Raw genomic sequence first — 72,089 nt, 5'->3', positions numbered from 1 at the left:
TCGAATTAGCTTAAAACCTATGTATCACTCTTAATTCGGCTCTATCTATATCCAAATAAGAGTAATTTCCCCCTTTGAAACGGTGATGGCTTGTCATTTGACTCCACACACCGTGTGTATCAAAATTTTCATCTATCTTTCTACCGTTTAGTATCAACCCTCTACAATCAGCGGATGCTAACTCCTCAGGCGTATATATACGTAAAGCCTGAGCCATGTCCAGTAAAGACATGTGGCGCATCGAACCGCCTAACAAAAATCTAATAAAAGAACGATCGGTTAAACTAGCTACCCGATCATTCAACTCTATACTACATAACAATTCTTCACACCATACTTTATATACAGGTCTACGCATGGTGAATAAACGTACCCAGTCATTAAAAGAAGAATTACCATACCTCTGTACAAGTAATTCCCTAATTGGCCCGGCCAATTCTACAGCTTCTAAGGGTCCCCATTCTATGACCCTCGGTACCTCAACAACCTTAGAATGAAGAGTATGCAAACCCCTTTGATATTTTGGATAATCTATCCAAAGTCTGTCAAATCTCAGGTTCGGGTGCAACTCTTCCAAGTGCATATCAGAAAAGGTCATGACTGGATGAGGTATATCCTGCTTGTAGTAGTTATCCACCTCCTGTTGTTCCAAATTCTCAGCAGGAGCATTGCGGGCTTGGGATGAAGATTCACCACTTTCATTCTGTAAAACACATCAAACACAATTTTTGTGCATCCAAATATGCATTAGTGTCAGCAAAATCATCAATCAAAATAATTACAATGACATTATCAATTTATATCAAACTTAAGCTTATTTTCATATTTTCATCAAATCTACACTTTTTCAAATAAGCATATACGAAAATGTTCGCCAAGTTTATAAGCATTCAACTCAAATAACATGTCAAAATAATCATTACTAGCAATTAAACAAGTCTCAAATGGCATTATCTCTCAAAAATCAAGTTCATGAATTTTAGACTTGAAAAAGTCCACTTTAATTCTCAAAATCATGTTTAGGCTCAAAGTTTGGATCATTTAACTACCTAGACATGTTACACTACTTAATTTAGCAACAATTCATGACAAAAATCGGCCATAACCTGTTTATATCAAAAAGCCCCAAATTTGCTCAAGAACAAAAACCCTAGATTACTCAAAATTTGAAGTTTAAGGCTTCTAATCATGTTAAACAGCATCAATCTAGGTTATACAAGCATAATACATAAACAATTTAAGCCTAATTACACTAAAAAGAATCAAAATCAAATTGGGAAAAAAATGACTCAAGAACACCAAATTTCGGATTAAATGGTGTTTAGGTGTAGAAATTTACCGTTTTTCTTGAGTAATTCTTAGATAGCATCCTTCTCAACATGATTTTAGCAAAAGATTTGGTGATTAACGGTTAAAAACTGTGATTTTGGGAGTGTTTTTGGGTGTTTTTTCGAGCAGTTTTTCGCTGTGTTTTTGAGTTTTGGGGAGTGAAACTGAAACTGATCGTTCAGCTCTTTTTATTTTTTTTTCTGATTTTCGGTCCCTCCGCGACTCGCGGCATTTAACCCTTCAAACTCCGCGAGTCGCGGAGTTTGATATTTTTTTTTTTTTTTTATTTTTTTTTTTTTATAATCAATAACTTATAAAATAATTAAGTACTTAATTTTAAAATTTTGTTTCCTTTGTTATTTAGGACGAGGTCGTTTCGGATCGATGTCCTAGTCCGTCCCTCGACAAAATTTTAAAATTTATCTTTTTGTAGCGATTGTTTTAAAAGCTAAGATTTTTGGGTTTTTTTTTTTCAATGTTTTTGGCATACTTTAATTCAATAAGATTAAAAATAATGATAATAAAAGTTCTCGTCCCTCCCTCGGGTAAAGTAATTTCGGTTCAAAGACCTAGTCTTCAACTTACAACGAATTTAAAAATCATATTTTTAACTTAATGAGATAAAGTAAATTTTTATTTTTAAATTCACACAACTTAAAGTTCAAAATTAATATTAAAAATTCACACCAAACTTAAAATTTGAAATGCATAAAATTAAAAATTCATATTATAAATTCACACCAAACTTATATTAATTTTTCAAATATTTACAATTTTAAATATATTGTTTTTACAGAGTTTACAATATTAATTTAAGATTTAAATATTAATTTTAAAAACATGGTAAAAATAAAATTAAAAATCTTTTTGTCTTTTTATCCCACTTTAATCAATCAAATATTATCAAAAATATGCGCCCCTCTTTTCGGTAAAGTAATTTCGGTTCCAAGACCTAATTTAACTCATGACGAATTTTTGAAATATTTTGGGTTGATTGTTTAAAGATATTTATACCTTAAGAATAAACGTTAAATTTCGCAGTGATGTAATAAATTTTTGAATGATATCAATAATTTCGGTCGCCAAACCTAATTTTATTCAATACCAATTTAATACTTTTTAGCGAACAAATTAGCGTTTATTATCAAAAGGTTAAAAATAAAAAAATAAAAATAAAAATAAAAACTGTACAGACATACCTGTGGAATAGATTTCTTAGTTATATAATCTATCCCATTCATAAGATAGTCGGATTAATTGGTTTTCCATGGCTACATAGGCGTAACCTCGAGCATTCAGTGTCTTTTCTTTTAAACATATGAACGGTCCGTCTCTGCATAAAGTAACAAATTCGGTATTTGAATAGGTTTGATTATTTGAACATTTACCTCCATGTGACCATTTTCCGCATTTGTGACATCTTTCTAGGTGTCGTGCTCTTCTTTTCGCTGCGGATTTTGATTTTCCTTTTCCAAATTGTAATTTATTATCTTCGCATCTGGATTCTTTTCTAACTCCGTCCATTCTTTCTCTGATTACTGATACTAATTCGCTCGGTAGTATGTCATTATTACGTTTAGTGATCAAAGCGTGTAGCATTAGACCATGGTTTAGTTCACAGGCAGTCTTCATTTCGTAAAAACCTAAAAAAAATAAAAATTCAGAATGGGGGGAGAAGACTAGTTCTTTAGGGTATGCTAGGGAAAGACCATTCGGGTTCCATTTTCGAGATTTACATGAAAACAGACAATCTAACTCTAACAGAAATACATATTATCCTTTAAAGACTTGATTCTCCCCACACTTAGTTAGCTGTGGTGTCGAAATTGTGATTAACTTCGTTGTCGACTTTCATCGGACCATGTATGTAATGTTTAACTCTGTGACCATTAACTTTAAATTCAATCCCATTTGAATTTATTAATTCTATCGTTCCGTATGGGAAAAATCTTTTGACTATGAATGGTCCAGACCATCTTGATTTCAATTTTCCAGGAAATAGCTTGAATCGTGAATTGAAAAGAAGAACTCTGTCTCCTTCTTTAAATTCTTTTGAACTTCTGATTCTTTTATCATGCCATTTCTTCGTTCTTTCTTTATAGATTAACGAATTTTCGTATGCTTCATGTCTTAATTCTTCTAATTCGTTTAGTTGACTTAATCGTAGACGTCCAGCTTCATGTAAATCAAGATTACATGTCTTCAAAGCCCAAAATGCTTTGTGTTCAATTTCTACTGGAAGATGACATGCTTTTCCATAAACAAGTCTAAAAGGTGTGGTTCCAATTGGAGTTTTGTAGGCTGTTCTAAAAGCCCAGAGTGCATCCTCCAATTTAATGGACCATTCCTTCGGATTTGATCCTACGGTTTTCTCTAGAATACGTTTTAAAGCTCGGTTGGTATTTTCAACTTGTCCACTTGTTTGTGGATGATATGCGGTGGAGATTTTATGAGTTACTCCATATCTTTTAAGAACTTTCTCAAGTTGATTATTACAGAAATGAGTACCCCGATCACTTATTAAAGCTTTCGGTGTTCCAAACCTTGCAAAAAGACGTTTTATAAAGTTGACTACAACTCGTGCATCGTTAGTAGGGAGAGCTTGTGCTTCCGCCCATTTAGATACATAATCAATGGCTACGAGTATATATAGATTATTATGAGATTTTGGAAATGGACCCATAAAGTCAATACCCCAAATGTCAAATACTTCACATACTTGGATGACATTTTGTGGCATTTCATCACGTTGATTTATTTTTCCGGCCCTTTGACATGCATCACAGGATTTGCAAAGAAGGTGTGCGTCTTTGTAAATTGTTGGCCAATAGAATCCAGCATCATAAACTTTTCTTGCTGTTAGTTGAGGCCCATAATGCCCTCCTGTTGGTCCTGTGTGACAATGGTTTAATATTTTACTAGCTTCATCTCTAAATACACATCGGCGTATTATTCCATCTGGACAACTTTTAAACAAATGTGGATCTTCCCAGAAATAGTGTTTTATATCACTGAAGAATTTCTTTCGTTTTTGGTACGATAATCCTTTTTCGAGGAATCCACAAACTAAGTAGTTTGCATAGTCTGCAAACCATGGAATTTCTTTATAATCTATCTTCAATAGATATTCATCAGGAAAGTTGTCTTGTATGGCCGATTCATTTAGAACTTCTAATTCGGGATTTTCAAGACGAGAAAGATGATCAGCGGCGAGATTTTCTGCTCCTCTTTTATCTCGGATTTCAATATCAAATTCTTGTAGGAGTAAGATCCAACGGATTAATCTTGGTTTAGCATCTTGTTTTGAAAATAAGTATCTAAGAGCAGAATGGTCGGTATAGACCACCGTTTTTGCTAGAACGAGATATGATCGAAATTTGTCAAAAGCAAAGACAATAGCAAGGAGTTCTTTTTCAGTAGTTGTATAGTTCGTTTGTGCTCCGTGTAACGTCTTACTAGCATAATATATAGGTTGAAATCGTTTTTCAATCCTTTGTCCTAAAACGGCTCCCATTGCAAAATCACTTGCATCGCACATTAGTTCAAATGGTAGATTCCAATTTGGTGTTATCATGATTGGTGCATTAGTGAGTTTCTCTTTAAGAATATTAAAAGATTTGATACACTCATCTGAAAAGATGAATGGAGCATCCTTTTCTAGGAGTTTATTCATAGGAGTGGCAATTTTAGAAAAATCTTTTATGAAACGTCGGTAAAAACCGGCATGCCCTAGAAAACTCCTAACTCCTCTAACATTGGTGGGATGTGGAAGTTTAGCAATTACATCTACTTTAGCTCTATCCACTTCAATTCCTTCTTTTGAAATTTTATGTCCAAGAACGATGCCTTCTTTAACCATGAAATGGCATTTCTCCCAATTAAGTACTAGATTTGATTTTTCGCATCTAATTAGCATTCGTTCCAGATTAACTAGACATGATTTAAATGTATCACCGAAGACTGAAAAGTCATCCATGAATACTTCCATGCATTCTTCTATCATGTCGTGAAAAATCGCCATCATACACCTTTGAAAGGTTGCAGGGGCGTTACAAAGTCCAAATAGCATGCGTTTGTAAGCAAAAGTACCATAAGGGCACGTGAATGTGGTTTTCTCTTGGTCCTCGGGTGCTATTGGAATTTGAAAATATCCGGAAAATCCATCTAGAAAACAATAGTAACTATTTCCGGCTAATCTTTCCAACATTTGATCTATGAAAGGTAAGGGAAAGTGATCTTTTCTGGTGGCGTCATTTAATTTTCTATAATCAATACACACACGCCATCCTGTTACAGTCCTAGTAGGAATAAGCTCATTTTTTTCATTTGTAATGACAGTCATGCCACCCTTCTTAGGTACGCATTGAACTGGGCTTACCCATGGACTATCAGAGATTGGATATATCAAACCTGCATCTAGCAGTTTAATAATCTCCTTCTTAACTACATCTTGCATATTAGGATTTAGTCTTCGTTGGCGTTGCACATACGTTTTATGACCTTCTTCCATAAGGATTTTATGTGTGCAATACGAAGGACTTATTCCTTTAATATCATGAATCTTCCATGCAATGGCTGGTTTATGAGCTTTCAACACAGAAATGAGTTGTGATTTCTCATTTTCAGTAAGAGAAGACGATATTATTATAGGTAATTCAGATTCACCATGTAAATAAGCATATTCCAAATGGTTTGGAAGTGGCTTTAACTCTAATTTCGGAGGTTCTTCTATCGATGATTTGTATCGATATCTGTCTTCTTCTTTTAGCATTTGAATTTCTTCTGTTGTTGGTTCATATCCATTAGCTATAAGTGTAGCTAACATTTCAGCTTCATCAATTGGTTCATTACCTTCTCCTAAAGAACATTCTCCTGTTCCTTGTAATTCTGGAAATTCTTCTAATAATTCTGCATGTGCATCTATAGTTTGAATATAATAACATGTATCATCTGCAGATTGTGGTTGTTGCATTGCTCTATCAACTGAAAAGGTAACACTCTCATCCTCTATACTTAGGGTCAGTTTCTTACCGAACACGTCTATCATTGCTTTAGCTGTGTTTAAGAATGGTCTTCCTAATATGAGAGGAACTTCAGAATCTTCTTCCATGTCCAGAACAACAAAATCTACTGGAAATACTAAAGTACCAACTTTAACTAGCATGTTCTCCATTATCCCTCTAGGATATTTTATTGATCTATCGGCTAGTTGTATGCTTATTCTGGTTGGTTTTAATTCTCCAAGGTCTAGTTTAGCGTATAGTGAATACGGCATTAGATTTATACTAGCACCTAAGTCTGCCAATGCTTCTATTGAACTAAGACTACCCAGAAAACATGGAATTGTGAAACTTCCTGGATCAGATAGTTTTTCTGGTATCTTATTCAACAGCACTGCTGAACAATTAGCATTCATAGTAACAGCCGAGAGTTCTTCCATTTTCTTTCTATTTGAGATTAGATCTTTCAAGAATTTAGCATATCTAGGCATTCCTGAAATCACATCAATGAAAGGAAGATTTACATTTATCTGTTTAAACATATTCAAAAATTTGGATTGCTCGGCTTCAAGTTTCTCTTTCTTCATTTTACTCGGGTAAGGAAGTGGTGGTTGGTATGGTTTAACATAAGGTTTATCCTTAACTGTGTTATCTTCGTTAACCTTTTCAACTACCGGTTCTTTTTCCTTATCTTGATCAGGTTGTGGTTCTTGTGGAGTAGGAATGGCTTCATCAGAAGTTACAGGTATTTTAGGTGGTTTAAGTGTTGTACCACTTCTTGTGGTAATGGCTTTAGCTGTTTCACTCCGGGGGTTAGCATTTGTATCACTAGGTAGACTTCCCGGTTTTCTTTCACCTATTAACCTTGCTAGGTTACTCACTTCTTGTTCCAGATTTTGAATAGAAGCTTGTTGATTTCTAAATGCTTGAGCATTTTGTTCATTGGTTTGTTTCTGAGATGTGAAAAACTGTGTTTGAGTTTCAACTAGCTTCGTCATCATATCTTCTAAATTCGGCTTTTTATCATCGGTTTGCTGTGGTGGTTTGTTTTGAAAATTAGGTCTTTGCTGATTATAAGTATTATTGGATACTTGTTGATTGCTAGGACCTTGTTAGTTGTAGTATGGAATATTTCGGTTATAATTCTGGTTTTGATTGTAAATCGGTCTTGGCGGTTGATAATTATTCTGATAATTATTTCCAGGCCTTTGGTTTATGTATGAAATATTCTCTCTTTGTTCCATTGTTAATTCAATACTGAGACAATCTTTTGTCAAATGTGGTCCTCCACACTGCTCACAACTAATTCGTATTGAGTGAATATCCTTAGTCATCTTTTCCATTCGTCTCTCCACAGCATCTATCTTTGCGGAAATGGAATCTAAGTCATGGCTAGAATCGGCTCTAGCTGTTTTAGATGATCTATCGATATCTTTTTCTTGGTGCCACTCATGTGAGTGGGAAGCAGTATTATCAATAATTTTGTAAGCATCAGTTTCGGTTTTCTTCATAATAGAACCACCAGCTGCTATATCTATGTCTTTTCTTGTAGTGATGTCGTATCCTTGGTAGAATATTTGTACTATTTGACAGGTGTCTAAATCATGTTGCGGACATCCTCTTAACAACTTTCCATATCTAGTCCACGCCTCATATAGAGTTTCATTTGGCTTCTGTGTGAACGTAACAATTTCTGCTTGAAGTCTTACGGCTTTAGATGCAGGAAAGAATTGTTTAAGAAATTTTTCAACTAAAACGTCCCATGTATCAATCGCCCCTTCAGGTAACGATTCTAACTAATCTTTGGCTTCTCCCTTTAAAGTCCAGGGAAATAACATGAGATATATCTGTTCATCCTCCACTTCTCGTATTTTAAATAGTGTGCAGATCCTATTAAAGGTACGTAGATGTTCATTTGGATCTTCCTTCGGCGCACCACTAAATTGGCATTGATTAGTCACCATGTGTAGAATTTGTCCTTTGATTTCATAATCTGGCGCATTAATGTCTGGATGAGTAATTGCGTGACCTTGGCCAGTGCGTTTAGCTCTCATTCGGTCTTCCATACTTAAAGGTTCCAGATTCTCCATAATTAAATTTGTTGAATCGGTATCACTAGATGATTCTGATTTAATGGTTCGTTCCTCAACAATCTCTGTTTGAATGATTGATGGCTCCGGAGGAAAGTTTAATGGTTCAGGATCTACGAACCGTTCCTGAATATTTTCCGGATTCTCAATTGTGAGGTTGGGTTCAAAAAATGGATTATCGGAAATTTGAACTGAAGTACTTGGTCGACTGGATGACGATTCTAAAGAAAAATCAACGGCGGTAATATTTGCTAAATGTCTTGATCTAGTTACAGGTGGTGAACGTACAAAAGGTGATGAACGTCTTGCTTGGTGCATTCACTGAATATCCTATTAGTTTTAAAAAGGAAAGAAAAATTATAATAAGTTATCCAATTAATAGACTTTTCTGATTTTGCCCACGTTTCGAATAGCCAAAAGATGCAGCAGAGGGGCAGGATTCGTTTGGTCTCAATATAATTGAGGACTGTTTGGCTCCAATAACCCGGTCCACGTACAAATCCAACTATTACTACGAACCAGAAAATTTTGATGTCTATCAATTTAACCACTCAAAATAAATTTTCGTAATTTTAAGAAATTTAGATAAGAAGTAGAATAAAAATCTATGTCCTAAAACTAGAATAGCGAGAAATAAGAAAGAAAAAGAGTTCGTTGAAAAAGGTCGAAAAAGAAAAATGGTTGAAAAATAAAAGGTGACGGAAAAATAAAAGAAACTTATAAAAACTTAAAAATACTTGACTAACCTAACCTTATTACTACAACTAACTTAAAATTATAATCGCAAATTGAAATTACTAATTGGAATGATAATTGGTACATTGTAAAAGGTGTATAAAAATATTAAAGCTTACAGGAAAAACTAAATCCCAAATGGAAATAACTTAAAAAGAAACTAAAACTTAAAAAGGCGTCGCAAAATTCTAAAGTACCTAAATCTTAGTCTAAAGAAAAAGCACTTAAGGAATTCTACGGCAAGGCCTAAAAATCTAGGAGTAAAAATGACTATGGCAAAAACTAAGTTTAAAATTACATATGAGCGAAAAATACAAATATTACGCTACAACGATTAAAAAGGGATAAAATATAAAAATATACAAAAAGTTGTAAAAATTACAATTTTTATAAAAATATTATTTTTATATTATTTATTTATTAAAACTATTAATTTTACATTTTAATAAAACTAATTTAACTAAAGTATATAAATTAAATAAAAAGTAAAAGTAATTATAATAATAATTATTAGTTAGGGTTATAATAATAATAATTAATAATTAACCGTAATTAATGCTGAATTAGGGCTTCTGTCGGTGTGTCAGGTTATCTCCGCGACTCGCGGTATTTAATGCATCAAACCCCGCGAGTCGCGGGGTTCAGAAATTCAGATGACAGCTTATTAAATTCGACGCGTTTTTCTTTATTTATTTTTTTTATTTTCTGTTTTCTGTTTTTATATAAATAAAAGATATTTAAATAAAACTTATATTTTTATAAACTAAAATAAAAATAAAGAAACTTATAAAACTTAAATATTTAACAAAATCTTAAAAATACTTATATTTTTGTTTTTCTTTTTATATTTTTGAATAATTAAAACGTATTTTTACAAAAACGAATTTTAATAAAAGTTAACTAAAAATCTTTTTTTATATATATATTAGCGTTGCGCTTCCGGCGTTTAAGAGTGTTCCCCGGCAGCGGCGCCAAAAATACTTGATGTCAAAGCTAAGGGGTATAAAATACTATTGAAGTTTACAACGAAACACTATTAAATACGATACAATTTTACACAAGATATTTATTTATTTAGAGAATGGATATACTTAAACCTTGCTACAACACTTATAGGCAGTGTACCTAATCGTACAGTAGTGTAGTTTTTAGTAAGTCCGGTTCGTTCCACAGGGAAATCTTTAAACAAAGCTTAACGCTATATTAGTTTACTTTTATAAAAATACAAATACATATATATAAGTAATATTATTATTATAAAGGGGGGTTTTTACCGTTTAATGACCGGTTTGTCGATTTTAAAACTTTAGTCGCAGTTAAAACCAAATGTAAAATAATAAATATAAATACAAGACTTAAATTAAAGCGTAAAGTAAATAACAATAATGAAATTGCGAATAATAAAAATGCGATAATTAAAAATACGATAATTAAAAATGCAATAAAATAACAATAAAAATGCGATAATTAGAAGTGCAATTAAATATAAAATAAAGGAAATTAAATATGAAATAAAAGAATTATGCTTATTTAAACTTCCGTAATCATGATGTTTGACGTGTTGATTTTAGTTTTATGCCCATGGGTTAATTGTCCTTTGTCCTGGATTATTTAATATGTCCGTCTGGTTTTTGTCCATAACAGTCCATCAGTCATAAATATAAAGTGCGAGTGTCCTCATCAAATTATTCTTATACCCGAAGTTAAATATTCCAACTAATTGGGGATTCGAATTGTAACAAGGTTTTAATACTTTGTTTAATGAATACACCAGGTTATCAACTGCGTGTAAACCAAGGTTTTACTACTTTGTTAGCAATTACACCAATTACCCTTGAATGTAATTTCACCCCTGTTTTAATTATTCTAGTGGCTATTAATCCATTCCCGTGTCCGGTTAAATGAACGATTATTCGTACATATAAATACCCCGCTCATCGTGTCCGATCGAGTGTATATGGTAATTTATAAGGACGCCCAATTGTAAATCTTTATATTAACATTAACAAACTATCATTTAGTTAAACAAATATAAAGCCTATTAATAGCCCATAGTCTAATTTCCACAAGTGTCGTTCTTTTGTCCAAACCCCAATTATGGTACAAAGTCCAATTACCCAATTTTAGTAATTAGCCCAACATCATGATTACTTCGTTTTAAATAAGCATAATAATAACTTAGCTACGAGACATTAATATAAAAAGGTTGAACATAACTTACAATGATTAAAAAAAATAGCGTAGCGTTACACGGACAGAATTTCGACTTACACCCTTACAACATTCGCTAACATACCCTTATTATTAGAATTATAATTAAAATTAAAATATAAATTATAAATATAAATATAAATTTTACGTATGAATGAGGAGAAAAAAAGATGGATTTTTACGATCAGAATTCGGTGGGCTTTATAGGCAGTTTTTCATTTTGGGGCTCCGCGACTCGCGGCATTTTTGCCTTCAAACTCCGCGAGTCGCGGAGAATGAAATTACAGCTCATTCCCTTGGAGTCTTTCTCTGCCGACGGTTTTTATTTATAAATATAATATATATATAATTAATATAATTAATTATATATTATATTATATTTATATACATAGTTAACTTGTAATTTTTAGTCCGTTGCGTCGAGCGTTAAGAGTTGACTCTGGTCCCGGTTCCGGATTTTCGAACGTCCTTGCGTACAATTTATTATCTTGTACTTTGCGTTTTGAATCTTGTACTCTTGTAATTTCGAGACGTTTTTTATCAATAATTGGAACCTTTTTTATTGTCTTTTGTACTTTTGAGCTTTTTGGTCGTTTGCGTCTTCAATTCGTCGAATCTGTCTTTTGTCTTCACCTTTTATTATTTAAACGAATATCACTTGTAAATAGAACAATTGCAACTAAAAGCTTGTCTTTCTTGAGGAATAATGCTATGAAATATATGTTCGTTTTTAGCATTATCAGCTTTTTAAAACCTTTATCTATGAAATAAAGGTTATGGTTTGTTTTAAAAATGAATGCAGTCTTTGAAAAACGTCTCATATAGAGGTCAAAACCTCGCAACGAAATCAATTAATATGGAACGTTTTTAATCAATAAGAACGGGACATTTCATGGGTTACACGCAGTCGATATCCTGGTGTAATTATTAAACAAAGTATTAAGACCTTGTTACAGTTTAAGTCCCCAATTAGTTGGAATATTTGACTTCGGGTATAAGGATAATTTGACGAGGACACTCGCACTTTATATTTATGACTGATGGACTGTTATGGACAAAAACCAGACAGACATATTAAATAATCCAGGACAAAGGACAATTAACCCATGGGCATAAAACTAAAAATCAACACGTCAAACATCATGATTACGGAAGTTTAAATAAGCATAATTCCTTTATTTTCATATTTAATTGCACTTCTAATTATCGCACTTTTATTTATTGTCATCGTATTTAATTGCACTTTTAATTTTCGTAATCTTTAATTATCGTAATTTTATTTTATCGCACCTTTATTATTCGCAATTTCATTATCGTTATTTACTTTACGCTTTAAATTAAGTCTTTTATTTATTTAATATTTTACATTAGGTTTTAACTGCGACTAAAGTTTTAAAAATCGACAAACCGGTCATTAAACGGTAAAAACCCCTTTTTATAATAATAATATTACTTATATATATATTTGTATTTTTATAAATTAAAACTAATATAGCGTTAAGCTTTGTTTAAAAGATTTCCCTGTGGAACGAACCGGACTTACTAAAAACTACACTACTGTACGATTAGGTACACTGCCTATAAGTGTTGTAGTAAGGTTTAGGTATATCCATTCTATAAATAAATAAATATCTTGTGTAAAATTGTATCATATTTAATAGTATTTCCTAGCAAAATATAAGCTATTTCATATACACCTCGCATAACATCACCCCTCCCCCGAAAGACCAGGCAGTACCGATAAGAAAGCAACGTGGAACACGTGGCTCCAATAAGTAAACGGCACTGTAGCTATAAGTAATGGACTCGAATCACAAGGCAAGGGGTCCGTTCTTTGGGAACTTACACACATACTATTTTAAGTATCAATGTACGGACTAGCTGCACTATCTAGATAGCGCAATTATACCCGCGCTACCGGACTTATAGCATTTCACTAGATACTCTTGATATACAGGTAATGTTCTACGAACACAAACTCTACAACCCAGCGCGAGCCATCGTTCACCGGACTACCCGCCGATGGTGGGTCTATGTTTAACCACCCCCGCTAAGATCCTCATCTCGCGGGGGTTATTCACGGTACTCCGGACCGGAGAGTTAAACCCAATTAACCCTTAAATCCCCTGTCTTTGATGTCAAGCATGGACAGAACCCAACCCGATTAATCTATGTTTGATCATTTGGCGCCATCCGTGGGACTCACAAGTTAAAAGGTTTTGATTTGATCTTTTCTCTATATGTCCACTACTCATTTATTTTTTCTATACATGCATCTGTTACGAAAAGATAAGTGCATTCAATGGCCAACTGTTGACAGCAGCTAGGAACTAAGCTCAAAGCCGGCGCTGGCGGAAGCTCAGAGGCGACAGAGATATCATTCCCCGCCATCCGAACGTTCAACACTTCCTATGTGCCCATTGTAGTAAAGGGATACTTACCCGAGTCAGGTCATGGTGTGAAGTGCCTTCATATGGACAATGGCAGTAGTGTTGACATCATGTACGAGCATTGCTTCCGACAGCTGCCCGCAACGACGAGACGAACCATCAAGCCTCCAACCACGGCCTTGTCTGGGTTTTCAGGAGAATCAGTGTGGCCCAATGGAATTCTAGACTTGAGGCTGGAGCTGAGATACAACAAGGACAAATTAAAAAAGCGCACTGAGAGTATAGAATTTTTTGTAGTGCGCTCGTATTCTAGATACAATGCTATACTGGGAAGAATCTCCATTCAAAAATTCGATGCTATACCATCCACAATCCACGGGATGGTCCGATTCCCAACAGAGCAAGGAGTCGCCACCCTCGAATCAACGCCGCTGGATGCCTTATGCGCATTTGTTACTGTAGTGACCCGAACTTTTCCATATATATATATATATATATATATATATATATATATATATATATATATATATATATATATATATATATATATATATATATATATATATATATATATATATATATTAAATGAAATTGATATTTACATGATTAAATGTTTACAACATGTTAAGCAATCAAACTTGTTAAGACTTAATTAATTAAAATGAGTTTCATGTAGACAATTGACCACCCGAGTTGACCGGCGATTCACGAACGTTAAAACTTGTAAAAACTATATGATATATATATATATATATATATATATATATATATATATATATATATGTATGTATATATATATATATGTATATATATATATATATATATATGTATATATATAGTTAACATGATATTATGATAAGTAAGTATCTCACTAGGTATATTAACAATGAGTTATATACATAAAAATGAGATTACTAAGTTAAGAAACTCGAAACGATATATATATAACGATTATCGTTATAACAACGCCTTACTAAATACATATATATCATATTAAGGTATTGTTACACTATATTTAACATGATAAAATGATAATTATATATATCATTATGTATGTTAACAATGAACTACATATGTAAAACAAGACTACTAACTTAAGAATTTCGAAACGAGGCATATATGTAACGATTATCGTTGTAACGACATTTTAATGTATATATATCATATTAAGATATATTCATACATCATAATATCATGATAATGTAATAATTTAACATCTCATTAGATATAATAAACAATGGGTTAAATACATTAAATGAGATCGTTAACTTAAAGGTTTCAAAACAACACTTACATGTAACGACTAACGATGACTTAACGACTCAGTTAAAATGTATATACATGTAGTATTTTAAAATGTATTCATACACTTTTGAAAGACTTCAAGACACATATCAAAGTACTTCTACTTATCAAAAATGCTTACAATTGCATTCTCATTCATTTTCATCAACAATTCTACTCGTATACACCCGTATTCGTACTCGTACAATACACAGCTTCTAAATGTATTTACTATTGGTATATACACTCTAAGGATCAGCTCTAGCAGTCCTTGTGAGTCACCAAGACATGTGGAAACCATCATTTGACAACTAGCATGACTTATGAGCATGAAAACAAAAACTAGTAACCTTATATTGACTAAGCATTAGGCATTTTTTTCAAACAACACACACATCACATTTCTTTGAGTTTCTAATCCAAATTCTCTCCATCTTAACTCTCTCTAAGCTTAAGAACGTCTATACTTCAGTAATATTGATCATCTAGGTCAATCTAGCTTCAATTACAATAAAGAAACATCATCATTCAAGAACACATCAAGAACACTTCACAAATACTTTCAAGCTTACTAGCTTACTTCCAATCTTGCAAATGCATTTCAAGTGATCATCCAATCTCAAGAAATCTTTGTCATTTATATAGGTTATCTTTCTAAATCAAGGTAATACTCATATTCAAACTTTGATTCAATTTCTATAACTATAACAATCTTATTTCGAGTGAAAATCTTACTTGAACTTGTTTTCGTGTCATGATTCTACTTCAAGAACTTTCAAGTCATCCAAGAATGCTTTGAAGCTAGATCAATTTTTGTCACTTCCAGTAGGTTTACCTACTAAACTTGAGGTAGTAATAATGTTCATAACATCATTCGATTCATATATATAAATCCATCTTATTCGAAGATTTAAACATGTAATCACTAGAACATAGTTTAGTTAATTCTAAACTTGTTCGCAAACAAAGTTAATCCTTCTAACTTAACTTTTAAAATCAACTAAACACATTTTCTATATCTATATGATATGCTAACTTAATGATTTAAAACCTGGAAACACGAAAAACACCGTAAGACCGGACATACGCCGTCGTAGTGAAACCGGGGGTTGTTTTGGGTTAGAAAAATAAAAACTATCTTAATCTTTGAATTGGAAGTTTGTTTTCTGGAAAGATAATGTTTCATATGAACATGATACTATATCCAAAAATCATGGTTAAACACAAAGTTGAAGTATGTTTTTCAAAATGGTCATCAAGATGTCGTTCTTTCGACGGAAATGACTACCTCTTTAAAAAGTAACTTGTAACCTGTATTTCCGACTACAAACTTATACTTTTTCTGTTTAGTTTCATAAATTTCAGTTCATTATGAAACCATAACAACTTTAATCACTAAAAACGGATTTAAAACGAAGAAGTTATGGGTAAAACAAGATTGGATAATTTTGCTTGTTGTAGCTACGTGAAATTTGTAACAAATCTATACAAATCATAACTTAACTAACTTATATTGTATTATACATGTATTCTAACATATATTATGTAATATTGGGATACCATAGACACATATACAATGTTTTGACATATCATATCGACCCATCTATATATATTATTTGGAACAACCATAGACACTCTATATGCAGTAATGCTGGAGTTAGCTATACAGGGTTGAGGTTGATTCCAAAATAATATATATACTTTGAGTTGTGATCTAGCCTGAGACTTGTATACATTGGGTCGTGGATTGATTCGAGATAATATTGATTTATTTCTGTACATCTAACTGTGGACAACTAGTTGTAGATTACTAACGTTGGACTGCTAACTTAACAAACTTAAATCATTAAAACATAATAAAAAATGTTGTGAATATATTTTGATCATAATTTGATATATATGTACATATTTGTTATAGGTTCGTGAATCGACCAGTGGCCAAGTCTTACTTCCCGACGAAGTAAAAATCTGTGAAAGTGAGTTATAGTCCCACTTTTAAAATCTAATATTTTTGGGATGAGAATACATGCAGCTTTATAAATGTTTTACGAAATAGACACAAGTAATCGAAACTATATTCTATGGGTGAATGATCGAAGCCAAATATGCCCCTTTTTGCTTGGTAGCCTAAGAATTAGTAAACCGATCTACTAATTGACGCGAATCCTAAAGATAGATCTATTGGGCCTAACAAACCCCATCCATGGTTGCGGATGCTTTAGTACTTCGATGTTGTTTTATCATGTCCGATGGATGTCCCGGAATGATAGGGGATATTCTTATATGCATATTGTTAATGTCGGTTACCAGGTGTTCAATCCATATGAATGATTTTTATGCATGCATGTTGTTTACAAGAAATGGAAATATGAAATCTTGTGGTCTATTATTATGAATTGATAAATATATAGGTTAAACCTATAACTCACCAACATTTTTGTTGATGTTTAAAGCATGTTTATTCTCAGGTGATTATTAAGAGCTTCCGCTGTTGCATGCTAATTTATGGACAAGATTTGGAGTCAGCATGCTTGTATAATATTGTTTAAAAACTGCATTCGAAGATTTAAATTGATGTGTAATATTATTGTAAACCATTATGTAATAATCGTGTGAAAACGCTATATTTTAGATTATCATTATTTGATAATCGTCGTAATATTTTTAAACCTTTATCGATAAAATAAAGGTTATGGTTTGTTTTAAAATCGAATGTAGTCTTTGAAAAACTTCTCATATAGAGGTCAAAACCTCGCAACGAAATTAATTAATATGGAACGTTTATAATCGATATGAATGGGACATTTCAGTTGGTATCAAAGCGTTAGTCTTAGAGAACCAGAAATTTGCATTAGTGTGTCTTACCGAGTTTGTTAGGATGTATTAGTGAGTCTGGACTTCGACCGTGTTTTCTTTAAAAAACAATTGCTTAACACTTTTTGTTGGAAACTATATATTATTAACATGTAAATATTATGTGATATATTAATCTCTTGACGTGTTTGATATTATGTAATAGATGTCTACCTCTAGTACAAATCCCCTCGACTCACCTAATAATAATGAAGAGTTGAATATATTTTGGGAAGATTCACAAATTTCCGAGGAAGTACCGGAAGAGGAGGAACCGGAAGAGGAGGAACCGGAAGAAGAAGAGGTTCCGGAGGAAGAAATATTAATAACTACAGAAAAATGGTTAAATAAAAGAAAATCCTCAACCAATGGACCAAAGTTAAAAATGGTCAATGGTGTTTCCGCCAAGGAAGCAAAATATTGGAAAAATTACCAGTTTTCTGATGAATCGGATCCCGATGAGGATTCCGATGATGTTATGGAAATTACCTCGACCCAATTTGAAAAAGCAAAAGAAAACAATAAGGGAAAAGGCATTAAAATAGAAAAACCCGAGCCCAAAACCGATGAACTTTATGTTAACATGAAGTACCATAATGGGGTGTACCGTAAACACCTGTATTTCTTAAACTTTCACTATAGCCCGGGAACATCTAAGCTACCAGGTTTTTCTAGACCATTTAAGAAAAGAACGGCTCGTATTAGGGGAGCACCATATATCCCTAGGAAATTAGCGAAACGAACCAAGTCCGAAGAGGAAGAAACGAGCGAGTCGAAATAAAGAGTTGTAATCATGTTGTGTAATATATGTATTGTAGTGTGCTTGTATTTTCATGTTATATGTAAAAATTACTTGTATTGTTTGTTAATTATCTTTTACGAATCTAATCCTCGTCTATTTTACAGTATAAAACACACAATGGACGTTAAGGATAGACAACCGAATATTTTAGAAGACCTACCCGGGGACATGATTGATGAAATCAGGTCTAGAGTCGATCAGAGTTCATCGACACAATTATTTATGGCAAAATTAGTTTGTCAAACATTTGAAAGACGTTCCAGACATGCCTTAGTTTATAAAAGGCTTTCCTTTAATAGATGGGGTATATCACATTGGGGAGACCATAAGTTACGTCGTGTTTTCTTTAAAGCATTAAATGCGGGGAACCCAGATGCAATTTTACGCTACGGGTTGAGAGCCTATTTTGACTCTACCTATCCCAACATAGGACTTCGTTCTTTAGAAAGATTTTCAAACATGCAACATAAAGAAGCATGTTATGTCTACGGGTTAGTAATGTTCGCTTCTCACCAAATCGAGAAAAAGAACATAGGATTGCAACTACTAAATAAAACATTCCCACAAGTGACAGATTCAGTAGTTGGGGTGAGAAATAAGGTTTTTAGATTATTACGGGGCTGTTGGACATTACGTAACCCCCGTCCTTTTGAAAACGTTACAACATGCTGCCTAGCCAACGGTCACAACGGTTATTTTCCACAAGATCAAGGATGGGAAATAATACTAGTAAAACCCGAATGCATGACTTGTTTCTAGACTTATGAATTACGTGTCTTTATTGCCTTTGTTGAACGACTTGCGTATTAACTAGAATTGTCTTCGCAACTGCCTTGTATTAAAGTTATTGTGTGCTATATTTCATACTATATGTAAAATAGCTGTATTGTAAGTTTGTAAAATATTGTATAAAAGTTTGAACGCGAAATATTATTGTAATCAGTTTTTCATATAGAATTGTAGTAGTTGAATTGTATATTAGCTACTAAGTATGAACTTAACGGGTAGGTACTACCTGAATGAAAAATTATAAAACGCTAATATGAAGAAAAAGCTTTTATAAATAAGTTCATATTATGCTACGAAATACTATTGACTACTCTTAATATTCTATATGATTAACTTATTTCTTTTAGCTATTTTTGAAGGAAATGGCACCGACTACTCGTCAGAACTTGAACATGAGCGAGGAAGACTTTCGTGTTTTCCTTGAAGCAAACATAGCCTCAGTACAGGCTGCGATGCAAAATAACAATAACTCTGGATCTAGCAGTGGAACTAATTCCACAAGAAATCGTGTAGGATACTCCTACAAAGAATTCACTGCCTGCAAACCTCTGGAATTCGATGGAACCGAGGGTCCAATTGGATTAAAACGGTGGACCGAGAAGGTCGAATCGGTGTTTGCCATAAGTAAGTGCACTGAAGAAGATAAAGTAAAGTACGCTACGCATACCTTCACATGCACTGCGTTAACATGGTGGAATACCTATCTCGAGCAGGTGGGACAAGATACTACCTACGCGCTACCGTGGTCAGCATTCAAACACCTGATGAATGAACAATATCGCCCCAGAAATGAGGTCAATAAGCTCAAAGTAGAGCTTAGAGGATTACAAACGCAAGGATTCGACATTACCACGTATGAACAACGATTCACAGAGTTGTGCCTATTATGTCCAAGAGTGTTCGAAGATGAAGAAGAGAAGATCGACGCATTTGTTAAAGGGTTACCAGAAAGGATTACAACAACAACAACAATCACAACCACAATCACAATAACAATCATAACAACCACAACAACAATCGCAACAATAACCGCAATCCTAATAATAACAACAACAAACGTCCCAACAACAACAACAACTACAACAATCGTTTCAACAACATTAAAAATCCCAATAACAATCTCAACAACAACAATGGCAACAAAAACCAAAAACAGCCATGCTAAAGGTGTGAAGAGCATCACCCGGGGTTCTGTACGACATTTTGCAACAGGTGTAAAAGAAATGGTCATAGCGCGACGAAGTGTGAGGTCTACGGACCAATGTATAATAGAATTAAAAGAACAAATAATGTCAGAATAAATAATGCCGCCATAGTTTGTTTCGGATGTGGAAAACCGGGCCACATTAATAGAGATTGCCCGAATAAGGGGAATACTAATGGGTAAGGCCGCGGAAGAGTTTTCAATATTAATACGGCAGAATCGCAGGAAGACCCGGAGCTTGTTACGGGTACGTTTCTTATTGACAATAAATTTGCTTATGTTTTATTTGATTCGGGTGCAGATAGAAGCTATATGAGTAGAGATTTTTGTGCCAAACTAAGTTGTCCACCGACGCCCTTGGATAATAAATTTTTACTCGAATTAGCATACGATAAATTAATTACAGCAGATAATTTATGTCTAAATCGAGAAATTAAACTGGTTAGCGAAACGTTTAAGATTGATTTGATACCAGTAGAGTTAGGGAGTTTTGATGTGATAATCGGCATGGACTGGTTGAAAAAGGAGAGAGCAGAAATCGTATGTTACAAAAATGCAATTCGCATTGTACGAGAAAAAGGAAAACCCTTAATGGTGTACGGAGAAAAGAGCAACACGAAGTTAAATCTTATTAGTAACCTGAAGGCGCGAAAACTAATAAGAAAAGGTTGCTATGTCGTTCTAGCACACGTCGAGAAAGTCAATACCGAAGAAAAGAACATCAATGATGTTCCCGTCGCAAAAGAATTTTCCGATGTATTTCCGAAAGAATTACCAGGACTACCTCCACACTGATCTGTTGAATTTCAAATAGATCTCGTACCAGGAGCTGCACCAATAGCTCGTGCTCCATACAGACTCGCACCCAGCGAAATGAAGGAACTCCAAAGCCAATTACAAGAACTTTTAGAGCGTGGTTTTATACGACCAAGTACGTCACCATGGGGATCTCCTGTTTTGTTTGTCAAAAAGAAGGATGGTACATTCAGGTTGTGTATTGACTACCGAGAGTTGAACAAACTTACCATCAAGAACCGTTACCCATTACCGAGAATCGATGACTTATTTGATCAACTACAAGGCTCGTCGGTTTATTCGAAGATCGATTTACATTCCAGGTATCATCAAATGCGGGTGAAGGAGGATGATATTCCAAAGATTGCTTTTAGGACGCGTTACGGTCATTACGAGTTTATGGTTATGCCGTTTGGTTTGACTAATGCACCAGCTGTGTTCATGGACCTCATGAACCGAGTGTGTGGACCATACCTTGACAAGTTTGTCATTGTTTTCATCGATGACATATTTATTTACTCAAAGAATGATCAAGAGCATGAAGAACATTTGAGAAAAGTGCTAGAATTGTTGAGAAAAGAAAAACTGTACGCTAAGTTTTCAAAGTGTGCATTTTGGTTGGAAGAAGTCCAATTCCTCGGTCACATAGTGAACAAAGAAGGTATTCAAGTAGATCCAGCAAAGATTGAAACCGTTGAAAAGTGGGAAACCCCGAAAACTCCGAAACATATACGCCAATTTTTAGGACTGGCTGGTTACTACAGAAGATTCATCCAAGATTTTTCCAAAATAGCAAAACCCTTGACTGCATTAACGCATAAAGGGAAGAAATTTGAATGGAATGATGAACAAGAGAAAGCGTTTCAATTGTTAAAGAAAAAGCTAACTAGGGCACCTATATTATCATTGCCTGAAGGGAATGATGATTTTGTGATTTATTGTGACGCTTCGAAGAAAGGTCTTGGTTGTGTATTAATGCAACGAACGAAGGTAATTGCTTATGCGTCCAGTCAATTGAAGATTCACGAGCAAAATTATACGACTCACGATTTAGAATTGGGCGCTGTTGTTTTTGCATTAAAGACTTGGAGGCACTACTTATATGGGGTCAAAAGTATCATATATACCGACCACAAAAGTCTCCAACATATATTTGATCAGAAACAACTAAACATGAGACAGCGTAGGTGGATTGAATTGTTGAATGATTACGACTTTGAGATTCGTTACCATCCGGGGAAGGCGAATGTGGTAGCCGACGCCTTGAGTAGAAAGGACAGAGAACCTATACGGGTAAAAGCTATGAATATAATTATTCGTACTAACCTTACTACTCAAATAAAGGAGGCGCAACAAGGAGTTTTAAGAGAAGGACAGTTAAAGAATGAAATACCCAAAGGATCGAAGAAACATCTTAATATTCAGGAAGACGGAACCCGGTATAGGGCAGAAAGAATTTGGGTACCAAAGTTTGGAGATGTGAGAGAAAAGGTACTTAAGGAAGCACATAAAATGAGATATTCAATACATCTCGGAGCGGGGAAGATGTACAAAGATCTCAAGAAACACTTTTGGTGGCCGGGCATGAAAACCAACATTGCTACATACGTAGGAGAATGTTTGACATGTTCTAAGGTCAAAGCTGAACATCAGAAACCATCAGGTCTACTTCAACAACCCGAAATCCCAGAATGGAAATGGGAAAACATTACCATGGATTTCATTACTAAATTGCCAAGGACTGCAAGTGGTTATGATACTATTTGGGTAATAGTCGATCGTCTCACCAAATCAGCACACTTTTTGCCAATGAGAGAAGATGATAAAATAGAAAAGTTGGCACGTTTATACTTGAAGGAAGTCATCTCCAGACATGGAATACCAGTCTCTATTATCTCTGATAGGGATGGCAGATTTGTTTCAAGATTCTGGCAGACATTGCAATAAGCATTGGGGACTCGTCTAGACATGAGTACTGCTTATCACCCACAAACTGATGGGCAAAGTGAAAGGACAATACAGACCCTTAAAGACATGCTATGAGCATGTGTTATCGATTTCGGAAACAGTTGGGATCGACATCTACCGTTAGCAGAATTTTCCTACAACAACAGTTATCATTCGAGTATTGAGATGGCACCATTCGAGGCACTTTATGGTAGAAAGTGCAGGTCTCCGATTTGTTGGAGTGAAGTTGGGGATAGACAGATTACGGGTCCAGAAATTATCCAAGAAACCACAGAGAAAATCATTCAAATTCAACAACGGTTGAAAACCGCCCAAAGTCGACAAAAGAGCTACGCGGACATTAAGAGAAAAGATATAGAATTTGAGATTAGAGAGATGGTCATGCTTAAGGTTTCACCTTGGAAGGGTGTTGTTCGATTTGGTAAACGAGGAAAGCTAAATCCAAGGTACATTGGGCCATTCAAGATTATAGATCGTGTCGGACCGGTAGCTTACCGACTTGACTTACCTCAACAACTCGCCAGAGTACATAATACTTTTCATGTCTCGAATCTGACAAAATGTTTTGCTAAAGAAGATCTCACTATTCCGTTAGACGAAATCCAAATCAATGAAAAACTTCAATTCATCGAAGAACCCGTCGAAATAATGGATCGTGAGGTTAAAAGACTTAAGCAAAACAAGATACCAATTGTTAAGGTTCGATGGAATGCTCGTAGAGGACCCGAGTTCACCTGGGAGTGTGAAGATCAGATGAAGAAGAAATATCCACACCTATTACCAGAAGATGCGTCAACACCTTCAACATCTTAAAATTTCAGGACGAAATTTATTTAACGAGTAGGTATAGTAGTGACCCGAACTTTTCCATATTTATATATATATTAAATGAAATTGATATTTACATGATTAAATATTTCCAACATGTTAAGCAATCAAACTTGTTAAGACTTGATTAATTAAAATGAGTTTCATGTAGACAATTGACCACCCGAGTTGACCGGCGATTCACGAACGTTAAAACTTGTAAAAACTATATGATGATATATATATGGATATATATATATATATATATATATATATATATATATATATATATATATATATATATATATATATATATATATATATATATATATATATATATATATATATATATAGTTAACATGATATTATGATAAGTAAGTATCTCACTAGGTATATTAACAATGAGTTATATACATAAAAATGAGATTACTAAGTTAAGAAACTCGAAACGATATATATAACGATTATCATTATAACAACGCCTTACTAAATACATATGTATCATATTAAGGTATTGTTACACTATATTTAACATGATAAAATGATAATTATATATATCATTATGTATGTTCACAATGAACTACATATGTAAAACAAGACTACTAACTTAAGAATTTCGAAACGAGGCATATATGTAACGACTATCGTTGTAACGACATTTTAATGTATATATATATATATATATATATATATATATATATATATATATATATATATATATATATATATCATATTAAGATATATTCATACATCATAATATCATGATAATGTAATAATTTAACATCTCATTAAATAAAATAAACAATGGGTTAACTACAATAAATGAGATCGTTAACTTAAAGGTTTCAAAACAACACTTACATGTAACGACTAACGATGACTTAACGACTCAGTTAAAATGTATATACATATAGTATTTTAAGATGTATTCATACACTTTTGAAAGACTTCAAGACACATATCAAAGTACTTCTACTTACCAAAAATTCTTACAATTGCATTCTCATTCATTTTCATCAACAATTCTACTCGTATACACCCGTATTCGTACTCGTACAATACACAGCTTGTAAATGTATTTACTATTGATATATATACACTCTAATGATCAGCTCTTAGCAGCCCTTGTGAGTCACCAAGACATGTGGGGACCATCATTTGACAACTAGCATGACTTATGAGCATGAAAACAAAAACTAGTAACCTTATATTGACTAAGCATTAGGCATTTTTTTCAAACAACACACACATCACATTTCTTTGATTTTCTAATCCAAATTCTCTCCATCTTAACTCTCTATAAGCTTAGGAACGTCTATAATTCAGTAATATTGATCATCTTGGTCAATCTAGCTTCAATTACAATCAAGAAATATCATCATTCAACAACACATCAAGAACACTTCACAAATACTTTCAAGCTTACTAGCTTACTTCCAATCTTGCAAATCTATTTCAAGTGATCATCCAATCTAAAGAAATCTTTGTTATTTACAATAGGTTATCTTTCTAAATCAAGATAATACTCATATTCAAACTTTGATTCAATTTCCATAACTATAACAATCTTATTTCGAGTGAAAATCTTACTTGAACTTGTTTTTGTATCATGATTCTACTTCAAGAACTTTCAAGCCATCCAAGAATCCTTTGAAGCTAGATCATTTTTTGCTACTTCCAGTAGGTTTACCTACTAAACTTGAGGTAGTAATGATTTTCATAACATCATTCGATTCATATATATAAAACTATCTTATTCGAAGATTTGAACATATAATCACTAGAACATAGTTTAGTTAATTCTAAACTTGTTCGCAAACAAAGTTAATCCTTCTAACTTAACTTTTAAAATCAACTAAACACATGTTATATATCTATATTATATGCTAACTTAATGATTTAAAACTTGGAAACACGAAAAACACCGTAAGACCGGACATACGCCGTCGTAGTGAAACCGGGGGCTATTTTGGGTTAGAAAAATAAAAACTATCTTAATCTTTGAATTGGAAGTTTGTTTTCTGGAAAAATAATATTTCATATGAACATGATACTATATCCAAAAATCATGGTTAAACACAAAGTTGAAGTATATTTTTCAAAATGGTCATCAAGATGTCGTTCTTTCGACAGAAATGACTACCTCTTTAAAAAGTGACGTGTAACTTGTATTTCTGACTATAAACTTATACTTTTTCTGTTTAGTTTCATAAATTTAAGTTCATTATGAAACCATAGCAACTTGAATCACTCAAAACGGATTTAAAACGAAGAAGTTATGGGTAAAACAAGATTGGATAATTTTGCTTGTTGTAGCTACGTGAAATTTGTAACAAATCTATACAAATCATAACTTAACTAACTTATATTGTATTATACATGTATTCTAACATATATTATGTAATCTTGGGATACCATAGACACGTATACAATATTTTGAGATATCATATCGACCCATCTATATATATTATTTGGAACAACCATAGACACTCTATATGTAGTAATGCTGGAGTTAGCTATACAGGGTTGAGGTTGATTCCAAAATAATATATATACTTTAAGTTGTGATCTAGCCTAAGACTTGTATACATTAGGTCGTGGATTGATTCGAGATAATATTGATTTATTTCTGTACATCTAACTGTGGACAACTAGTTGTAGATTACTAACGTTGGACTGCTAACTTAACAAACTTAAATCATTAAAGCATAATAAAAAATATTGTGAATATATTTCGATCATAATTTGATATATATGTACATATTTGTTATAGGTTCGTGAATCGACCAGTGGCCAAGTCTTACTTCCCGACGAAGTAAAAATCTGTGAAAGTGAGTTATAGTCCCACTTTTAAAATCTTATATTTTTGGGATGAGAATACATGCAGTTTTATAAATGTTTTACGAAATAGACACAAGTAATCGAAACTACATTCTATGGGTGAATGATCGAAGCTGAATATGCCCCTTTTTGCTTGGTAGCATAAGAATTAGTAAACCGATCTACTAATTGACGCGAATCCTAAAGATAGATCTATTGGGCCTAACAAACCCCATCCATGATTGCGGATGCTTTAGTACTTCGATGTTGTTTTATCATGTCCGATGGAAGTCCCGGAATGATAGGGGATATTATTATATGCATCTTGTTAATGTCAGTTACCCGGTGTTCAATCCATATGAATGATTTTTATGCATGCATGTTGTTTACAAGAAATGGAAATATGAAATCTTGTGGTCAATTATTACGAATTGATAAATATATAGGTTAAACCTATAACTCACCAACATTTTTGTTGACGTTTAAAGCATGTTTATTCTCAGGTGATTATTAACAGCTTCCGCTGTTGCATGCTAATTTATGGACAAGAGTTGGAGTCAGCATGCTTGTATAATATTGTTTAAAAACTGCATTCGAAGATTTAAATTGATGTGTAATATTATTGTAAACCATTATGTAATAATCGTGTGAAAATGCTATATTTTAGATTATCATTATTTGATAATCGTCGTAATATTTTTAAACCTTTATCGATAAAATAAAGGTTATGGTTTATTTTAAAATCGAATGCAGTCTTTGAAAAACGTATCATATAGAGGTCAAAACCTCGCAACGAATTCAATTAATATGGAACGTTTATAATCGATATGAACTGGACATTTCAGTTACCGAAAAAGGAAGCACTACTCCTGAAGAAAAAGGCACGAATGAATGGTGGGTCGTAGTTAATCCCGAATATCCGGAACAGAAGGTAAAGATAGGGGGAGCCTCACACACGAAACTAAAGAGAAACTGAGGAATATACTCATTTCCAATTCCGATGTATTCCGTTGGCGCGATGCCGATATGACCGAAGTACCGCGAGAAATAGCGCAACATTATCTACGCGCTAGTACTAATTTGACCCCTATCAAACAGAAAAAGCGACCGATGGTGCCCAAAAGAAGTGAATGATTGCGCAGAGAAGTTGATAAGCTGGTAAAGGCTAACATACTGCGCAAAGTGAACTACCAGACATGGGTGGCTAACCTCGTACTGGTAGCCAAGTCCAATGGAACATGGCGGCTCTGCATCGATTTTAAAGATATCAACAAAGCTTGCCCCAAGGACAATTATCCGTTGCCAGAGATAGACTGGAAAGTCGAGTCGCTCGTAGGTTTTAGGTTTAAGTATTTCCTGGACGCCTACAAAGGATATCACCAAATACAAATGGCGGAGGAAGAGGAAGACGAAGAGAAGACCGTGTTCCACACAGACCAAGGGATATATTGTTACACCAAAATGCCCTTTGGACTGAAAAACGCGGGTGCTACTTATAAGCGCACTATAGATACAACGTTTGCTAAACAAATTGGACGCAAACTTGAGGCGTATATTGACGACCTCATCATTAAAAGAAACACCGAGGAGCAATTACTAGCAGTCATTCTCGAAACATTCAACATGCTCAGGAGTATCAATATGAAGCTCAAACCTGCTAAGTGTAGCTTTGGAGAAGAAGAGGGAAACTTCTTAGGGCATATCGTGACTCCTCGTGGAATCAAAGCGAACCCAAAGAAAATAGAAGCAATTGAGAAAATGCCCTCTCCTAAAACAAAAAACCAAGTTCAAAGCCTCAATGGGAAATTAGCCGCATTAACGCGATTCCTGTCTAAGGCCGCTGAAAGATCGCTCCCGTTCTTTCATACCTTGAAAGACTGCGCTAAAAAATCAGATTTCAAATGGACTGATGAGGCAGAAAAGGCATTCTAAGAGATGAAAGCGCTCCTCAAAGATCTCCCTACGTTAACAGCGCCTATCGTGGGTGAGACCCTGATACTTTACCTTGCGGTGTCTAAGGAAGCTGTTAGTTACGTCCTTGTTGTCGAGCGAGGAGACGCCCAAATGCCAATATATTTCGTCAGTAACGCATTATCAGGAAGCGAGTTAAACTATCTTCCATAGAAAAACTCATATACGCGCTCGTCGTCACTTCCCGTCGTCTACGCAGGTACTTCCAAGCGCATCCAATTACGGTACTCACTGACCAACCCATTCGACAACTACTCTACAAGCCAGAGATATCGGGGAGACTGACCAAATGGGCGATAGAGCTGGGCAAGCAAGAAATCGCGTACTGCGCCAGAAGCGCTATTAAGGGACAGGTGATGGCTGACTATCTGGCTGAAACAGTCGCTGATATGCCAGTAATCTGCGACCCTGAACAACTCCTCATGCCTTCTCCCGAACTATGGGAGCTCTATACCGATGGCGTAGCTGAAAAGACCCGTTCATATACATTATAAACGATTCACAATAGTTGATTACATTGCGAGGTATTTGACCTCTATATGATACATTTTACAAACATCGCATTCATTTTTAAAAGACAATCTTTCTTTACATCAAAAATTGACAGGCATGCATACCATTTCATAATATCCACTATCCAACTATAAATTGATTTAATAATAATCTTTGATGAACTCAATGACTCGAATGCAACGTTCTTCGAAATATGCTATGAAAGACTCCAAGTAATATCTTTAAAATGAGCAAATGCACAGCGGAAGATTTCTTTAACACCTGAGAATAAACATGCTTTAAAGTGTCAACCAAAAGGTTGGTGAGTTCATTAGTTTATCATAATCATTTATTTCCATCATTTTAATAGACCACAAGAATTTCATTTCCAGTTCTCATAAATATACGTCCCATGCATAGAGACAAAAAATAATCATTCATATGGTGAACACCTGGTAACCGACATTAACTAGATACATATAAGAATATCCCCTATCATTCCGGGATCCTCCTTCGGACATGATATAATTTCGAAGTACTAAAGCATCCGGTACTTTGGATGGGGTTTGTTAGGCCCAATAGATCTATCTTTAGGATTCGCGTCAATTAGGGTGTTTGTTCCCTAATTCTTAGATTACCAGACTTAATAAAAAGGGGCATATTCGAATTCGATAATTCAACCATATAATGTAGTTTCGATTACTCGTGTCTATTTCGTAAAACAGTTATAAAAGCAGCGCATGTATTCTCAGCCCAAAAATATAAAGGGTAAAAAGGCAAATGAAACTCACCATACTGTATTTCGTAGTAAAAATACATATAACGTCATTGAACAAGTGCAAGGTTGGCCTCGGATTCATGAACCTAAATTAATTATATATATTTATGTGTTGGTCAATATTTGTCTAACAAATTAGGTCAAGTCATAGTGTACCACAATCCTAATGCTCGAGACTAATATGCAAAAGTCAACAAAAGTAAATTTGACTCAAAATAATTTCCAAAAATCTATACATGATTAATATATAGTTTAAATATCGTCGTTTTATATTTTTAAATATTTTTAAAAGATTTATTAGAGTAAATAATATAATTTATTTATTAATAAATAAAATTTTATATTATATTTATATAATAAAATATACTTTTATATATATTAAGTAATAAAATTTATAGGGTTCATTTAATATTATAAAGATAATATGATAGGTATTATTAAAGTAAGTTATTACACGTAGTAAAATATGTTTGTATCAAATATTTATTTGATAAAATAATATCTATAATGATAGTAAGTAAAAGTTGTATTATTTTGTAATAATAATTATTATTATAAAAATATCAATATTTAGAATTACTAAGATGACATTATGATAAAACGATAATTCTAATTATGATAACTTTAATATTTACGATAATTTTTAATATTATCTTTAAAATAATAATTCTATTTAAAATAATAATAATAATAATGATATTTTATAGTAACAATGACATTTCTATTAAAATGATAATTTTTGTTAAAATGATAGTTTTAATACTAACGATAATTTTAATAATAATAGTAATGATAAAAATAATAAGAACGATAATTTTATCTAAATCAATATCTTATAATATTTTAATTTCATCATGATACTCTTACCCATTATTTCCTAATCGTTTCATTTAATAGCTTTTAATCGTCTTTTATATCGTGTTGGTAATAATGATAATAATAGTAATCAAAATAATTAGGTGTTACAAATATTTGTTTTAATTACACTAATATTAATAATGATAGTTACTATAACATTATTAACTATAATACTAATAATTATCTTAATGATAATATAGTAATAATAATAATAACAATAACAATAACCATTTTTAAATAATGATATATATATTAATAATGATAATAATAATAATAATACCAATAATAATAATAATAATAATAATAATAATAATAATAATAATAATAATAATAATAATAATAATAATTGGATAATAATAATAATACTAATTATAACTTTAACGATAATAACGATAGTAATAATAAAAAAAATAACATTTTTTAATGATAAATCCTTTTATTGATAAAGATAATAATAATAATAATAATAATAATAAGATAAAACTAGAACGACGATAATAACGACGATAATAATAATCATTTTTAATAATAATACAAAAATTCGATGGACTATAACTTCAAATCCGTTCATCGAAATCATTCGATATCTAAATGAAAAGTTCTTAATTTTTCACTAGCTTTCCAACGACATGCATATCTTATACCTTATCTCAGTCGCATATATAACTAATTCAGAATTCAACATAACCTAACTAAAGGTAATATCAAAAGTACAAACATGCATAATCCTATATACTCGAGCACTAGTCAGGGATACACTATTAGTATGTAATAGTTAAATTATGAGTACTCACGTATCAATATTGAGATTCAATATTGCAGGAAAGGTACGTAGACGCAACGGAGATGATAAACACTATATTGACCTCACGAGCATACCCATGAACCATACCCAATCACCTCCATAGCTATAACCCATAATTTTCTTAATCCAATCCCACTCGAAAAACAATTTCGAAATCACTCGGACAGCACTCTGACGTAATATTTTATGTATACTAATAATATCTTGAAATAATACGGAGTAAATATATATATGTAAATCGATTGAGAGAGTTTAGAGTTTAGAGAAAAATATTTTCAAGTTTCTATGAAATAATGAAACCTATTGAATTCTATTTATAATAGATTATTTAATTATTAAAGTGAATTATTAAAGTATGAATTATTAAAGTAAATTATTAAAGTATAAATTATTAAAGTGAATTATTAAAGTATGAATTATTAAAGTGAATTATTAAAGTATGAATTATTAAAGTTAAAGTAAAGTAAAAATAAAGTAAAGGTAAAGTTTAAGTATAGTAAAAGTATAAAACTATGTACGTATAATACGCGTATAAATATATATAATATTAATTTAAATCGTTATATATATTTAATAAAATAAAATATAAATATCTTTATCTTTATCATACTGGTTAAGTAATGAGTTGTCAAAAGTGGTTCTAGATATTTATAAAAGTTATGTACGTTTTAATAATAAAGTTCTTTTTAAACTGAAAACGTTTCTGTACGTTTGAAACTAAATCAAATAAATATAATAATTTTGTTTTCCAAAACCAAATATATTTTTAAGAATCATTTTGTTTAAAGGTTAAAATAATGGAAATCGTTATATATCATAAAATGTTTTAGAAAAGTAGAATCATATATATTCATAATAGGTTTCAAGTTTTTAAATTACAGTTTGTTGGTGAAGCATGGGATAAAGTTCAAAGGTTAAATAAACGTATGAAATCATCTTAATGAAAAATGTCGAGTTACTTAACTTTTCAATATCCAACATCTAAGTTATTTACACTTCACGTTCTTACTTATAAATCACTTTACCATTTTCTGAATGTTGTCAAAAAGAATAGATTTTTTAAATCACAGTAGACCTCATAACATAGACCCGTAATGATATCATAATGTATCTGATAAATCAATCATTTGATATTATCTTCTAATTCCATCGATAAACATATTGATACAAATACGTTCATGTAAAGTATTATACGTTTAATACTTTATTAATATTCTCAAGTTATAATATATATACATATATATACATATTTATTTATATATAACGGTTCGTGAATCGTCGGAATTTGGTCGAGGTTATAATGAATGTATGAACACAATTTAAAATTCTTGAGATTTAACTTAACAAACTTTGCTTATCGTGTCGGAATAATATAAAGATAAAGTTTAAATTTGGTTGGAAATTTCCGGGTTGTCACAGTACCTACCCGTTAAAGAAATTTCGTCCCGAAATTTGATTGGAAAGGTCGTGAATGATAATAAGTATGTTTTCATGATGCATACGGGCTGAAAATTAGAGTTTTATCATCAGCGAATAATTTGGATAAACAATCCATTTATATGAAGAGTACGAATGAAGCTAACATAGAAGAGTGAAATGAGTAAGTGTAGATTCATCTTATCATTTGACGTAGATATGATTGATTTCCAGATTTTAAGGGATTTGAAGAAAATCTTTGTAATAAATTTGATTCTCCGGTAACAAAAGGAATTAGGATCCGCTTTAAATGCGATCGTCCATTTTAATTGTTCTGTCGAAGATTTTCTTATAAATTCACCTCCTTCATTTTCTTACAACTCACACCTTCTGTTGATGCATTTTATGCAAGTCCCTAGACATCTACCCACGTCCATTGCAGGTACAACAGTTTACAGGCCACCATGATCGTTCGTTATTATCCTATCCGTGTTTGTATGTGGTTACAGCAACTGCAGGAACGAGATTTAGATGTTTGACTATGTTAGACTTAGTCAGACGTCCGAGTGAAGCCTCACTCGTACGGCTGACAGGCTCATACGCACGGTTGATGCTGAGCTAAGTCACAATTACAACCAAAATGAGAAGACACGAGTGAGTGATCACCCGTACGGCTGATGAAGCCAACTCGTATGTGTGATGGATGAATCGTACGGGTGAGTCAACAGCAGGGGTATATAAAGTCTCATGTTCTTCATTTTAGGTTAAGCCTCTCATTTGTTACACACACTCAGATATGGTGAGCTCCTCCGATTCTCTCTCAACCCAAATCACCCAGGTGGTGAATAATAGCTCTAGGTGTTGATCTAATCACACTTGATTTAGTTGTAGTATGACTAAATTAATCCCAAAAAGCTTAACCTATTCACTAGAGGGTTTGATTTACTTATTCCGTCATTGTGTGAGTTAAATCTGTTGATTTCTAAGTTCCTAGTCATGTTTCATCACCTTCTATTCTTTCCCCCTCAACTCATATTTTAAAGTATTCATCAATATGCTCCATCCAGTTCTGATTCTCGATATACTTATAACTTTCATATCGGTCATTCTTCTTTTTCATCTACCGCCGGAAGAATCTATTTACTTCTACTATACTCTTGGGTTTATAGTGTTTCTAGTTCTCCCGTGTCTTTATATTGCTATATGCATCGATATATATGATTTATAATTTTTTTGGTTTGTCGTTGGGCTTTATATCTTCCCTTATATTTCAAAGTCTCTGTTTCTATCTTCTATAATCATTGGCATCCATCGTTAATGCTCTCTTTTATTTGCTGTAATTTATACCCCAATTTCTATTTCGAAGTTTTGTCCTTTCGTTTCTTCTTCTTGCGATTAAGCACCGCTTGTAATGGTCCAGAATTCACAGATATGAATTTCGGAATGAACATTGTTAATGTTCTAGGAAGGAAATTGTGATGGCACGATCTTGACTTGTCAAATTACTAGAATACCTTGGAAAAGGCCGAATCATCAAGAAATATTTTCTTGATATTTTAGAGGTTAAATAGAATAAAAGAGTCGTATAACATGGCACATGATGATGTTATGATCTGTGAATCATCACGTTCCATTTAGAAACTCAGCATGAATTACTGTAATATAATCACGTTGATCAAGTGTCATTATATTATACTAACTCATGCTTCAGTTTCCAACACTACTTCAAAAACATTCATATTTTAAACTCAAAGGTTTACAGAGTATAGGAACTAAACAGTTTCCTTTTTGATGTAATACAGATAGTGCAAAGAGATAAATGATTCCAGATAAGAATAGTTATGGAAATATCTTCAGAAATATGGAGGATATTTATAATGAAAGATACGATGATATCTTAAAATTTCTAATATCAGAGAATGATGAAGAATATTGTCTGTAAGGGTTTAGTATCAGGAGCAAGGTATTTGTTAATGACTTCAGCAGACACTGAATCATTTGGATTCTTTGAAGGCAGGTTCAGTCTTTGTGATTTGTCCACAGCCTCCTTCATACTTTGCTCAATCCGTTTTCCAGTTCCAAAACTTCTCTATTTCTGAGCTTTGTTAATACACTAATCTTTATCATCAAACTTTTTACTACTAAGGTCGTTTACAGTTTTTGTTGCTTCATCAGCATTTCGAGAACTAGTTCGCGGTTCAGAGTGTTTTTCAGAAACTTCACATTCAAAGTATGTAAGCCTTGGAAATAGACGTTATGTATAACTGTTGGCGTCAACATGCTGTGAGATTTCAAAATACTGATTGCTAATTCCCAATGATTCGTATGGCAATTCTCGTTACAAGAGGCAGATGAGTAAATGATGAGGTTTCGATAAATATAAAGATTCTTCGGAATGCCCAAGATTAGTGAAGTTGTTGGTAAGTTTATTGCTAATGTGGTGGAATATGAAAGGTTCTCCGGTAACAAAAGGGTAATCACATATATCAAAATTATGATAAGGCTACTCCGAATGAAAAAATCGAAGTTGTCTTGCTGGAGCTGTGATATAATTTGCTACTTTGCAAAGGAATTGCAAGGTTATTTTTGCTAATAAATGCCAAAAGATCTGACACAGATATGTGTTGAATTATGACTTTGGTTTCAAGAGCTTTTTAAGTACATAACTGTGGGTAATATGTTGTTGGATCATCATCTCGATTGCTCAATATTTGAAGTGTCTTCAGAGATTTTCGAAGGGTTTGAACACAGATTGTAATCGTTTGTATACATTTGATGTTCTAAAACACTTTTGAAGTCAAAGTATAGCTTTGAAAGATGTAGGAATCTAAAAGTGATGGTACCGGTTATATCTCAAATTAAATTCTGAGATTTTAAAAGCAGAATATGTAATTGGGTTTGAATGAGTATGATTGTTTTGATTTCTATGAAAGAATATATATTATTGTGAAAGTAGGAAGTATAATTGATAATTTGCTTAATCTGATTCGAAGAATGTAACATATTAATTGTGAATTTATATATATCTCTCGGGTATTACCTACCCGTTAAAAAAAATTTCACAATTAATATTTTGTACATAAGAATTTTATTACAGTCTTTATGAAAATATATATGTATATATTCTCCTCAGATGTAACATAGATTTTAATGAGTTAATACTAAATTAAACTCATTCGATTTACGGTTGGAACTAGAATTGAATAATTCCTTGAAGGCTTTAGAGGTTACATAAGTATTTCTTCAATAATATTGAAATTATGAATCAATACTTCATTATTTGTTGAGATGTGATGTTGGTTTTCGTTAAATTCTTGTGAACTTCGCAAAGTACGAATGATGTTATCTGAAAAGTTTCGGTTACATCAATGATGAAGTGTAAAATCAAATATACACTTGATTTATTAGGAATTGGAATTTGTTGAATTGAGACAGAGATTGTAGTTAACGATGGTTAAGTCGCGGGCGAGGGACGTACATTATTGCATATTTGTAATATGAATTAACCGAGTAGTTAAGATTCACACACAATAGCTTAGCACGGAAAGATTTATTTTTTTATTTCAAAATATATATATATATATATATATATATATATATATATAATATATATATAATTTCTTCAAAGGGAATGAGTTAATTCTTCATAACTTGTTAATACAATATACACGTTATTGATTCGTAATGATGTCCACAGTGATTCTTGAACTGACGGAGTTTGTGATGTTATAGGTGTTGTCGATTCTGATGTTGACTGTACTGACGATGTTGGTGACGTTGACGGTACTGTTGATGCTGTTGGTAAAACAAGTTTAACTTGTTAATCACACACCATTTTTATCAGGGTTTCTACTCTTCCTTCTATCATTTTGGTTCGCTTAACTGATTTATGGTTAGGGCTAGATTAGATAATCTCTAAGACTTTATAGATTATATAATCGCTGCGGAATGTTTCTCCAATGAAGTTATGAATTAATACTTCGTCAGTTATTGTTGTTGGTACTCCTTGGTATCTATGGTGCGTATGAGGTTGATGCTCGTGGGATAGATTGTGAAGTTGAGGTTTACAACGCGGTTGTGGTTGGAGGTGGTAATGGTACTGTTGGCGTTGATGATGGTGGTACTGGTTATGCTGCTGGTGCTGCTGCTGGTGTATGTAATCTCTGCACCATATTCTCCAAAGCCACTACCCGAGCGCGAAGTTCGTTGACTTCTTCTATTATTCCAGGATGATTGTCGGTCGAAACGAGCGGATAAATAAAATCTAGAATTTGATGTAGTATATAATCGTGATGAGATACCCTGGAAATGAGAGAGAAAATGGTGTCTCGAACAGGTTCGCCGGTAAGTGCTTCAGGTTCTTCGCCAAGAGGGCAATGTGGTGGATGGAAAGGATCGCCTTCTTCTTGTTTCCAATGATTGAGGAGGCTACGAACCCATCCCCAATTCATCCAGAATAGGTGATGTCTGATTGGTTGATCCATTCTGGTCACACTGCTTTCGGAGCTTGAGTGAGATTCCATTTCGGAATCCGAGTGACTTGAACTGATGACAAATTCCATTTCGTACGATTGGATAAAGGATTTTCGATATAAAAATGATTTTTCGGCTATCGGGTGGTATTCTATTTACATAGGATATCTATATATAGAGATCAAAAGATTTCATAGATTACGGAGGAATTTGCGGGATATGTCAGGCAAAGTTTAAAGTAACAGATACGATAAGATATGATTTAGCAGATACGCTAAGATATGAATTTTGTCTATACACTACTCATGCAATTAATGTAGCAAGACGTGTCTAGACTAATAATGATAAGCAGGTAATTTCCTATAGATGATAAGCAGATGATTTCCGACTAGAAATGATAAGCAAAACTTTTTACATGCAGACATGGTCGAAGTCCAGACTCACTAATGCATCCTAACGACTTATCAGTTAGACACACTAATGCAGACCTGGTTCGCTAAGACCACCGCTCTGATACCAACTGAAAGGACCCGTTCATATACATTATAAACGATTCACAATAGTTGATTACATTGCGAGGTATTTGACCTCTATATGATACATTTTACAAACATCGCATTCGTTTTTAAAAGACAATCTTTCTTTACATCAAAAATTGACAGGCATGTATACCATTTCATAATATCCACTATCCAACTATAAATTGATTTAATAATAATCTTTGATGAACTCAATGACTCGAATGCAACGTTCTTCGAAATATGCTATGAAAGACTCCAAGTAATATCTTTAAAATGAGCAAATGCACAGCGGAAGATTTCTTTAACACCTGAGAATAAACATGTTTTAAAGTGTCAACCAAAAGGTTGGTGAGTTCATTAGTTTATCATAATCATTTATTTCCATCATTTTAATAGACCACAAGAATTTCATTTCCAGTTCTCATAAATATACGTCCCATGCATAGAGACAAAAAATAATCATTCATATGGTGAACACCTGGTAACCGACATTAACTAGATACATATAAGAATATCCCCTATCATTCCGGGATCCTCCTTCGGACATGATATAATTTCGAAGTACTAAAGCATCCGGTACTTTGGATGGGGTTTGTTAGGCCCAATAGATCTATCTTTAGGATTCGCGTCAATTAGGGTGTTTGTTCCCTAATTCTTAGATTACCAGACTTAATAAAAAGGGGCATATTCGATTTCGATAATTCAACCATATAATGTAGTTTCGATTACTCGTGTCTATTTCGTAAAACAGTTATAAAAGCAGCGCATGTATTCTCAGCCCAAAAATATAAAGGGTAAAAAGGCAAATGAAACTCACCATACTGTATTTCGTAGTAAAAATACATATAACGTCATTAAACAAGTGCAAGGTTGGCCTCGGATTCATGAACCTAAATTAATTATATATATTTATGTGTTGGTCAATATTTGTCTAACAAATTAGGTCAAGTCATAGTGTACCACAATCCTAATGCTCGAGACTAATATGCAAAAGTCAACGAAAGTGAATTTGACTCAAAATAATTTCTAAAAATCTATACATTATTAATATATAGTTTAAATATCGTCGTTTTATATTTTTAAATATTTTTAAAAGATTTATTAGAGTAAATAATATAATTTATTTATTAATAAATAAAATTTTATATTATATTTATATAATAAAATATACTTTTATATATATTAAGTAATAAAATTTATAGGGTTCATTTAATATTATAAAGATAATATGATAGGTATTATTAAAGTAAGTTATTACACGTAGTAAAATATGTTTGTATCAAATATTTATTTGATAAAATAATATCTATAATGATAGTAAGTAAAAGTTGTATTATTTTGTAATAATAATTATTATTATAAAAATATCAATATTTAGAATTACTAAGATGACATTATGATAAAACGATAATTCTAATTATGATAACTTTAATATTTACGATAATTTTTAATATTATCTTTAAAATAATAATTCTATTTAAAATAATAATAATAATAATGATATTTTATAGTAACAATGACATTTCTATTAAAATGATAATTTTTGTTAAAATGATAGTTTTAATACTAACGATAATTTTAATAATAATAGTAATGATAAAAATAATAAGAACGATAATTTTATCTAAATCAATATCTTATAATATTTTAATTTCATCATGATACTCTTACCCATTATTTCCTAATCGTTTCATTTAATAGCTTTTAATCGTCTTTTATATCGTGTTGGTAATAATGATAATAATAGTAATCAAAATAATTAGGTGTTACAAATATTTGTTTTAATTATACTAATATTAATAATGATAGTTACTATAACATTATTAACGATAATACTAATAATTATCTTAATGATAATATAGTAATAGTAATAATAATAATAACAATAACAATAACCATTTTTAAATAATGATATATATATATTAATAATGATAATAATAATAATAATACCAATAATAATAATAATAATAATAATTGGATAATAATAATAATACTAATTATAACTTTAACGATAATAACGATAGTAATAATAAAAAAAATAACATTTTTTAATGATAAATCCTTTTATTGATAAAGATAATAATAATAATAATAATAAGATAAAACTAGAACGACGATAATAACGACGATAATAATAATCATTTTTAATAATAATACAAAAATTCGATGGACTATAACTTCAAATCCGTTCATCGAAATCATTCGATATCTAAATGAAAAGTTCTTAATTTTTCACTAGCTTTCCAACGACATGCATATCTTATACCTTATCTCAGTCGCATATATAACTAATTCAGGATTCAACATAACCTAACTAAAGGCAATATCAAAAGTACAAACATGCATAATCCTATATACTCGAGCACTAGTCAGGGATACACTATTAGTATGTAAAAGTTAAATTATGAGTACTCACGTATCAATATTGAGATTCAATATTGCAGGAAAGGTACGTAGACGCAACGGAGATGATAAACACTATATTGACCTCACGAGCATACCCATGAACCATACCCAATCACCTCCATAGCTATAACCCATAATTTCCTTAATCCAATCCCACTCGAAAAACAATTTCGAAATCACTCGGACAGCACTCTGACGTAATATTTTATGTATACTAATAATATCTTGAAATAATACGGAGTAAATATATATATGTAAATCGATTGAGAGAGTTTAGAGTTTAGAGAAAAATATTTTCAAGTTTTTATGAAATAATGAAACCTATTGAATTCTATTTATAATAGATTTTTGAATTATTAAAGTGAATTATTAAAGTATGAATTATTAAAGTAAATTATTAAAGTATGAATTATTAAAGTGAATTATTAAAGTATGAATTATTAAAGTGAATTATTAAAGTATGAATTATTAAAGTTAAAGTAAAGTAAAAATAAAGTAAAGGTAAAGTTTAAGTATAGTAAAAGTATAAAACTATGTACGTATAATACGCGTATAAATATATATAATATTAATTTAAATCGTTATATATATTTAATAAAATAAAATATAAATATCGTTATCTTTATCATACTGGTTAAGTAATGAGTTGTCAAAAATGGTTCTAGATATTTATAAAAGTTATGTACGTTTTAATAATAAAGTTCTTTTTAAACTGAAAACGTTTTTGTACGTTTGAAACTAAATCAAATAAATATAATAATTTTGTTTTCCAAAACCAAATATATTTTTAAGAATCATTTTGTTTAAAGGTTAAAATAATGGAAATCGTTATATATCATAAAATGTTTTAGAAAAGTAGAATCATATATATTCATAATAGGTTTCAAGTTTTTAAATTACAGTTTGTTGGTGAAGCATGGGATAAAGTTCAAAGGTTAAATAAACGTTTGAAATCATCTTAATAAAAAATGTCGAGTTACTTAACTTTTCGATATCCAACATCTAAGTAATTTACACTTCACGTTCTTACTTATAAATCACTTTACCATTTTCCGAATGTTGTCAAAAAGAATAGATTTCTTAAATCACAGTAGACCTCATAACATAGACCCGTAATGATATCATAATGTATCTGATAAATCAATCATTTGATATTATCTTCTAATTCCATCGATAAACATATTGAAACAAATACGTTCATGTAAAGTATTATACGTTTAATAATTTATTAATATTCTCAAGTTATAATATATATACATATATATACATATTTATTTATATATAACGGTTCGTGAATCGTCAGAATTTGGTTGAGGTTATAATGAATGTATGAACACAATTTAAAATTCTTGAGATTTAACTTAACAAACTTTGCTTATCGTGTCGGAATAATATAAAGATAAAGTTTAAATTTGGTTGGAAATTTCTGGGTTGTCACAGCAGCAAGCTCTGAGGACGCTGGTGCAGGTCAAATTCTCACAGGTCCACATCGGGAAGAGCATATATACGCACTGCGGTTCAACTTCAAGGTGACAAACAATGAGGCAGAATATGAGGCACTACTGGCTGGAATGCGCATAGCCCGAGAGTTAGGAGTAAAAAAGCTACAAGCTTATGTGGATTCACAATTAGTCGCTAATCAGATAAATGGCACGTTCGATGCCAATGACAAATCCATGCAATCATACCTAGCTCTGGTCCACTCACTAGCTGATACATTCGTTGACTTCAGAATCAGTCAAATCCCTAGGAGTCAGAACAAACAGGCAGATGTACTCAATAAGCTGGCAGCTCTCTCCTTCAACCATTTAGAAAAGAAAATATTAGTGGAGCAAGTTTTCAAGAAATCCACCGAGCTGGAGACAACGGTTGCATCCGTCGAAGAGGAAGAGGCGACTTGGATGACAAACATCATAGAATTCCTGCAGACTGGGTCTTTACCTGAAGGAGAGAAGGAAGCCATGAAGATTAGGGTGAAAGCGCCAAATTACGAACTACGAGGGGAATCTCTATATCGACAATCTTATCTAGGCGCATCCCAACGCTGCGTTGGACCCAAAGAGGCCGCTATGATTATTGATGAGATTCACAAAGGATCTTGCGGGTTACATTCTGGGTTGAAGACAGTCACCGAGAGGATTAAACGGCTAGGGTACTATTGGTCCCAAATGTATGCTGATACGGTAGAGAGGATAAGAGTTTTCCAAGAATGCCAATTACACGCACCTGTTAGCAGGGCGCCACAACACACTATGATACCCATCACGTCATCATGGATGTTCTGCAAATGAGCTATAGATATAGTCAGACCTTTCCCAAAGGGCGCGGGAAATGCTGAATACCTAGTGGTCGCTATCGACTTTTTTACCAAATGGGTGGAAGCGAAATCCCTGCGCACCATCACTAGTAAGCAGATCAGAGATTTTTTCTGGAAAGCGTTGTATGCAGGTTCGGCATACCTAAAGAAAATGTCAGCGACAACGACACACAATTTGAAGGCAACCCCTTCCGCAGCTGGTGTCAGGATTTGAACATCAAACAACGTTTCACCTCCGTCGCGCACCCTTGGGCTAATGGCCAATGTGAGGTTACGAATAGAGATATTGTGCACGCCATCAAAGCAAGGTTGGGAATGAAACACAGCGGATGGGTGGATGATTTACCCAAATTCCTATGAGTACACAGAACAACGCACAAGAACGGTACAGGAGAAACACCATTCAGTTTGGTATACGGTTCAGAGGCGGTAATCCCGACAGAAATAACCGTCCCAACAGAAAGAGTTCTATCATACATTTAGGGTGAAAATGACGAAAGGCTGCGCACCAATCTGAATTATGCGGAGGAGCGCAGGGAAATGGCCGCAATTTGCGAAGCCACCAACAAACAACGCATTGCAAAATATTATGACAAGCGCGTAAGGGCAAGAACTTACAAGGTAGGAGATCTTGTGTGGCGCGACAACCAAGCGAGCAGGGCCCAAAACACTGGGAAGTTGGGGCTAAACTGGGAGGGACCTTATAAGGTCATTGGGATCAGTAACACTGGAACTTACAAACTGGCAGAGCTTAAGGGTAATCTAATCAAGCGGACCTGGCATGCTACCACACTTAAAAAATGCTACATGTAATATAGAAAATAGGAGAATTGATCACTCACCTACTTTGTCTAGATTTACATGTAATTACTAAACAAAGCGCCTTTGTAGGTCGACCGTGTGTTGCGTTATTGTAAAAATCGTTTTTTCGATTATATTAAAGCATTAAGTCATTTTTGGTTATGATTTCATGTACCTCTCAGAGCTGAATAGCTCTATGACTTGAACTGCACGTGCACAGTACAATACTAGCGCGTTCCTGCCTACTTAAGGGATGACTTTCTCTAGCTCCCGCGTGGCAGAAGTCTGTTTGGCGACAGACTAGACTATTTTACCGGAGAGCAATGGTCATTGGGTTGACCTAGTTCCACCCGAGCAGACCTAGAGATCTGTAAGTCATGACTATAAACAAAAAAGCGTTGGTCGCGCTTGACCACAGTCCCAAAATTAATGTTTGGAAGACTCTTAGACGCAACTACAAGCGCAAAATCTGTGTGCGTTGAGTGCACATCAATACACACAAAGATTAGCGGCAACATGCCATGAGTAAAAATAATGACGTTATCATTAACAACGCAATAATATAAAGCAATCGATGTACCACAAGTTTACACCACGATAATATATTTTTTATTTTTCAAAAAATACACATGATACAAAATGTTACACGCGTCATAACGCATTATGACATTACAAAGTAAGACTACAATTTAGAATCTACTAAATCTTACGCCGTCACTCGTGAATCACGTAACAACTCCTCAAGTCGGGGAATAGGAATGTGGCGCAAGGCTCTCCAAGCCTCCCTAGCAGCTTTACGCGCTTCGGGAATAAGGCAATCCAGGATAGCTTTAGGAAGAATGGTGGGCACCTAAATATGCTCCTTCACAATGTTCCAAAAGTGGAGGAGCTCAACATCCTGTATAGCTTTCAAGGCATCCTCGTAGCGATCATTTACAGCATCGCTATTCAAAGCGTGATCCACTATATGAGGAAGGCCTGCCTTTAACACCCCTAACTCTTGAACAGCCGACTTCGCTCGCTGCTCTGATTCAGCGCACTGTACCCTAAGCGCACGAATAGTTTCCTCATGGTTTCTATTCTGGCGGTTAGCACAATCTAGTTGTGCCTGTATCTTTTTATTGGCCTGTTGCGCATTGTCAAGCCTACCACAAAGGCTCATTATGGTGTCCCTCATTATAGACATTTCGTCGCCAGAAGACCCACTGCTCGGCCCGGGGCTCTGGACATTCTTACCTTTAGCAGAACCCGTCGAATTAGGGCGTTGTATTTCTATGGAGGAGTCACTATCAACCTGAGTGGGGGACGGATGAGGTTTGTTCACGCCCCCTTCTGCACTACGCTCGCGCCCGTCATCTGGGTAGGAATAATGATGATGAGTGACGTCAACGCATAAGCAAAGTAAGTAACAAAAGAAACGCGGATCATACCAGTACGAGTGTGCTTTAATGAAGAAGAAGCGGTCAGTCTTTTGCGCTTCTTTGGAGCAGGAGTGTCACTATGTGACGGAACAAGTTTCCCACGGGGACATCGCTTGGGTAAATCAGCATATTGCGCCGCAACCTTCTTTTTCTTCTTCCTACGCGAAGAACCAGAAGCAGAGGTTGCGGTAACAGGGCGCCTAGCCGAAAAGCCTTTCCCCAAAGGCATACGATCCACCACCACAGATGCGGAAGAAGAGAATTCAAGGTACTCGGAGAAGGGAATTGCTATCAACAAAAGATAAAGACGTTAAGGAAGGAGAAAAAGAAAAGAAAGTCAAAAGTTCTGCATACCTTGCAAATGGCGACTAAAGTGAGGTTAGTAGTTGGAATCTGGCTAATGCTTGGATATTCCCCCAGCATACAACATGTTGTTGCTATACGCACGTTAGGGAAGCGCGCGACCCTTGCACTTGTCCAACATCGACTTTTCGCTTGAACTTAAAGTTGGCGCTGTATTTAAGCTCCCGTCAAAACCATATTGCCAGGAGCCCACATTCAAAAACTCTAGAGGAATGAAGGTATCATCCACGAAGAAGTAGCATTCTTTCCAGTCCAGTGGACTTTCCTCTAGTGGTTCACCAGTAAAGCGGACATTGTCGCGAAAAGAGAACCAGCCCTGTGACGATCCCTCCAAATCCATTTGGACGAATACATCATTCATCGATTTCACAGTGAGGTACTAACCTCTACATGATACGTTTTGTAAACATTGCATTCATTTGAAAAGGCACACCATAATTGAATATCAAATTCCAAGGTTTTTGACGTTTGATGATTTCTACATATAGACAATCACCGTAATTAATAGTTTACAATACTACATCTGTTGATAATGCAGTCAAAATAAGATACATGGTGATGATTTTGTGAATGCAACGTTTTCTCGAATAAAGCATGTATGACTCCATGCACATAGCTTGTATCACATATAAGCAAACAGCGGAAGACTTCTAGGAACCTAAGAATAAACATGCTTTCAAGTGTCAACACAAAGGTTGGTGAGTTCATAGTTTTAATGTTGCGCATAATCCGTATATAAAGGTGGATCATAAGATTTCAGTTGTTTCTTCCAGAAACGTTTATCAAAATATTCTACAAGATAGAGCACCCTGGTAACTAAGCTTTAACGTTATAATAAATACTCCTATTTTAACATACATGCAACCAACATGAATAATACACGCAATCCAATGTGTACTAAACTCAAATAGCATACGTCTGTTTTATAGTTCATGCTAGGGTTTCTATACCTGGAACAGACGGGGATGTCAAGCCCTATGGATCCATATATAACTACTCGCGCCCACCAGTTCTTATAACCGGCAGTTACTAGTTACTAAAGCTAAGGGATTTTCAGTTCAAACTCGGTGTAGAATTTAGTATGTACTTGTATCCATTGCGTTTAAAATAAAGTGCATGTATTCTCAGCCCAAAAATATAGATTTCAAAAGCAATTAAAAAGGGAGCAAATGAAACTCACCTTAGCAGCACATAAGGTCATTCACCGAAATGTGACCGAAATTGGGAATGCAAAATAACCGTAGATCTCAACCTAGAGAACATATGTTGGTCAATACATATCTAACAAGCTAGGTCAGGTCATAGTGTATCACAATCCTAATGCTCGAGATGGACATACAAAAGTTAACAAAAGTCATTTCAAAAAGTCAATCTGACTCAATACTATAGTTGAATGATCATGGCAATCGAAATATTTTAACATTTCACATAGTTTCTCAATTCTTGTAAAATTAGACTATAGTTTTTATAAGGCTTTAAAATATGATAAAACAGTCAATTTTGACAATTGTTCAACAAAACGAGACGTGCCTTATATAAGGATTTATTTACTCGGCTGGTAATATTTAAAAATCCACTTTATCAATCTCATAAATAAGTTGTTTAAATCTTAATTGCAGATTCAAAAGCAATTTCAATTAACGTCAATCATAATTCAATTGATCATATCTTTTAATTCGTTCATCGAAATTACGCGATTTCTAAATGAAAAGTTATTGATTTTTCGCCAGCTTTCCAATAACATGCATATCATATACTTTTTATCAGTAGTATATGTATTAAATTCGTGATTCATCATAAACTATCTAACGACAAAATTAAAGCATACAAGCGTGCATAAACATATATACTCGAGCACTAGACATGGATACACTATTAAATATATAAAAGATAAGATATGAATGCTCACATATCAATATTGTAATTCAATATTGCAGGAAAGTACGTAGACACAACGAAGATGATAAACACTAGGTTTGACCTTTGACTCATGGTCATAACCTCCAAGCAATACACATAACCTTCATAGCTATAACCCATGACTTCATTTTTTTTTTGAAAGGCCAGCAAACTTTTATTAAAAAAATAAGAATACAACTTGTGGTTCATATACAATGATCAGCTAAATGAAAAGAGAAATAAATAAACTCGATGAGCTAAAACCATACAAAGAAACACACGAAGGAGAAAAACTCGAAACTATAGCTATACAAGAGGGAAGGGTTAAGTGTGTTTATTATTTTGCAGGAAAAAGCCATCGTGTCCCTATCTCTAGCATGAAACGGGGACAACTTGTGTAAAACAAGCCGGGGAATAGACTGAATACAGTACTGTGCCAAGCCAGCGACAAAGCATCCAGGCCACGCCCCACTTAGCCCCGAACCAATAAGAGATCGAGAGATTCCGGCATAAAAAACCTGCCCTTAACCTATTCCTTCTTTTGTGAGAAGCCCATCATAGTATCTCGGATTTGTAGACCATTTTTGCCAATCCAAATTACCTTTCTTCCATCGGCTATTAATCCATTCAAAACTTCTTGTTTGAATGCCAGAAACAATCTTTGAAGCGCTAGAGATATTTTTTCCAAATACTCGATCGTTTCGGTGAAGCCAAATACAATAGCATGTGGTCCATACGATTGCTTGCCAAATTGTCTTTCCTAAAGTGGAGAATAATTGATTGTTTTGGCATGCTTCAAGATCCCGAAGACATGAAAAGTTTAAATTATTGAAGTTCCACCATTTTCGAATGCCATTCCAAACATCAAGAGAATTGTTACACATTACAAGGGTGTGAAAGAGAGTTTCAATGTCTGCGTCGCACATCGGGCACCTTGTAGAATGTAAGTCTATTCCTTTTTTATCGAGTTCAACTCTCACGGGAAGTTTGTTTAATTTCGCTCTCCATATGAAAATCTCGATTTTTTACGGAACGAAAGGATTTTGGACAGTGGGGTCCACGGGGAGATGAGGGGTAATTGAGAGCAAATTTAGGAGTTGGATACACGAATCAGTCGTACAAATGCCACTATCATTATGTTTCCAAATCCAAGATGGGTTGATATTGCTCGAGAAAGTATGTTGTTTGATTAAATTAATAAGAGCAACAAGATCATCTTCGGCCCGCCATTTGGGTTGTACACTCCAGGCCCAATTAAGACTTAATAACATACCCGAATCTGTTGAAATAATTTCAGTAGAATTGTCAGAAGCGGGGACATCAGTAGCTTCTAAATTTGGAGCAGCAGCGAAAACAGTTTCAACAGCAGAAAGAGTGACGTTAGCGTATGGAACTGCAGGGGGGACTGGAACTTTAATGATTCGGTTTTCAACAGTAGCAGTCTTGTCAATCTCTAATCTGTACAACCTTGGAAACCTGTCACATAGAGGAGTTTCTCCGATCCATTTATCATGCCAAAAATAAGTATCACGGCCCGAACCTACATCCTTAACAAACGAGTTAGAAATATTACACCCTAACTTGATTAGGGATTGTTCGATGTTGATGATATTGAACCAAGTACGACCCGAGAGCTTTTTTAATTTGAGTTTGTCACTATTAGTGAAACAACCCAAACCGCCATTTTCCCCGTAAATGCTTTTAATTACGCAAACCCAAAAGGAGTTTTCATTGGATAGAAATCTCCACCACCATTTGGTTAAAAGCGAGAGATTTTTTAATTTTAAAGAACTAACATTTAGCCCACCGAATTCAAGTGGCAAAAGTATTTGACTCCATTTGACCCAAGCCATTTTTCTTTCATCACTAGACCCGCCCAAAAAAAAAACCACGCTGCAAACCTTCAAGTTCTTTTATAACGCTCAACTGTGCCTTAAAGAGGGAGAAGTAGTATTGTGGGAGGCTACTTAAAACCGCTTTGATGAGGGTTAATCTACCCCCGTAAGAAATGGTTTTTGCTTTCCAATCGGCAAGTCATTTTTTAAACTTATAAAAAATAGGTACCCAATTATTATGTCGTTTTAAATTAGCACCTATTGGTAATCCTAGATAATTAAAGGGAAAGGAGCCCACTTTACAACCGAACCATAAGGCTAAATTATTTAGTTAAATATTTGAAGTGCCAATTCTATAAACACAACTTTTGGAAACATTAATTTTAAGTCCCGAAAGCTCCTCAAAACATTTTAAGATTTTCAAAATATTTCTAACTTCAACCTTATTCCAATTACCAAAAATAATCATGTCGTCCGCGTATTGAAGGTGGGAGATGACAACTTTATCGTTTCCAATTTTGACACCATTTATCAAATTCTTTTCGGTAGCAACTTTTAAAATATGGTTTAAGCCTTCTCCCGCTATGATGAAAAGGAAAAGAGATAGCGAGTCTCCTTGCCTTACACCTCTTTTGGGGAAAAATTGTTCGGTTGGTGACCGGTTAATTAAAATCGAAATTGAGGTCGAAGTTAAGCATGATTTAATCCATTTTACCCAATTGTAACCAAACCCCATGGATCTCATTATTGAACTAAGGAAGTCCCAATCTAGACAATCAAAAGCTTTTTCGAAATCTACTTTAAAAATAAAACTTTTTTGATTTCTAGATTTGAGATCATCAATAGATTCAAGAGCAATAAGCACACCATCTAAAATATATCTATTGAAATAAAGACGCTTTGCTCGTCGCCAATTAGCCTCGGGATTATTTTTCTGATTCTATTTGAAAGCATTTTTGAAAGAATTTTATAATAGCTACCGATGAGGCTAATTGGGCGATAATTTGAGAAGTTAAGTGGATCTTTGACCTTAGGAATGAGGGTGATGAATGAAGCATTACACCCATTTGAGATTTGGCCTGTTTCCCAAAACCAATTGATTGCTGCTATAAGATCGCTTTTTATGATGTCCCAGAATTTCGAATAGAACTTGATGTTAAAACCATCGGGTCCTGGTGCCTTATTTTTACCACACCCTTTGATTGCTTCAATCACTTCACTTTCTGAAAAAGGGGCTTCTAATGCATCGGCCATATGAGTTTCCAATTTCGAACCGTTCCAGTCATTAAGCACCCATCCTTCCGAATTATTATTCTCGAAAAGCCCCTGAAAAAAAATTAAAAGCTTCAGTTTTTATTTTTTGAGGGTCCGAAGTCCATATACCTGCTGCATTGATTCCATGGATGTTGTTTTTCTGATGTCTTCGGCGGATATATGAGTGGAAGAATTTGCTGTTTTCGTCTCCTTAGAGTGCCCATTTATATCTAGCTTTTTGCTTTAGCATCTCCACTTGATTTTTTTCTTTTTGGAATAATAGTTCTCGGTCTTTTGCCCAAGTCTGATGTTGTTCTTCACTGAGATCACAAACTTCGGCTTTACTTTCCCAATCATCCACAGTTTTCGATAATTCGTCAATTTCAGCTTTCAGTTTCCCGTGTGAGGTGCAGTACCATTTCTTTAGTTCTTGTTTCACTTTTTTCAATTTTTCTCGAAAGATGATGTCGGGTCTGTTACTATTAACTTGGACATTCCATGCCGAACTAATGATGTTATGTGATTCTTTATGTTTCAACCATTCATCGAACACTTTAACCGGTTTTGGCCCGAAGTCAATATCTCCGTCCTTTAAAATTAGGGGGCAATGATCCGTATGTTTCTTATCAAGTACCAATACGTTTGCGTTCGTCCATTGTTGTAAGAAATTTTCGGAAACTAAGAAACGGTCGAGCTTGCTAAACTTTCTACCATTGTCACTAATTCGGGTATAGATTCTTCCCCCTAATGGTAGATCATGAAGGGAATTATCTTTGATGAACTCGTTGAAAAGCTTTGACCGTCTTTCACAAAATTCGGTATTTTTTCTTTCGGAGATAAATCTAACTTCATTAAAGTCTCCGAAAATGGCCCACATTGCGTCGGGATATCTCAAAATATCGGTTAGGTCGGACCACATTTGCTTTTTTCGGTGTCATTTTGAGGTCCGTATGTATTTACAAGAATGAGCTCCGTACCTACATCTTTCCAATATCCTTTTATCGCAATAAAGGAATCTCGTTCAACAACACGGTTAGTAACAAAAATATTAGGGTCCCACACCGTTAAAATCCCGCCCGAATTGCCCTTTGATTTTTTAAAAGCATATTTATAATCGCAACTTCCCCAAATTTTTTCAATCCATTGTTCAGAAATCTTTTCGGCTTTCGTTTCTTGTAAAGCGATTATGTTTGGTTTTTGATGAAAACAAACTTTTTTAAACCAGTTAAATTTTTTTTATCATCCAACCCTAATCCTCTAATGTTTAAAGATAGTATCTTCATGGTAAATACTTAAAGATAATAAAAAACTCGATGTAAAAAAAACTTGTGATTAAGCAAGGACAGTATGCTTTTTCTTCAAAATCCTAGGTTCAGGCCCATTTGTTCAGAATTTAGCGAGTTGCTTGAGAGGGATTGCGTGTCTTTTGATTTGGAAGAGCGACTCTTTGAGTTAGGCTTTGCGATTCTGGTAACACGTTTCTTTTTGATGATCCTGGCTTGACTTTTGGCCCTTAATATTTTGGAGGATGTGTTCCATCTACGGATATTTGTCCAAATTGATTTGGAGGGGCATTTGCTTGAGAGTTTGCGTTTTTTGTTGGGATTGGAAGTGGGAATGGCGGTTTGTCCTGATTTTTTATCAACAGAATTCTTTGCATTAAAGGTGAATGGTTCTATGATTAATTGATGTGAGGCAGTGGTATGATTTCCAATTCATTCAGCGTGAAACAAGGATTTGAAAGTCCTAAATTTTCGTCTGGAGGGTCTGGTAAGTTGATGGGTTGGTTATAGTTATTAGTGGGTAGGTTTAAGGGCTTTGAAAAACGGGGACTGGTTTGGCAGTGGGCTTCATGTGAGTGGGTTGAGGGGGAAGGGCAGGCTTCATGAGATGGGTTTGGGGGGATCTCTATTGGGCTAAAAGTGTCCGGAATTGATTGTGATCCAATGGGAGATGGGTTGGTTACTAGGAATTCGTTAACTTGGGAAGGGTTTACATTAACTATATTTTCAAAGATTTCCTCGGTATTGTGGTGGCTTTTATTGGAAAACGAGGGGTCTACATTAAAGTCGGGCTAGTTAACATTTGCCTTGGAAAAAAAATTGTCGCCTAGGTCTGCTGACGTGGCAACATACATGGACCCTTCATCTACTCCGACGTGAGGAGGTGTAACATCCCGCGTTTTTCCGTTAAATTTATTTTTAACACTATTTTTTTTAATAAAATCTTTCGTTATTTAAATTCGTAGTTTCCGTTGACCAACGTTCTTAATTTTTTTCCCGTTATTTAATTATAACATCACTCATTTACTCGAGCATTTTTAAAATATTCGTTTGGTTAATTCCCGCACCCGCTTTGAAACTTGAGGGACCGAGGTTGCCAAGTGGGCAAACTAGTTGACTAGGTCAACTAGTCAACCCACCTTATCCATCCATTCATTTCACCTCCCACCTTCTCCCTCTTTTCTCTCTACTTCCCTTTCATGAACACAAACACCCATCCTCACAAATTCATCATCTAAATCCGATTGGAGAAGCAAACATCAAAACAAATTACTTTTTCGTGATCCTCTCTTCATCCTCTTCGATTTGGTACCAATTTTATAGCTTGGGGTAAAGTTTCTAAAAACTCTAGATTTCTCTAAATTCGTGTTTTTGACTTGAAATGGTGTTAGTTAGTGTCTATGGCTCGTGTATAACATGAAAATATGATTTATTTGCTCGATTTGTTGTTTTGAAGTAACTAGCATGAACTTGAAAATGGGTGTGCTTAATCTTTAATTTTAGATGAGTTAATGTTGTTAAATTGTTAAAGTTCATGTTTTAATTGTGTTACTAGTATCACTAGCTTCGTTTTGATGCATAGGTTGACTAAGAAAACTTCTGAAACATGAATATTGATTTTTGTGGATTTTGGTTAGGGTTTGATAGACTTAAAACGAACTTTTTGATGCTTGAATGCCATGAAATGTTATTTGTAAGTGTTTAGTTGTAATGCACGTTTCATTACCTTCAAAACGGCATATCATATGTGTGAATTGGATTCCCGAAACTTAAAATGCATTTGATGAACTTGAACTTTGAAAATAAACCTTTATTGATCAATTGACGAGTTTTTGGTTATTTTAATTGATGTTTTTGCTTGGTGAAAAGTAGTTAGTTGTATTCCTTGTCAAAATACCTTTCCAACGATATAAGATACTTGTTTTGGATGTTTACGGTTTAGGATTTATGGGTATTTGAAGTTGGATTCGTGCTTGAGTGTGAAAACTGCCAGAATTCTCTGCACAGGTAATGGCGCGGCGCGCCATATACCCGCGCGGCGCGCCAAAGTGGTCTGTCCAACTTTGTCGATTTTTGAATAATGTTTGCTATGCTACACACCCCCGATCAACATGAAACTTGGACAACATGCTCATATATGATTTCTAAGCTCATGAAAATAGTTCGGGACCCGACCCGACCCCATTGACTTTTTCATTGATTTTGACCAAGTTTGACTTTTAGTCAAACTTAACAAAACACTTATGCAATCGTTCTAATCTTATTTTATACTTGATTCTTGCATGAAACTTGACAACGTGATTCACTTGCTATACTATTCGAGTCGTAACTAGCCATAGGACTAATTGAACACATTTCACCCGACCTTGTGTCGTAACCGGTTAATTGATACAACTTATTTGTTTAGGTCAAGGCTAAGCAACTTTCATGCACACGTTTACTTTGTGAAGTACATTTATACTCGTGCACTCGAGGTGAGATCATAGTCCCACCTTTTCAACAACTTTTTATACTTTTAAATTGTGGGCTGAGAAACATATACTTTGTTACATTTTGTACTACTTACTTTTATACTTTGAACACAAGTACAAGGAAAACAAACATTCCACAGCGAGTTAGAACAAAAATCCTCAATTCGATTATCATTAGTTACACTTGCAGGGTGTAAGCGAGAACTTATATTGTGTGGCCATACGAGTTTGACAAACCCTCATTACGGACGGTTCCCTACCGTCTATGGATGAAATATATTTTCGAGAAACAGTGTATGTTCTAACACTATTGTGATGGAGTTCTATGGAAGGAAACGTTAAGTCTTGATAATTGGGTGCTCGCGAACAATACTTTTGGAATGCAAACGATTTTGATAATCAACATTATGGGAATACTAAATCTTGTGGTTCAAAAACAACGTTTATTACAAATACCTATGATTTCACCAACGTTTTTCGTTGACAGTTTCTATATGTTTCTCAGGTTCATACATGGCTATTTGATACATGCTTCCGCGTACACTCATACTTGCTTGGGGTCAAGCATACATGCATACACTCTGATTTCTTGTATGCATGTATGTATGCTTGACTCCAAGCAAGAAATCAGAGTGTATGCATGTATGCTTGACCCCAAGAAAGTATGAGTGTACGCGGAAGCATGTATCAAATAGCCATGTATGAACCTGAGAAACATATAGAAACTGTCAATGAAAAACGTTGGTGAAATCATAGGTATTTGTAATAAACGTTGTTTTTGAACCACAAGATTTAGTATTCCCATAACGTTGATTATCAAAATCGTTTGCATTCCAAAAGTATTGTTCGCGAGCACCCAATTATCAAGACTTAACGTTTCCTTCCATAGAACCCCATCACAATAGTGTTAGAACATACACTGTTTCTCGAAAATATATTTCATCCGTAGACGGTAGCGAACCGTCTGTAATGAGGGTTTGTCAAACCCGTATGGCCACACAATATAAGTTCTCGCTTACACCCTGCAAGTGTAACTAATGATAATCGAATTGAGGATTTTTGTTCTAACTCGCTGTGGAATGTTTGTTTTCCTTGTACTTGTGTTCAAAGTATAAAAGTAAGTAGTACAAAATGTAACAAAGTATATGTTTCTCAGCCCACAATTTAAAAGTATAAAAATTTGTTGAAAAGGTGGGACTATGATCTCACCTCGAGTGCACGAGTATAAATGTACTTCACAAAGTAAACGTGTGCATGAAAGTTGCTTAGCCTTGACCTAAAAAAATAAGTTGTATCAATTAACCGGTTACGACACAAGGTCGGGTGAAATGTGTTCAATTAGTCCTATGGCTCGTTACGACTCGAATAGTATAGCAAGTGAATCACGTTGTCAAGTTTCATGCAAGAATCAAGTATAAAATAAGATTAGAACGATTGCATAAGTGTTTTGTTAAGTTTGACTAAAAGTCAAACTTGGTCAAAGTCAATGAAAAAGTCAATGGGGTCGGGTCGGGTCCCGAACTATTTTCATGAGCTTAGAAATCATATATGAGCATGTTGTCCAAGTTTCATGTTGATCGGGGGTGTGTAGCATAGCAAACATTATTCAAAAATCGACAAAGTTAGACAGACCACTTTGGCGCGCCGCGCGGGTATATGGCGCGCCGCGCCATTACCTGTGCAGAGAATTCTGGCAGTTTTCACACTCAAGCACGAATCCAACTTCAAATACCCATAAATCCTAAACCGTAAACATCCAAAACAAGTATCTTATATCGTTGGAAAGGTATTTTGACAAGGAATACAACTAACTACTTTTCACCAAGCAAAAACATCAATTACAATAACCGAAAACTCGTCAATTGATCAATAAAGGTTTATTTTCAAAGTTCAAGTTCATCAAATGCATTTTAAGTTTCGGGAATCCAATTCACACATATGATATGCCGTTTTGAAGGTAATGAAACGTGCATTACAACTAAACACTTACAAATAACATTTCATGGCATTCAAGCATCAAAAAGTTCGTTTTAAGTCTATCAAACCCTAACCAAAATCCACAAAAATCAATATTTATGTTTTTGAAGTTTTCTTAGTCAACCTATGCATCAAAACGAAGCTAGTGATACTAGTAACACAATTAAAACATGAACTTTAACAATTTAACAACATTAACTCATCTAAAATTAAAGATTAAGCACACCCATTTTCAAGTTCATGCTAGTTACTTCAAAACAACAAATCGAGCAAATAAATCATATTTTCATGTTATACACGAGCCATAGACACTAACTAACACCATTTCAAGTCAAAAACACGAATTTAGAGAAATCTAGAGTTTTTAGAAACTTTACCCCAAGCTATGAAATTGGTACCAAATCGAAGAGGATGAAGAGAGGATCACGAAAAAATAATTTGTTTTGATGTTTGCTTCTCCAATCGGATTTAGATGATGAATTTGTGAGGATGGGTGTTTGAGTTCATGAAAGGGAAGTAGAGAGAAAAGAAGGAGAAGGTGGGAGGTGAAATGAATGGATGGATAAGGTGGGTTGACTAGTTGACCTAGTCAACTAGTTTGCCCACTTGGCAACCTCGGTCCCTCAAGTTTCAAAGCGGGTGCGGGAATTAACCAAACGAATATTTTAAAAATGCTCGAGTAAACGAGTGATGTTATAATTAAATAACGGGAAAAAAATTAAGAACGTTGGTCAACGGAAACTACGAATTTAAATAACGAAAGATTTTATAAAAAAAATAGTGTTAAAAATAAATTTAACGGAAAAATGCGGGATGTTACATTACCTACACCTTAAAAGAAATTTCGTCCCGAAATTTAGTTGGAAGTAGTAGTCGTTGTTTCTTCCTCGAGATCTTGCGTTGTCGGTTCTACGAATAAGTGAAGGTACTCCCTCGGGTATTTCAACGAACTTCGACAGTCGCGATTTTACGTTGGTTCAAAGTTTGGTTTCATGATTCAAAATTTCAACCGGTTCTCCTAGGAAGGAAAGTTTGTCATCGATAGTAGGTTCGTCAAAGACGATAACATGTTCCTGTTTCGCAAGACTCTTCTTCAAGTTTGATATATGGAATGTAGGATGAACGGAGCTCAAATGAATCGGAAAATCTAAACGGTATGCATCGGGTCCAATACGCCCCAAGATTTCAAAAGGATCAAAATATCGCGGATTTAGCTTTCTACGTTTCTCGAAATGAATTACACCTCCTCAAGATGCGACTTTTAACGTTACGCGGTTTTCCACATGGAATTTGAAAAGTTTACGTCTAACAGTGGCATAGCTCCTTTGGCGACTACGGTCGTCTCGAGCCTTTCTGAGGTTAAAGAAGTTTCTTGGTTGTTCCATGAATTAGCTCGGGTTCAGTGGTTTGATTTTCATTAACTTGGTTCTACAAAAGGAGAATGACGTTTCCGGTCACATAAGATTTCAAAAGGTGTGACGTTAAAACTAGAATGAAAATCATTGTAGTAAGAGAATTCGGCTAAAGGAAAATACTCTTCTCAAGTAAATTTGGAGTTGATAACACAAGCTCGTATTACGGTTTTCAAGGTTTGAATCGTACATTTGCTTTGTTCGTCGGTTTATGGTTGATGCGTGGTACTCATGTTTAAACGTGGTCCCGAGGCTTTTCGAAAAGCACTCCGAAATCTAGAAGTGAAACGAGGATTTCGATCCGAAATGAGGTACAGTTCTGTAAGGTATATTCGAACAAGTTTGTTAGGACTTGAAAATGTTTGTTAGAACAAGTTTCTGTTTCTCGAAAATTTCACGCCGCGAAAGATTTATCAGTTTTCGAAAACGTTCGTTAGGACTATTCACCCTCGTGGCGAATACTAGTATAACGTGAAGAGTCTCTCCCTCCATTGAGAATTTAGATAAAATATTTTCCTTAAACGGAAGTACGAGTGAAATACGAGAGAAATTTCCGCCTCGATGTGGGCATATCAAGCATATTGTAGTTCTTCGATGAAACCGTGCAAAGACGAGATAGTATACGCGTATAACATATGTTTGAAGTTGAAAGAATTTTCCATTCATTCGGAAGCATAAATATGGTTCGACAATAATCGAAGATGTGTTCCGGGTATGGTTGTTATCAATATTCTCGGAGTTTTCGGATATCCAAACAAGAAAAGTGAAGTCATGTACATGGCACATGGTGGTGATTAGGTTGATCGAGTCCAACCACCATCACGTGTCATTAGAACTTTGGTATGACTTACCGTAATATAACTACGTTGATCAAATGACGTTATATTACGCTAACTCATACCTCCATTCCCACATCACTCCATAGAATCAAGTTCGTGTAATCGTGAAAATTTAAAATAAACAAAGTGTAACGACGTCTCTAACGTGACTCGTATTAATCAAAAGAATTTGTGCAACTCTGAAGATGCATTTCCCGAGGGAAGTGTATAAATGATTGTTCACGTCAATGTGGTTCGAGTCAGACAATAAGGTATTCAGGTATGAAAAGAGTAACGAGTCATGATAACGAGTAGCACGCAACCGTAGTGATAAATGTTGATGACGATACTCACCTAGAGTAGTGATGGTAGTAACACCAAAAAGTAGATAGTAAGAAACACCAGTGGGAAACCGATAGTAAGTTGAAACGGTGGCAAATAACAATCCGAGAGACAGAGTTCCCGAACAAGTGTGACTAATGAAGTCATCGTCATCCATACGTGTATGAATCATGAATTTACGTGTGTTACCAAAAAGTGGCGGAATACGAGTTCGTAAGATGAAAACTTGGTACCATTAAGAAGTTTGCCTAAGAACGATTCAAGTATAATGCACAAGTAGTCAAGTAAGTGCTATCTATAGCAAATGTATGTCAGAATGCAATGGTTAACTATCCGATTGTAGTCTAGATTCACTAATGCGTCCTAACGACTCTGTCAGACACACTAATGAATATCCTAGTTCCCTACAACCAACGCTCTGATACCATCTGTAGCGACCCGACAAAATCGTCATTGACGGCGCCGCTAACTTAGGTCCCGTTACGTGGTCGTAGTCCCCATATGAGACTCGTTTGACCAAAATTACGTCGCATTCATTTGAAAAGTACAAGACTCGCAAAGTTCAGTTTACCAAAAGGATCGACAACAAGTTTAAGATTACAAAATAGTAATGTATAAATGAAATAACTTGCGACAAAATTAATTGAAAATCACAGTTGCTATAAATAGCGTAAGTATGTAAACAATATGTTTGAATCCAAAGGTGCTATCACTAGCGTATGCATGTATGTATGCTTGACTCCAAGCAAGAAATCAGAGTGTATGCATGTATGCTTGACCCCAAGCAAGTATGAGTGTACGCGGAAGCATGTATCAAATAGCCATGTATGAACCTGAGAAACATATAGAAACTGTCAACGAAAAACGTTGGTGAAATCATAGGTATTTGTAATAAACGTTGTTTTTGAACCACAAGATTTAGTATTCCCATAATGTTGATTATCAAAATCGTTTGCATTCCAAAAGTTTTGTTCGCGAGCACCCAATTATCAAGACTTAACGTTTCCTTCCATAGAACCCCATCACAATAGTGTTAGAACATACACTGTTTCTCGAAAATATATTTCATCCGTAGACGGTAGCGAACCGTCCGTAATGAGGGTTTGTCAAACCCGTATGGCCACACAATATAAGTTCTCGCTTACACCCTGCAAGTGTAACTAATGATAATCGAATTGAGGATTTTTGTTCTAACTCGCTGTGGAATGTTTGTTTTCCTTGTACTTGTGTTCAAAGTATAAAAGTAAGTAGTACAAAATGTAACAAAGTATATGTTTCTCAGCCCACAATTTAAAAGTATAAAAAGTTGTTGAAAAGGTGGGACTATGATCTCACCTCGAGTGCACGAGTATAAATGTACTTCACAAAGTAAACGTGTGCATGAAAGTTGCTTAGCCTTGACCTAAAAAAATAAGTTGTATCAATTAACCGGTTACGACACAAGGTCGGGTGAAATGTGTTCAATTAGTCCTATGGCTCGTTACGACTCGAATAGTATAGCAAGTGAATCACGTTGTCAAGTTTCATGCAAGAATCAAGTATAAAATAAGATTAGAACGATTGCATAAGTGTTTTGTTAAGTTTGACTAAAAGTCAAACTTGGTCAAAGTCAATGAAAAAGTCAATGGGGTCGGGTCGGGTCCCGAACTATTTTCATGAGCTTAGAAATCATATATGAGCATGTTGTCCAAGTTTCATGTTGATCGGGGGTGTGTAGCATAGCAAACATTATTCAAAAATCGACAAAGTTGGACAGACCACTTTGGCGCGCCGCGCGGGTATATGGCGCGCCGCGCCATTACCTGTGCAGAGAATTCTGGCAGTTTTCACACTCAAGCACGAATCCAACTTCAAATACCCATAAATCCTAAACCGTAAACATCCAAAACAAGTATCTTATATCGTTGGAAAGGTATTTTGACAAGGAATACAACTAACTACTTTTCACCAAGCAAAAACATCAATTACAATAACCGAAAACTCGTCAATTGATCAATAAAGGTTTATTTTCAAAGTTCAAGTTCATCAAATGCATTTTAAGTTTCGGGAATCCAATTCACACATATGATATGCCGTTTTGAAGGTAATGAAACGTGCATTACAACTAAACACTTACAAATAACATTTCATGGCATTCAAGCATCAAAAAGTTCGTTTTAAGTCTATCAAACCCTAACCAAAATCCACAAAAATCAATATTCATGTTTTTGAAGTTTTCTTAGTCAACCTATGCATCAAAACGAAGCTAGTGATACTAGTAACACAATTAAAACATGAACTTTAACAATTTAACAACATTAACTCATCTAAAATTAAAGATTAAGCACACCCATTTTCAAGTTCATGCTAGTTACTTCAAAACAACAAATCGAGCAAATAAATCATATTTTCATGTTATACACGAGCCATAGACACTAACTAACACCATTTCAAGTCAAAAACACGAATTTAGAGAAATCTAGAGTTTTTAGAAACTTTACCCCAAGCTATGAAATTGGTACCAAGTCGAAGAGGATGAAGAGAGGATCACGAAAAAGTAATTTGTTTTGATGTTTGCTTCTCCAATCGGATTTAGATGATGAATTTGTGAGGATGGGTGTTTGAGTTCATGAAAGGGAAGTAGAGAGAAAAGAGGGAGAAGGTGGGAGGTGAAATGAATGGATGGAAAAGGTGGGTTGACTAGTTGACCTAGTCAACTAGTTTGCCCACTTGGCCACCTCGGTCCCTCAAGTTTCAAAGCGGGTGCGAGAATTAACCAAACTAATATTTTAAAAACGCTCGAGTAAACGAGTGATGTTATAATTAAATAACGGAAAAAAAATTAAGAACGTTGGTCAACGGAAACTACGAATTTAAATAACGAAAGATTTTATAAAAAAAATAGTGTTAAAAATAATTTAACGGAAAAACGCGGGATGTTACAGGAGGCTGATTGGTTTTCGGGGATACTTCATCGTCGTCATCTGAGGAGTTTTCGGAATGATCTGATTCATAATTATCGTCGTAGTTATTGTTGGATTCAGAATTATCTTCACTGGAATCTAATTCTTCCATTTCAATTTCCGCGAGACTTTGAACATCTTCGATTATTTGAACACAGAAAATACTGTGACGACCCGAAAATTTCCGATCAAATTTAAACTTAAATCTTAAATGGTTTCGACACGATAAGCAAGGTCTATTAAACCGAGTCTTAAAATTTTTGAACTGTTTTATATATTCAATTGACCTTCGACCATTTCCGACGATTCACGAATAACTATTTGTAATATATATATATATATATATATATATATATATATATATATATATATATATATATATATATATATATATATATATATATATAGATTGTATGTATTTGAATTATAATTTAAAAATTGTATGCTTTAATAAACTAGGTAAAATAAAAATAAAATATGATATTATGATAATTATTATTTAAAACACATCTATATAAATAGAGTATGTTAAATATATATTTTTTGTGATTTCGAATCTATTTAGTAAAACGACAAGAACACTCAATTGTCATTCGATCAATATTAAGCAAGTTAATTAGAACTTATGTGATTTTAAAATAAACGGTGATTCGAAAATGAGTTTTATAAATTTTAGGCTTATTAATAATATATTTAGAAGTTGTTTGTCAAATTTTAAAACTTCTTATATTTTACTTGGGGGTTGGGAGTGAATAATTAATGTAATTTTTATTTAATAGTTAATGACTGAATTTTATACCATAATGACCAAAATAAATAAATATACTTAATTTAAAAATTTGGAATTTTTAGGAACACTTGTATATGTTAACTGTTTAGCAATGGACACGGTATAGCCATCCGTGATAAACTGTCGGCAGATTAATAGTAATTACATCCGTGATAATTAAATATTGATTGAGGATTACTGTGTTCTTTAAGTTAACATCACCTTTTATATATATGCATATACATACATAACACATGAACCATTTATCTCTTTTCTTCTATATCTTGTGTCAACCGAAGCCATCATCTATACACCTCCTTGACCACCATCCATCACCGTCAAGATCACCATGAGCAACCACCTTCACCGGACAACCACCACCACCAACATCGTCTTTATTACCTTTCTCTTTCGTTTTCTTTTTGTGCAACGAACAAGACAACTAAACCCATGAACCGCCACCACCACTCATTATATTTTCCGTTTGGATGCAAGAATCTACGACAACCATCTTCACCACCTTAAACCCATTAACACCTTCAACCTTGAAACCTCCATTGTTGCGAGCTACTATCTTATTTTTTGTTTCTTTTCTTGAAACCACCACGACACCATACACCATCGAACCACCCACTAATACACTCCTGTTTTTCTGTTTCTATTCTATTTTTCTGTTCGAACATGGCACAAACACACCTCCGTTTCTATTCCCGTTTTCTGGTTCAAATACTACTCAAAACCGTCACTACCTGCAACCGTTACAGGCTGCTACAGTGCAGCTGCACCATCGAGCTCCATCACTACCCACAAAACACCACTATTTTAACAACCCTTCAAGAATATGGAATTGAGAAAAACACCTGGTATCTTTTTCTATCTATCTGTTTCTTTTTCGCATCATGATCTTGTTCATTTCAACTCTACTCTTAAACAAAACACCATCACTTTAAATTTTTCTCTTTGGTAATCATGATATCGATACTGTGGAGTTAACGGGTGAAGTAAGGAAACGTGTAATGATGATAAGAATGCTAAGAGTGACAGATACAATAAAATAAAAAATAAAAAAAGTCGCTGTTGTTGCTTTCATTTTTTTTTTCCTGGCCAAGACCACAACTCAACAACTTTTGGAGTGGGCTGTCGATTTATTTGTTGGTTTTATTTTAAACTCAAGGAACCACATAATGGGCTTGTAAGACCCACTAAGCTTGATAAATTTTGTTGGGCTTAGAAATGTTGGGCCGAATTAATTATGGACTCCTTGAAAACTAATTAAGTTGCGTTGACATACCAAAACTCACGAACAACTTCGGTACTTGCTGCATTTTTTTTTTTTTTTTGGTTTTGTTTGTTATTTCGGTCCCTGTGTTAACTAAGATACGAATGATAGATTATAACGTTCATGATGATGTTTATTGATAATGGTGATGGCGATGTCAAATGGTGATGATAATGATGGATATTATGATGGTAAGGTTCCATGATGATGATAAAACAAAAATAAAGATGATGTAATACGATGTACGATGATGTTATGATAATGGGTGTGATGATAAGGATATGATGATGAAGGATAATGATAAGATGATGATGATAGGACAATCATGTTGATGTTATGATTATGGTGAATTCGGTTAATTTTAGGAAGAAGAGGAAATGAAAGAAAAGGGTTAAAAAAAGAAGAAGTTAAGATGGTGGTTATTTCAGAAAAACACAAATGGCGTAATGGTTAGGATTGTTTTCGGGTTAGCGGGAAGTTGCGGGTTCAAATCTGGACCTGGTCATTTTTTTAGGACTACTTCTTTAAGGTAGTTTTATTATTATTATTATTATTATTATTATTATTATTATTATTATTATTATTATTATTATTATTATTAATTATTATTACATCTTCTTTACTGTGGACTCAAATTTTTTATTCAAAAAGGGTATTTTTATAATTTCATTCACCCTAATTATTTGCATCCTGTCTCCTCCTCACCTGAAGCTTCTGGTCCTGCTCTTCTAACCCTAACTTCCAAATCAGAGTGGCTCTATCTGGCGTTTTTTACTCCGTGGTCACCTTAACATCTACAAGTCTCTCGCCCCTTTCATTTGTTACTTTCAGTTCCTAAAGTCTTCTCCCTCCTGCAACTCAGAGCAACTCCAGTAGATTGTACAACCGCTGCTTTTACTAATCCCTCCTTCACCACCAACAGCGACCACCACCGTCGCCGCTACCACCAACATCACCTCCACCGCCACCGCCGTCAACACCACCGCCACGACTACTCAACATCACAAACCAACGACGGCGGCAATCAATTGCGTACTCCATAAGGAGATCCAGGTACGTTTTTCCTTCTTCTTTTTTCGTTTTTGGGTGGAATTGGAGTTCGATTTTACGGTTTTCGTTTTGAATTCGACTAGGGTCATAAGCTGTTTTATCTTTTGTTAAATACATATATACGGACTCTTCCCTATTTTGACATACCTAAAAGTCTATAATCTTCTAACAAATAAAGGCGTAAGCTTTTTGATCGATAAATCGAAGTTGGAACAATTCGGTTCGGTTGAGTGTTTGAAAGTATTAGCGGTGAATTTTGAGGTATGTTTTCGATTTGTAAACCCTAATTTTATCCACTAATCTCGGTTAGAACAACTACCACTCTTTACCAAAATTTTGATTAATATTTTGTTAATCGACCCTTTAGATGATAATTTGTAAAAATCAAGACTCTTAGATGATAGTCGATAAAAATAGACCTTTTATCGCACAGAGTTTGTAAATCGAGTTAGTAATGTACTACTTTTTACTCAAATTTTGATAATTATCACATTAAGTATGTAGTTGGTTTCGGGTAGTCTTGAGGAACTATATTATGTCTTTTTCGGTTACAATATGGGAAATGAAATGTTGTGACTTTGGACTTGCTGTTCCTATAGCTTGAGGAAATACTTGAAGAACTTGGTTACAAACCTGCTCGAATTCCAGCGGAGAAGGTGATTAGGCTCCCTCATTCGTTAGCCCGGATCAAGTTAGTAGAGTTTGTTAAGTGTTATCATAACTTTAATAGATAAACATTAGCTTCATTCCCCTCTGATTATCCTACTTAAACACATAATGATCACGCTGACATTGTTGTACGTATATATCAAGTTATCAACAAAGAGTTAAACAATTTAATGTAGTTCGGAGGGATGAGAAGCCTTTTGGTGACGTCAGGGCAGGTATCGAATCAATCTTTTCTGCATATATATAATATACACATTTCTATATAATATACATATTTTGTTTATTATTATAGTCAGTAGCTATGTATATATATACTTGATGTTGATGCATTGTCTTTATTTTTATTTCTGATGTTGTTAAAAATGCATATATATTTGTGTTGTGATTAAAATCGATTCATTTTATAGATAATGATAATATGTTCTTTAAATTTGTGGATGTGTTTTGTGTTTTTTTTTTTTTTTTTTTTTTTTTTTTGATGGTTTCAACAAAAGTTCACTTAACTGCTGTTTTATTTCTTTATGTTGGCAAGTCTTATTTAGAAAGGTATCATGGTGACTGTTATGAAATGGTATTGGGCTCATTTCCTTTGCTATACATTAATCCATGAAATTAGTCTATTTAGAAAGGAATTAGTGTTAAGTTCTAGTTAATTAACTAAAACTAACATTACACTATACATTATCAGATGAGGACATCCTTGCAATCGCTAACCGTTTTGCCTCTATTTTTGTTTACAAAGTTATCGTCGTTTCATTGTTGTACTAACTGCACTGATGGTGTGACGCTGCCCAAAGGTTCGGTTGGGTGATGGTATGATTGGTACATTTTCCTTCGAATTTTCTCATTATATGTTAATTTCTATTTCTATTATTGATTGCTAACCAAGTTTAGTAACAATTACGCGATCAAGATGATATAGGTTCTTATAATAACATATGCACGTTATAATAACATCCTTGCGTTTTTTCTGATCAATTTTATCATTTATTCAAATTCTTGCAGTTTGTGTTTTCAGCTTCTAAAGGCCAGTCATAGATTGAGGATTGTTGTAGGAGTTTAGTTGTGGGTTGAAGATGGAGGTTTATTATCTATTGTCACTTATTGTTGCCTTTGGTTTGTTTAGTGCATTCGTAGAGTATAGTTAAAAAAAGGTTTCTGTATTTTTGAAACTTTGTATTTAGTGCATTTAAGATTAATTTGATAAAGTGATTAATCTTATACCAACCGATTTAATTCGAGGTTAATCCAAACTCAATATTGACAATCGATGGGCGAGGTATCTCACTACTTTAGTGGAAAGACCGAGGCTTGGTTTGCTGAACAATATGCTTTTTTCAAGTTAGGTTTTAGTTGTTTAGTTTTTATAAGGAAATGTTTGAGTTGCAATTGAATTACGTTAGCCTACTTTTTGCTCCTATTATAAATTAAATGATTTTTTTTCTATTTGTGTTTAGTTATATTTATAGGTTATACATTATTAGGTTATTTTTTCTATGATTTTTTCTATATTATTATACTTTATGTTCTATGTTCTATTAATGCCTCGTACGCTTTTATTTTAACAGATGCAACTTGACTGCTACTATGTTTTACAAGCTGTTGGCTTGAATTGAAAAAAGAGTGCGCACACATCTTGCAGTACATGGTATTTGGAAACGACACGTATGCAGGACAACGTCTGGATGCAAATGGAATCATCACGAGTTCACGACTGAGACAAATTATGGAAATGTTAATACTTCAGGCAAAACGCATATGTTTGTTATTGGCATCTACATGTGTCAAATTCGCCCATTTCAATTGAAACACTTTTTCATTAGCATACACAATAAAGTATTGGTATTTCAAATAGTTATAAATCTTTTATGGTATTGATAGTAGAACTTTCGCGCAGCAAAGCGCGCTGACCTATTTGCTTCTTATTATTATTATCATCATTATTACCATTAGTAGTAAAGTTATGAATAATAATCTTAATAGTGATAATGAAAATAATAATTTTGATAATAATAATAGCCATTTTGTTTGTAGCAATAATAATACTGTAATAACTATATTAATACTTTTATAATAAATATTAATAAATGTAATTAATTAGGTTATTAATGAAACATATAATTAAAATAATAATTAAATCGCTAATAATATATAAGTTTATTCGATTACCATTTTATGTGTTGATATGTATATAAATGATATAGGTTCGTGAATCCGAGGCCAACCCTGCATTATTCAGTTCCGTCGTATGCATATTTTTACTACAAAATATCGTATAGTGAGTTTCATTTGCTCCCTTTTTAAATGCTTTTGCAATATATATTTTTGGGACTGAGAGTACATGCGCTGTTTTTATAACTGTTTTACGAAATAGACACAAGTAATTAAAATTACATTGTATGGTTGGATTATTAAACCGAATATCACCCCTTCAAGTCTGGTAACCTAAGAATTAGGAAAATGGCCCCTAATTGACGTGAATCCTAAAGATAGATCTATGGGCCTAACAAACCCCATTCTGGAATTTGGAATGCTTTAGTACTTCGATTTAAATGGTGATTGCGATTGCCAATATTATGGCATACTTGCGAGTATGCGGGGGATATTCTATATGCATTATGTTAATGTCGGTTACCAGGTGTTCATCATACGAATGGATTTTATACACTTGCGAGTGTAATGATATTTATGAAAAAAGGATCTTGTGGTCTATTAAAATAATGTAAATGATTGTTTATGATAAACCTATGAACTCACCAACCTTTTGGTTGACACTTTAAAGCATGTTTATTCTCATGTATGAAAGAAATCTTCCGCTGTGCATTTGCTCATTTTAAAGATATTACTTGGAGTCATTCATGATATATTTCAAAAGACGTTGCATTCGAGTCGTTGAGTTCATCAAGAATATTATTAAGTCATTATAGTTTGGATATATTATGAAATGGTATGCATGCCTGTCAACTTTCGATGTAAATGGAAGTTTGTCTTTTAAAAATGAATGCAATGTTTGTAAAACGTATCATATAGAGGTCAGTTGTAAAGACCCGTCCTTATCCATCCGGACGATATCTTCAACATTTGGTTCCATTGCGATGGTCGACTCCAAGTAATGTCCTTAAATTGAGCAAATGCACAGCGGAAGACTTAATTCGTACCTGAGAATAACATGTTTTAAAACGTCAACATAAAGTTGGTGAGATATATAGGTTTGTTGCTAGCAGCGTTATAACTATGGACCACAAGATTTCATATGTAAACATTTTAATAAAAATATTCTAAGTGGTTGAGCACTTGGTAACCATACTTAACAATTAATCACGTCGCATATTCCCTTTAATATGAAATCTTACTACACTGTACCAAGTGTAGTCACGAAACGAAGTACTGTGCAACCGTTGAATACTGGTCGTCCAGTCCGATTGGGGTTGTCAGGCCCGATAGATCTATCAACAGGATTCGCGTTTACAATACTGCTGTAAATATTAGTTACCAAGCTACAGGGAAGTATGCCAGTGGTACAACTCAACGTAGAATATATTTTTCAGTTACTTGTGTCCATAACGTAAAACATAAAATACATGTATTCTCATCCCGAAATATTTAGAGTTTAAAAGTGGGACTATATACTCACCATACTGTATTTTGTAGTAAAAATACATATAACACCATAGAACAAATGTAGGGTTGGCCTCGGATTCACGAACCTATATTAATCGTATATCTATTAAAACATATAATGGAAATCACATAATTTCATTTATTAATATATGTTATTTATGTTTATTTTGTATATATATATATTTAAGATGATTAATATAATCATATTAATATCTATATATACTTAGTATTATATTAAAATACCTAATTTGTTATATATAAGTATTTATATAGATAATGTTAATATGTTTTGTATATAGTTATATGGAGTATCAATATAATTATATTATATATAATAAGTGTGTTTTTATGTATAAAATATTTATTTTAAAAAAAAAATACTTTTGACATTAATGATCTACTAATGATAATAATAATAACACTTATTTTACTTTTGATAATAATGATGATCTTACAAATTTTAGAATGATAATAATATTCCTAATATCACTAATCTTAATCATAATATTATTAATAATAATCATAATAATAAAACTAATAATAATAATGGTAATAAAGATATACTACCTCAAGAGTTTATAAGGTTTTTTCCAAAAACTAATAGCCACAGCCCGGACTCGAACCCATGACCTCTTGCTTAATCACCCATACTACCAACCATTGATCTACCATGTTACTTCTTTGAATTACCTCCTACACTTAATTCTTTTAAACCGACCCTCGGCCCAACCATACAACCACTGCCCAAACCATTTTCTTCGGCCCCATAGTAGCTTCATATGTCCGAATTTTACAGCCCACTCTATGTACCTGGCCCGATTGTGTTTAAAAGAATTTCGTATATATCTTGTTCTTCTGCTTTAGCTGATTAGGATGGAGTAATCAATCATGATCACTTAAACTTTATTATCCATACACCCTTTACATCAAGTGGGGTTTATTTTAAAATGGAAATAATAGCCACATAAATTTCTTTACAGCTCAACATATTTTCATTTAAATTATATCGATGTTAGCGGTTTGTGGGGCTCGTCTGGGACTAGGGAAAACCAACGCATCATTCATAATAATGCATTGCCTTTTCATTAATGTTTTCATCATTGAATTTCATAGTGTAACTCAACAATTATATCGGTAACCAGTGGCCAAAAGGTGGCGGATGTAAGGTTGAGGAGAATGGTGACAGAGGTGGCCGAAGCAGGAGATGGAGAGAGAGAGAGAGAGTGTACTCGTTCTTGGTGGTGACGGTTTTTAAGTGAAGGATGGTTGTTTTGTTCGGGCATATATATAAACGAAAGGATTGCAGAAGTAGTTCGTTCGTGGTTTGTTTAATGGTATAAAAAAAAATGATATGAGTTGTTGTTAGATGGTGGGGTGATGGTATCGGTTCGGTTTGAAGGTTCACACAGAAGCAGTGAAGTTTTAATGAATTTCATCGAAAAAAAATGGTGGTTCATGGTTTAAGTAGTGGCGGTTCAATTTGGAATTCAAGAGAGAGATAATTGTCGTGGTGATGCAAGATGGGTTTTAAATGGTGGTGATATGGTGAGGGTGGTTGTCAATGGTTGTCATGGTTCATGAAGAAACAAGATGGTTGTATCATTGAAGGAGAAGATATTGGTTAGGGAGTTCGGGGGATAACGGGTTTGGTTTACCACTTTCTGTTTTTAATTTTCTATCAAGTGAAGATACAATGAATTTATAACGATGATGAGGATATTAATTGAATATATGGAGCAGTATATTTGTTTGTAATCTAGTGTTAGTGGTAGACAAAGAATTTACAAGAAAAGGAGAAAAAAAAACAGAAACGTTTTCATCTGATAATGATCTGATTACGTGTAACATTATATCTTTATTTGTTATTTTTAATATATTATAAATGCAGATATATTAACAAAAATACAGATATTATTATTATTAATAATTAAGATACTAATAATAAATGCAGAAATATTAATAATATATATATATATAAAAAAAATAATTAATTATATTAATAATATTAATAATAATAATACTTTTAATATATTTAATAAATACTAAAATAAAAATAATATTAGTATAACAATCATGTGCTTAACTTGTAACTACGTTTAATATATTAAATTTTATTAATTAAATTCCATTGAATCAAAAACGTTTTCAACTAAATAAAATATATTATGTATTCATATCAATATACACATAATTGTTCGTGAATCATCAGACATGGTCAAAGGGTAACTGATTAACCGAATAAAGATTTCAAACTTTCTAGACTCAACATTACAGATTTTGCTTATCGTGTCGGAAACATATTAGGGTTTAAATTTGGTCGGAAATTTCCGGGTCGTTACATCAGTACCTCGCGATGTAACCAGATGTTGAAGATTTCGTCCAGATGAATTAGGACGGGGTATGACATGTGGTATCAGAGCGGTGGTCTTAGCGAACCAGGTCTTGCATTAGTATGTCTAACTGATAGTTGTTTAGATGCATTAGTGAGTCTGGACTTCGACCGTATCTGCATGTCAAAAGTTTTGCTTATCATTTGTGTCAAAAATTACCTGCTTATCATTCTTAGGGAATCACTTGCTTATCACTCTTAGTCTAGACACATCTTACTGCATTGATTGCATGAATAGTGCATAGACAAAATTCATATCTTAGCGTATCTGCTAATTTATATCTTAGCGTATCTGTTATTGTTACCTTTGCCTGACAGCTTTCGTAGATTCCTCCGTAACTTATGGGATTTTAGTATTATATATGCATATGTAAATTATG

General features: G+C 33.8%; 1 protein-coding gene and 1 long non-coding RNA gene across 3 annotated transcripts; both read left to right on the top strand.

Annotated features, from left to right (window-relative positions):
- The first annotated feature begins 29,012 nt into the window (after positions 1-29,012).
- LOC139902238 (uncharacterized) lies at positions 29,013-43,088 on the top strand. The gene is made up of 3 exons (XM_071884883.1): positions 29,013-29,182; positions 29,248-29,525; positions 42,238-43,088. The coding sequence occupies exons 1-3, from the start codon at positions 29,013-29,015 to the stop codon at positions 43,086-43,088; spliced, it is 1,299 nt and encodes a 432-aa protein (XP_071740984.1).
- A 21,587-nt stretch (positions 43,089-64,675) lies between these two features.
- On the top strand, positions 64,676-66,775 carry LOC139898863 (uncharacterized). 2 transcript variants are annotated; one of them, XR_011777168.1, is made up of 3 exons: positions 64,676-65,033; positions 65,630-66,512; positions 66,705-66,775. It is a non-coding gene; the product is annotated as an uncharacterized lncRNA (long non-coding RNA). The 2 variants fall into 2 exon arrangements; XR_011777169.1 differs by having other exon boundaries at positions 65,630-66,521.
- The last annotated feature ends 5,314 nt before the right edge of the window (positions 66,776-72,089 follow it).

Source organism: Rutidosis leptorrhynchoides, chromosome 3 (assembly GCF_046630445.1).
Source record: "Rutidosis leptorrhynchoides isolate AG116_Rl617_1_P2 chromosome 3, CSIRO_AGI_Rlap_v1, whole genome shotgun sequence".
In the NCBI taxonomy this organism is placed as follows: Eukaryota; Viridiplantae; Streptophyta; class Magnoliopsida; order Asterales; family Asteraceae; genus Rutidosis; species Rutidosis leptorrhynchoides.
The sequence above is the reverse complement of the archived record's forward strand: the minus strand, read 5'-3'. Positions and strand labels throughout refer to the sequence as shown.

Coding starts and splice junctions, on each gene's coding strand:
- LOC139902238 (XM_071884883.1), top strand. CDS start 29,013: ATGAAAGCGCTCCTCAAAGATCTCCCTACGTTAACAGCGCCTATCGTG. Junction 29,183..29,247: donor AACGCATTATCAGGAAGCGA/GTTAAACTATCT, acceptor TCGTCTACGCAG/GTACTTCCAAGCGCATCCAA. Junction 29,526..42,237: donor TGGCGTAGCTGAAAAGACCC/GTTCATATACAT, acceptor GGGTTGTCACAG/CAGCAAGCTCTGAGGACGCT.